This window comes from Lissotriton vulgaris, chromosome 6, assembly GCF_964263255.1.
Source record: "Lissotriton vulgaris chromosome 6, aLisVul1.2, whole genome shotgun sequence".
Lineage (NCBI taxonomy): Eukaryota > Metazoa > Chordata > Amphibia > Caudata > Salamandridae > Lissotriton > Lissotriton vulgaris.
Genome location: NC_141694.1, coordinates 749,760,938 through 749,833,026, shown reverse-complemented (window position 1 = coordinate 749,833,026; position 72,089 = coordinate 749,760,938).

Below are 72,089 nucleotides of genomic sequence, written 5' to 3'. Positions count from 1 at the left end.
CCCTCCTTTTAAGCTACACTAAACTGGTTTGAAATGAGTTCACCTCCTACTTGTCTAGTACCCAACTGGCTACAGAGGACCTAAAGAACAAAGACTTTTCTATCTCAGGTCTTCCCTTACACTTAACTGTGGATGGTTAGGTCCCACCCTGTCCTTTTCAAGTGAATGAAGGTCTTGGAACCTCCCTGGAGGCCCTTCCAGAACTGACAGGTGTCACATGCTTCACACACAGCCCATCCTTTGATAAGGCCTACGCCAATATCCATGGTTTTGAGCAGTTTCACACCTCATTCAGATCAAGCACTGCTAGGGCATCTTCTGGCAGGCTAATGTAAATAAGCCTCAATGAGCTATAGACAGGGAAAGATAATTTGCTTAAAGTTATTTTTTCAAAATATTTAATAAATATCTAACTTCACAATTCATTTGGATTTTTCATACATCTTAAGAATGCCAGCTGAACCATTTCTCTAGTGTGCCCCAAATCCTGGATTGCAAAACGAATACATTAAACTGCACTCTAGTTTTCCTCACAGGACAGACAGGGCCATCCCCAGTGAAAAGTTAACTTTCTATATATCCCACTTTTAAATACCATTCACTCCACTGTGTGGACTAAAAGAAAACGTTTGTTACTTGTGCAGCCTAGGAGCGATTGGTCTGGATACAAAAGTTAGCATTTAATAAGACTGGTGCAAGTCTGAGGAAAACACGTCATTCTTTTTCCCAAGATTGGAAGTGCAGACGGATGTCTGTCAGAGAGAGATTACTCATTGACTTTAGGGTTTGATTATGTCAGTTAGATGCACTGTGGCATGAGGGAGACATCCAGATCCTGGTCAAAATGCATTTTTAACATTTTCAACAATTCCTACCTCACCCTAGTTGAAGTTGGTTACAGCAGGAAAGATCAGTGATAACATTCTTCTTCATCCTTATTGGCTCTGTGTACTGAAGACAAATTAAACTTTTCTCTTTCAGAACCCCATCTGTTCCTTCCATCCTGCCACCACTATCTCAAAATAAGTAAATTACATTATTACAGATTTGGCTGGGAGAATCGCTATAGGTTAATTCGACTTTTTGAATGAGCTGGAATCTCTAAAGCAGTGCTACTGCTGTTTCTGTTTTTAGCCTGCCATAAGTGAAACACAAAGACCCTAGGCCATGTTTATGACCTGGTTTGCGTCGCTCTTGCATCACGCAACATGGTGCAAGAGTGACGCTAACCTTAAGCCATATTTTTGAAGCCGCGCAAGCCACTCTGCGTGGTTTTGAGTGGCTCCAAAAATGTGGCGTAGCAATAATGCAAATCGTTGTGTTGCATTTATCTGCCCTGAGCAGGAATTCCATGGGCATTGTGTGGGTGTTCCCACACAACTCCTTTGGTTTTTGACGCATTCCGAGATTTGCAAGACCTTGTAAACTTGTGAATGTGCTACAAAGATATGCCTCCCAGGAGAGACATAAAAAGAGGATAAATACCTTTCAGGATTGTTTTCTGTGCCCGAAGGTGTCGCTTCCTGCATGAAAACAATCCTGCCTGAAACATAGGGATCCTTGCACAATGGTGCAAGGGTGCCGGTGCTGGCAGAAAGCTGTCAAAACAGAGCCAGAACAAGGGTAAAGAACAGGAATGTGCCATATTGGATAAATATGATGCATTCCTGCCATTTCCCTGTGACGCAGGGCAGCACACCAAGGTGACTCACTGTGCTGCTCTGCATCACAGAACTCATAAATATGCCCCGTGTGTATTGAACATCACAGTTGTAGCTGGTATAATTATTTTCAAGTGAGTTAGCCACCATGGACTGGAAAAAAACCATAGTGAATGGAATGCCTGAATACGTGTCAACCATATATATAAGCTATCCATAGCATTCCAGTCCATCATTTTCTTTCTCATTGTCAAGTACAGTCTTTGTTGAACAATATGCACATACTGGTTGCTCTGCTCAGAATCCAGGCAAAATGTCATGGAAAGGTCCTGTACTAGTGTATAGAGTACTGTTAATGACAGCAGAGGAAATCCCTCTAATTCTAATACTCTTTTCACATCACCTTTGTTAGCTGCTGTGAATAGTATGCTATGGTCAACTCTATGTCTTCAGCTCTTTGCTCCACATCTAAAATGGTCTGGTCATAAAAATGTACATTTTGAATCAAATGCATAAACATATGTGCTGGTAGAATTGGAACTGTGGTTCCACCAGGCCTCATCAGTACTAAAAAGAAGAGACAGGATAGTTCAAGATATTTTGCACAAGTTGAAGTGTGAAGACAAGGGATTAATCAGCAAAGAACAGAGACCAATACAATTCCCTAGGTATTAGTGAGCATGATGATTTTAGAAACTGAAGAAAACTGTGATCACATATGTCAAGCGAGTTCTCTTTGCCTTGGCAACTCCGGGGTAGATAGGCAAATCTTTGCCACTATCCTGTGGAATGCAGAAACTAAATACTGCTGCAAGCTCTTAAAGATGCTTAGGGGTTCCTTTTTAGGATTTAACTTTTAGGGGATGGTGGGATTGAACAGCCAAGGATTTCCTTTGGAGAATTGTCTTAGGGTAAAACATTTAAATTAGGGTGCAATGCATCACTCACTATAAATTGATTGACCATTTAAATCTTTTACCTGCTGTGGAGAGGGGGTTTCAAGGGTGCAAGTCTTTACCTACCTGGGTGTGATCTTTGAGGAGAAGGGCTCGTGGAAACCACAGGTGTCGGCAAAGTCACTAGCTGTAACAAGATCAACCTCAGCCTTGTTGAGTTTCGCTAAGCGACTTGGCTCACGCCCAATGGAGGCATTACTGAAAATCTATAAAACTAAATGCCTATCCATAGCCACTTACGGTGCACCGCTGTGGGGCTACTCCTCAACTGGTGATTTGCAGACCGTGGAAAACCAGTTTCTCAGATCTTTATTAAGTGTTCCACAATCCACACCGGTTTTCTCATTACACTCTGAGCGAGGTTTAGGTTACATTACTGACCTGCTTCTTCTGGCACCACTGGTATGTTGGGCCAAAACCTGGCTGAACAATGACATTACACTTAATCACACTATCCTTAGGGACTGCATGGCTCTGGATAACGCTTCAAAGATCCCATGGCTGGCTTACGTAAAAGGCGCATTGGGAAGCCTTGGTAGGCCCAACCTCTTTAGCCACCCAAACACAATTTGTAGGGGGGACGTGAAATGGATTAAGGATAACTTCTTGAGGAGGGCATCTCAAACGCGGGAGAGTGAGGAACTGACTAAACCGAGAGCGAGAGCAAACTTCCTCCTCCTGACTACGCCCTCAATTGAACCGTATCTAAAATTTGTAAGCCGCCCATACCATCGACACTTGCTTATTAGATTTAGGTTCAACATTATACAATACTCCTTAGGCGACTTCCCCGTATGGGGGGTTCCAGACGAGTCAATCCCATGCAGCTGTGACAACTTTTCAGAGCAGTCCCTTATGCATTTTGTAATGTTTTGTGATCACTATAAGAAGAGCAGAAAGCAGTTCTTGGTCCCTATTTTAAGGGAAGCAGGTTTTGTACAAGTACGCCCGCACTATTTTACTTACAGCTTCTAGGTAGCTCTAGGATAGCCTTCGGGGTTGCTAGCTTTCTGGTCGCAGCCATGCGTACGAAGTCCAGGAAGCTATCCCCGAGGTTCCAGGAGGGGTGACCTCTCTATATTGCTGCTTTTATTAATATTTTTAAGTTAATTATTCTCTTTTTTATTACATTGTGAGTGTAACTGTTTTCGTATCAATTTTTAACTATTTGAATGCACTAGACATTATTACCGGGTTCGACTCATTAATGATTTTAACCACATGAATTAGATGATCTGCCATATTTTTAACATGTATTTTTATTTTACATTTGTATTGTCTTGTTGCTTTTATGATTTTAAGTAATCGAATAAAGCTTGCTTTTGACTTTGACTGATTGACCAAGCTGTGCTATTCTTTTAGTAAGATACATAGGGGCATATTCACAAACTGCATTTTGTGGTACATTTAGTAGAACTACATTAGTATGAATAAAGTACTACACAATGCTATTCAGAAACATGCAAGTATTAATCTCTGCCTCCACCTTTCCTATGTTCTCTATGGAGAGATTCTTCTCCATGTAAGTTTACTACATAGTAATAAATGCATCAGGGATTAGAAGGAGTAGCTGGAAAATGGGCACATTTGCTACTAAATGGGAGGGTTTTAGGGAGAAGTAAGGAGGGTTTGGAGAGGTTAAGGAAAGGGTTATGGGAGGGACATTCACCCATCCACAACAAGAGTAAGCCTATTGGTATTCACAAAATGCACTTCTAAAGTTACTACAGTCAATAAGGAACCCAAAACAATAGTAAATTACTCCATCTCAGAGCTAGAGTAAGTCTACCACTACACATGGCCAACCACTGATAATACAACACCCTCCAATAAACATTTTGGCGGTAGGGACCTAAAATAAGTAGGGAAGTAATGTTCAATATAATGATTGTCACTATTTCCTTCCTCACTCACGTACCCACCACCAAGAGGTCTACCTGTGGGACTCTCCAGTGTTTTAATAAGCTTCTGGCCCCACCACTGTATATGCATACTGATTTCTAGGCTTGTGGACAATATATGGAAATTCCCATTCAATTTTGATCCATGACGGGTTTTGTGGAAACGTGTCTGCTCATGCTAAAAGCTCCATTAACTTGAGTTCACGGCTCACTGATTTGTCTCCACCCCTGCAGGCTAAGGATGGGTCGAAGAATTCAGCACATCTGTGGCTGGCAGGTGCTATCCTGCTCTTACCTGAGGAATGTGATTACAGTGAGCGCTTTTAAACCCTAGTTCCCACCAAGTCCAGCATTGGTCATTGTAGCAGTGTTCCGGTTGGACTAACCTTCTTTTTTCCTGAGCATTTTCTCGTCTTTTTTTGCTGTCTTTGTTCCTCTACACCTGATTCCTGAGCTTTTGCTTTCCTTGTTTCCAGAGTGCCTGAGCTATACTTAATTCTTGACTCCTTGTTTGTGAGCTGTAGCTAATCCTTGTTCCTGAACTAACACTGCCTGCAATGCTCTGTTCAATTCTGAGCCACCACTATTTTAGAGCATCCTTGAACTCTCTCTCCTTCTGTATTTACATTTTCCCTGTGTCTGCTTTATTTCTCTTTCTCTTTGTTCCAGTTTCTAGTTTGCTACCCTCCTATTCCTGCTGACCTAACTTCTAGTTTCAATGTTTGTTTGTTATTGCTTTCTGCCAAATGTGCCCTTTGTTTTCCCTTCTTTCCTGGTAAGTACTCCTCCTTGCTAGCTCTTTGTCTATCATTATGATGTATTTAGTTCTACATCCTTGCTGTTCTGCCTTTTCTGTTCCTTTTCGATCACCAAGATCCGTGGGCAACTGCTAACACCCTAGGTGGTGTTCCTTGTCCTCTGTCAATATTGTATTTGAGTTACTTTTATAACATCACCATAGGTATCAGCTCAACAGACCTTGCCTTTGCATGTATATCTCATATGGAGGTATTTGCAGTCAGTATCTGTAAAAGTAAACAGTATTGTGGGTGAGAAGCTTACTTAGCTTCAGTCTTTGCTTGTAGAGCTCCTGAGTGTTTAACCCCACATTCTCTTTATCATTAATAGTTCCATATATATGTGGATTGCACCTCCATCCTGGGTGTTAGTTAATCTGAATACCAAATAGCCTCTTCAAGGAGTGTCCTTTTTGAGCTGTGACCCTCTTATTCCCTTGTGTAGAACTTCCCCTTTGGATACATTTTTTCCTCTGACTGTGTGATCGTGGGCAGCTCTGCACCCAATAGTCTATTGCCTTGTTTACCCTATCACCAATGTTTGGCAGAGTTCCTGTCAATTACATTTTTAAAAATAGTTACACATATGAACATAGATTATTTCATGTTAAAAAAGTCTAAAAACAAAACATATTTATTATTTAGTTATAAAATATTGTGTAAAATATTAACTTTTTCATGGTATCGTTAGGAGTAAGTCTCCATTCTTTTTTATGGAGGTTGTTGCAGTATCAATGATTTGTCTTATGTGGAGCTGGACTTTCTACTGTTTCCTTTTAGCAGTAGTAACTTACACTCATAAGTTTGGCCTAACACCCTTTTTCAGGGGGTGGCAACGTGTAAGTCTACACTTGCGAGTAATTTATACTCAGATTTGTGAATAGTCAAACGTGGTAAAATTAATGAAGACGGTAAGAGTAAATTACATGTGTAAACTACTCACAAGTGTAAATTACCTTTGTGAATAGCTCCAATAATGTTTATTGTTGTTAATGATAGGTGCCTAATAATTTCAAAAAAGTCTATATAACATTAACAACAGTATCTGACTTATATTTTAAGTTACTCTGTAAATAAATTGTGTTCTTGACTTGCAGAAGTTGCAGGTTTTACACACCTTGGCATGTTCCACAATGGATAGCCAGGGTCAGTTCAGGATTGCAAGTGTTACAGTTTATCGCAGCTCATAATTAAATGTAAATTATTTAATTTTATTTGTTGTGCTTAAGCGAGTTCTGTTGCTAAAACCATAAAATATGTATTTGTATTCAATGTTAATTTACTAGTTATTTTTTCTAAACCTTATATTAACCGTGCCCCAAATATATTTTAAGATTTTTTTAAATTGTAATTAAATGTATATTCTTTATGTATCTAGTTGTCCTATTTCCTTCTTTGGGTATATGCTTTTATTTAGTAGTTTATAGACATACATTGATAAATGATATAAGTTTATGTAATACATATTATGTAATAATAATAATTATTTAATATGGATACAATAGTCAATATTGCTAATAACTAATAAAATAAATCATATATTTCATAGGTAACGCCTTCTCTAAAGCCACTTTTTTATTTATAGATATATATTTAAAATAAAGGAGACACAATGAATACTCATTTTCATTAGAGCAGGACCAAGACTGATTTGGATATGACTGGGTCTAATCTGAGGTGGTATGGTGGGCAAAAGAACAATGGCTTCAAATGCTACCCCAAGCTTTTTGAAGTGGTTAGCCGTGTTGTAACCATCCTGCCATCACCTTTTGGGTGCTTGTTCCCTCCTTATAGCAACCTGGCTGTTAGAGTATACAGGTAAGCAAAGAAGGTTTCAATTAAGTGTATGGGAATATTAACAAATAAATGGAGGAATTTGTGAAGTATGTACATTTAAATGTGGGGAATTCTGCCTCCCATTGAGAGTGGTAGTTGTATCCACCCCTCAACAAGCTGCTTTAGCATGTCACAAGTCTAAATTTGTCGCTAAGGGCCAGCTCCTTTTCTCAGTTTACACAATTCCCTCAATATTTGAGACTTTTCACTAGCACAGCTGGTGCTCAAGCACAGGGCTGGTAGTATTTTCTAAAAGTGGAAGTATCTCCAAATTACCCCAATTCATTCTGATACCATAGAATCTGCTGAACCATATTGTGTCTCTAACAATATATCTGAGATTGAGCTCCTGGTTTTTAACCAATAGCATAATATCAGCCATGCACATTAATGCAAAAACAAACATTATTAGCAGCAGTTCCATAGTTGGAAAGATAATACAATTTTCCATCTGAACCTCTCTAAGCTAGCAGGCTAGTGGTTCTATACCCAATATTAACAGTTATGGTGATTGCAAGCATCCTTGTCTGGTGCCCCTGCTTATGGAGAATGCATTTGACGTATATCCATTAATTTGTAATCTAGTTCTAAGATTTGAATATAGTAATTTAATCAAGTGTAATCATGCTTGTAATATGGTGACCCATGCTCATCCTTTGTATCACTGACTTTAGGGATGGCCCTTCTAGAAAATCAAAGGCATTCTCAGCATCTAAAAATGCCAATACAGCCTGAATCATGGGTCATATTCGATGTATAAATTCAAATATAGTCCAGAGATTATTTGTAGAGTCTCTGCCCAGTATAAAGGTTGACTGGTCTGAGGTGATTTGTTTCTTCATCAGTAGGTTTAGTCTATTGGCAACGATACATGTCACAATTTTGTTGTCTGTATTTAGTAAAAGACAATGGCTGATACCATCTTTCCCCTTATGGAGTGTGGAAGTGTGTCAATTTTCAACGATTCTTAGTATAGTTATAGCATTCATGGTGTCAGCAGATCCTTGAAATATTTATAATATTCTGATGTCATTCCATATGAGCCTGGGGCTTTGCAGGCATAAAACCCATCTATAGCATTCTTAATTTAAATTTAAGTTATTAGTTTTATTAAATAGTCTCCCGCCACTCAAGCTAGAGTCACCTCCTCTAGGTAGCGCTCCATTTTTAACTTATCCATGTCTATTTTGGAGGTGAATAAGTCTATGTAATATTTAACAAATTCATGCAAGATTGCCCCATTACCACCAATGATCTCTCTTGTTTTAATAAGCATTGTGGAAATACTGTAGTATGTTGAAGTGCTTTCTTTGGCATCCATGAGAGTATCCTGCTGGTCCACATACCTTCTCTGTATCTAAGGGATTATGCATTCTTACCCAGCTATCTAATCCCACAATCAGCTGCCTTCATAATGAGTAGACTGTCTCATTAATGTCTTTAAGTACTTTAGGAGTGTGCTTGGCTTTATCCTAGTGATTTCTCCAATCTTCCACATTGTGTTTGGTTAGCTTGGAGAATGCCAGGTTGTTTAGAAAAGGAGATTCTACCTACATAAACGTTAACGTTTTCCCACACCATAGAGAAGTTCACGACTGAACCAGTCAAAATCGGGGTCGCTCTTAGCCCCCGAAGAGTAGTAACATGCACAATGATATGTCGTTAATTCAGAAACTTTGACTTGAGGAGTCACTGGTGAGTGATCGGATAATGTGAAGTGAAAATATTCAATGTCAGTCACTCAAGCCATGACTTCACTCAAAGTCAGTCATAGAACTAGGTGAGAGTGCGTATAATGGATCATGGAAAGGTGGTTATATGCACTCTCAATGCCCTGTCAATCTCTCCATGAATCAGCCAACCCGGTCATGTCAAACACTTGTTGAATTTATGGTGGGTTGTGTTGCCTAGTGGAGGGCATATTGTTGGATTAAAATCTCCACCTCATATGATATTGCTGACGTTTTGCAATGTATATATAGTTACAATATTTTCAAAGAATTATGGGAAAGAAATGTATGATGGAGGCACATGCATTGGTCAATGAAATTGGTATATCCTGTAGTACCAGTTATGAATGCCAACTTCCCCTTCTAGTCAGCGTTTATGCAGTTCGGCTTGGAATGGACAGCTTTTCATTTCAATATTGTAACTAATCTTTCAACGGAGCTGTGTTAATAAAATTATATCTCACCCTCACTTATCTGTAAAATTGTGTACCTTAGTAGGCCTAAGTGTGGCTCAAGTCAATGTGTGTATTTCAAGGTAGTCCATAACCTCCTGTTTCATTAAACTCTTGTTTCATTTCTAGGCTTATTTTGAGCCGCCAAATTTTTAATGTCATAAACTTGATTGTTTAAATTGTAAGCTTACCCGGATATTACATTGTAAAAATGTGTGGTGCTGTATTGCAATCCTAACAAGCTTGCTTCTTAATCGGCTGTTATCTTTTAATTCAGTTAATTCAGTGTTATATTTGTTTGTCTGATATATAAAACACCTGATACTTCCCACCTCTTACCTCTACCCAGACTGACTTCCCCAACTTTCAGTGTTTCACACTCATTCAGTCCTCAAGAAATAACTAATATGACTCATGTGACACCCACAGGAGGGCTAGTTCTAGCCACAATTCCCACCTTGCAGTTTGCATATTGTTTGTTTTGTGTTGTAAGTGTACTCTAATCATGCAGGCTGTCGCGGTATTTATTTGGCTGGTATATGTCAAATCTAACTACAAATTCTGTGATTAGTATTTTTGCTAATAGAGGACAACATAATTTTAGTGCTATCAAGAGTTTATCACAGATGTTACTTGCATCATGCACATCATATCTAGAGTGCAGACTCTTGATCCTGCAGCATTTATTGCAATTCCACACAACTTATATAACCCTGGGTTTCTGTTTCAGATTCTGCTTTTTTTGCATTGAAATGCTTCTTAATCTTGGTCTAGACATAGTTCATACCTTCTTTAAGATACGTGTAGCAATGAGTATTTCCTTCATGTTGTAGTGGCAAATTTGCAGAGTACAGTGTGGCATATTACATTTTTAGGGAATCTAAGTTGCTTTTTCACTTCAGTACATGGATATCTAGCCTTCTGCACTGGGACTGTATAATCCTTTAAAAAGTGACAGTGATGATCCCTGATATTCCAGTTGTTCCTTTTTCCTGGCCATGCCCAGGACTGTGATTTGGTCTCTACAGTGCAACAGGAGAATACTTATTGGGTTAGGGATTGCTCTCAGTGGTGCTTTTGCGCCAAGGTCACTGTGCGCTTGCTCAGCATTGAAAATTTGCAACAAGATGAACCTGCCCAGCAGGTTAATGAGGTTTTCACAAAATATTTGGGCTTCTGAGACCTGTAGATTATGATAGGCCATTTATTTGAATGTTATTGCATTGAGAGCATGCCTCCAGGTCATTCTTTTCATGTACATAGAAGCATACTCTTTTACATGAGAAGCATAATGCTCCTTGTCTCACCGGCTCTGTCTTCAAGGTCAGAGACTCTTTTCTACTGTTCATCTCTATGGTGCTTATTTTGTTTGTCCAGTCTCTTCTTCTTTTAATCCATTTAAAGAGTGAAGAAGGCCATTTTACCCTCAATGGCACAATGCATTGACCACATTTTGAGCAGTTTTCTCAAGACATATGAATCCATATTAATTTCAGTTGCTGATATGTTCGGGCAGTGAGGATGGTTTCCCCAGATTTATAGTGCCTCTCTTTTGTTCAAAGATAATTTGCCCTGTTCAGAGTCTGCTTTCTGCATTATGATATGAGGCTCTTCTAAATTATGTTTGAATTCATGACAACTGGGATGTTTTGTGCTGATAGGTTTATTCACTGCCACTGTGGTGGGAGTGACTTATCAACTTCCACTCTTCACTCCAGCATCACTGTCTTGTTGTTGCAGTGATCTTTTTCCTTGCACATCATATCTTTTAATTCAAAGTCTCTATTTGCATTTCATGAGGATGTAAGTGGGTATCCAAATATTGTTCTCAATACCCAGTTTATTAGTTAAATCATTATAGATAGGTATCTTCCCCAATTTGAATTTAGCACTTTCCTACTTGTGTTTAGAAATGTGTTTAGAAATGGGTGCTTTAAAAGTATTGCTGCGTGTCGATGAGATCTCTAAACCGAATTACTCATGGCTAATGCTCACACTTAATTACATCAAGGAGGCCAGCAGTACTGTGATCTACTTCTTCCAGCCTGATTTCATGTCCTCGCTCAGCTGCAATATGCCTAGCTTAAGAAGGCAAACCAAGCTCTTGCCCTAAAGCCTCAGCTGGTGCTCAACATCATCTCTCCACTCGCCTTCATTTAGATGGCAGAGACAAGCAGGCCTTCACACTTACCCATTCGTGCAGCAAATATGGGCAGAAGCGCCAGACTCCAGGAGTGTGCTGACTCCAAACAGCCAGAAGAACTCATCTCTTCTAGTGCATGGCAACAAAAAAAATCTGCAGCAATCTATTGAATAGATAGGTATATTCGTCAGTCCTCCAGTAAATAATGTGAAATAGGCACTAAATGGTTGGATGATTTTGGATTTTAGGCAAAGGGGATTACATATGCACTCTTGGGTGGCCATTTAAGATGATGGTTAGCATTTTGTCCCTTGATGAATACTTACATAAATGCTTTCTCTGCTGCACTCACTGTGTGGATGCAGGCATGCACAGTAGCTGCTCCTGACCACAATTAAATGCCACAATTATAATCTCTCTTTTTAGCCAAACAGTAGCTTCTATGTGGCTGAGCAACTCCTAGAAATAAGAATATACTTTTTTGAATTGGGTGGGTTCTGACCCAACAATATGGTCTGCAATTACATCCGTCCTGCTTACAGATGATTGAGCAGGATGTGGATGACAATTTACATCTAAAACCAATGAGTAAAGCAGAAAAGTGATGTGAAGATGACTATCTCAGTTTTCTAATTTGTGTCATGCCTGTGCATAATTTACCGCTCCATATTCTGGTGCATTGATGGCAATGTCTTCAATATGGTTACCAGAGAACATCATAGTAAAAACAGTTTGAATTTTTACCTCTCCTGAGGAAAAACGGGTACCATTCCTTGCATTCTTTTTGGTAATTCTTTCTAAGAGTAGGGATAGTAAAGATAAGCATACTATGTACCTTACTCTACAGTTGTTTAGGAATGTCATATGATTTATCAAATTTTTACAACATTTTGAGGAACCTAGAAGTGTGAAATAAAAAAGTATAATTACATAACATAACAGCATAACATAACATAACATAACATTGCTTTGGGTATCTTGGAATAATCTCTAGTACAACATCATCCCTTACACAGTATAGGCATAGGCTACATGTACTTCATTATGCCTTGCCTTTTTTTATGTGAGACCACCAACGTTGATTATCTACATGGCTTCTGGTCGTTATGTAGCAAATTCTGAGACTGGGGGACTCACTACACCACTTGTCAGTAAAGGTATTTCCCTGATCTAGAGGATTAGAAGAGAATAAAGTGTTAGTCCAGAGACCCAGTAAAGAGTTGTGATGTGAGTATAAATGCATAAGCATGAAGCTTTTGCACTTCAAGCAATAAGAAATTATTAAAGGCCTGGTGACGATATTGGTGGTCTTGGAACTGCCGGTGGTTTTTCTTTTGATTGACTGCTGTGTAGTTGGTGGTCGGACTGCTGAATTACAATGTTGGCGGGCTGTTGAACGAAAGACCATTGGAGAACTGCAAACACCATCAGCCATTTGCGGATGGCCGTGGCGAGGGTAGAGCAAAAGCAGCAGCCATAGGCTGGTACTGACAGGTTACCCGCCATCAGAATTACGAATTTGCGTACTGACAAGCTGAGCATGGCGGAAATTGGGGTACATACTAACCCATTTCTTTTTCTTCCCTTCAATCTCCCAAGTGGATGCCTTCATCCAGGGTCCCCCTTCACAGCAGCATCTTGTCCCCGAAGAAAACGACCCTGTTGACTCCAAAATCCAGGCAAGTCTGTTTCTCTCTATTTGCACATTGACTGGACTGGGCACATATGGCCTGGACTCCAGCAATAGGAAAGTGCTCATAGTAGGTATTTTTCCACATGTGTCATGCAGCTCAGGAAATTGAGAAAATCACAGTGAGGGCACACTACACAGTAATATCAACTGTGACTATTCAGCCTTATCTGATGGTAGTGAACAGGCCATATCATCGGTGGCTATTGACGAAATTCCGTTTTAACCAGATGCATCTTCTATTGGGTGAATATCTGAAATGGAACACGCCTAGGGACAATGTTCCTTGTAAATGTGACGCCTTCACTGATCAAGACCTGATACACTTTGTATTTTTTTGCCCCTTTTTTGTTGAGGGAAGGAAAAAATATATTATACCTCTTCTGAGGGACAAGGGATTTAAGCAAGTGAAACCCGCATTGTTGTTTCTACAACTCATGGAGACCCCTGTCGTGATGTTCGGGGTTGCCAACTTTTTGGTAGCAGCGATGCGTGCTAAACGGCATAGATTGCTGAATACTCCAATGATGGAATGTATTATGGAATAGCCAAGGTTTAGATTTATTTCTCTATCATGTGTTGTTCATCTATTTGCTCCCTGTTGTGATCAGGCTTTCAGGAAGAAATCTAATATGAAGGTTTTTAGGGTATATGAATTATTTCCAATGTATTAATTGTTTCTGACTTTTCCCTACACAATTGTTCTTAATTGTTTTTAATTGTTTTTAACAATTGCTTGTAAATGAATTGCATTATTGATTTGTGTATAAATGTGAGTGTAGTATACTTTTATGATTTTAAAATAATCGAATAAAGTATTTTTGACTCTTACTCTGAAATTGTGCAGTCAAAATATACACGCCTGCATAGACACTAATGAAAAAATATTCATCGCCATCAGAAACACACCCGCTGGTCCATCTGTTACATCATAATACAGCAGGCAGGAGTCCGCCGTCGCCGCGGTACGGAGGTCCGACCTACAAACTTGTAATTAGGTTATTAAGCTTAAAGGAGAATCCCTCATGTTGAGGGAGGTAGTCTCAAGAAACCCCAGAAAGGATATCCATATAAAGGGACAACCTGCCCTAGACACATACTAATATAAATTTACAAAAACACACATTAAAACATGTTACATCACTGTTCTCGACATCCAGTAGGATATTAGAAAATCCTGGGGCAGATAAACTCCCTTGTTTCTCACATTTGCGCAATAGACCACAGATTCAAGTCCTTTAAAAGGTACTTTGTCCACATTTTGCAGTTCAGACAGTTTTTCCCATGAAACATTCTTCCTGTTGTCTCCTCTCCTCTCGGTAAGAACCCCCTTATCAGTTGTGTAATACATAACAAACGCCTATTCACCAACTAACAGAAGGCTTCTGGAAAGTTACATGTGCAGTGTAAAGAAAACACATCTTGCAAAAAACAACAATTCAATGTGAAAAATAAGTATTTCAATGCTAGCATATATATCTCTGCTTATATGGCATCGACAGTTAGGCTAACTTAAATCAGTACATTATGTAATTTTACTCATATGTTTATAAAACATAAATATGTACTAAAATTGCATTCAGAATACGTGGTATTTACCATAGACTTTTGCACTTTTTTTAATGGGCTTTTGTTCAGAATATGAAGACATTTGCATCATTATGAGCATGCACTATAGCTTAAATTATACGAGAACAAACAGAGACATGGTCTTGATTCTGCTCACTGTCCACATTTCGAGGAATAGTACAAACAAGCATTTGCAATGCAATAGGTCTCGCATTAGGAACATTTGAGCTATTGGTCTTGTAAATGACAATTTTTTTATTTATGTGTTGGTTTTGAAAATAGCTAAATTAATAGCTTTGTCATTTACAATGCCAATAGTTATAACTTTCGCAAATGTGACACCTATAGCATTTGTAATGCAGCATGTTTTGTATTTACGTGACTTGAATGTAGTGATATTACAAATTACAATGGCTTTTAATTTTTTTAAATAATTAATACTTAAATAAAAGTAATTGTAATTTATAATGGCGATAGCTTAAACTTTTGTAAATAACTTTTGTGAAGACTATGTTCAGTGTATTTTATTGTGACGAAAATCCAAGAACAGAATTGAAATAATAACATCTTTTTGTGACATTTGTAATAAAGCTTGAAACAGTGAGAGAACATATTTGAACCAGTTGTTGTTGAATGGTTGCACAGATTGATGCTGGGGTGGCGCTGAGTGATGCTGTGGTGGTGCTGTGGTGGTGCTGAGTGGTGCTAAGTGGTGCTGTGGTGGTGCTGAGTGGTGCTGTGGTGGTGCTGAGTGATGCTAGGGTGGTGCTGAGTGGTGCTGTGGTGGTGCTGAGTGATGCCGTGGTGGTGCTAAGTGGTGCTGTGGTGGCACTGTGGTGTTGCTGAGTGATGCTGTGGAGGTGCTGAGTGATGCTGTGGTGGTGCTGAGTGATGCTGTGGTGGTGCTGAGTGATGCTGTTGTGGTGCTGAGTGATAATGTGGTGGCGTTAGTGATAATGTGGTGGTGCTGAGTGATGCTGGGGTAGCGCTGAATGATGATGTGGTGATGCAGAGGGCATAAAGGCACAAAAAGAAGTCTAACAGAGGGCAGAAGGGCAGAAAAACAAGGGAAAACGAGTCTAACAGAGGGCAGAAGGGCAGAAAAACAAGGGAACAAGAAACAGGGGCGGACAGAGTTCACACTTAACTCCACATTGTTAACCCACTGAGCTGTCTTGTATGCGCTGAAGCCTATGATGTTCGGTTTACGCGTAGAATTCTGCAATGGCTTTATTACTTCCATGTGGTATTTCATTGGCATGTTAACCGGTTATTAATTTTAATCCATTTCAGCTAGAAAAAAAACCTTTGTTACATTTTGCAAATTACTCAACAGATGACGGATTATGTAGCAATTGCGCAAAATTCATGAATATGCAGAAAATATTGCCACCACAGAATCATATAATTCCAGTGAACCTGCATATAGTACTTTGCTCTGGTGAAATATATCTATATCTGTCTGCAGGTCTCAGTTACCATAATCAACCACAAACTTTGGTTCCAACAGGTGCCTTTGGCCTTCCTAGACCCCGTACAACTTTGGTTTATGTTCACCATTATACCACCCCTGCGCGCAGCAGAGGCAAGCAAGTATTCCTGACTCACACTACATGATCCAGGATGTAGTAATTGTGCAGCTACTCCATGCCTTGTGGCACGTGACCCATGATAATATGCTGCATAGCTAAACACGTATATGGACCCAAACGGGAGATCGATTGTACTTCAAATGTTTGTTTTACATGTTGCACAGGAGTTGATCTGCTGTGCAACATTGCTTAAAGAAATATTAGAAAAACCACGTGCTACGACGCGTTCAATGCTGGCTGAGCAATAGTTTTTTTTAACTGCGTCATAGCGTGTTTTTTTAATTTTTTTTACTTTAAGCCATGTTGCTCATTAGTTCAAATGCTGTGCAATATGTAAAAAAAATACTGACAAAGTCAATACATTTCGCATAGGTGAAACCTTTGTCTACAACACATTGACAAACAAATAGATTTAGCAGAGGTGAAACCTATTGACTTTGCCAATGCTGTTTTCTTTAAGCAGGCTGTAGTGCCACGAGCCACTCGCTGCACAGGCCAGCACAGTAGAAGCAGTCAAGGAAGTCATATGTCTTTGCCTGTCCACAAGTTACTGTTCTCCCATAAGAACCGACTGGCTTTAAACAACCCTGTGTGTGTAGTCAGCATCAATCACTTGCGTGTTTAGTAGGCAGGGTGCGGGCTGGAGGTGTGGGGCTGCCTGCTTGTTGATGGCAGTAATGGAAGCTGTACCGTGTCAAATTATGAAAATGGCTCAGTGTGTTGGGAATAACTAAGTTTCTAAGGCTGTCCGGTTTGTTATTAAGTGTTAATCTAAAAGACGACTATGTATGAACGTTTAAACAGCCATTGCGAAAAAATTCCAAAAGTAAATATCGCCCCTTTGATGGAACCAAAGTCATATTACCAACCCTTGGTGTCAGTGCACAACACAGCACAAAGGTAACGAGTATGTTAAAGCAAACACGCCGTCCATAGTGCATAGTGTGAACAGATTCACTTCTCAGCAAGCTGCAGAAACGCTTATTATAAACGCCTGTTTCTGTGTAGAATGCTAGACCCGTCACTGTGGTATTCAAGCTCTGTACTAATTACACGATAATGGTTCTCAATTAAATCACATCAAAATGACAGACTGAAAGAACCCGATGAGACTCCAATAGTTCACTCTCAAAGCAAGCATGCCAAACTGTGAAACGGGACCCCACCGACTGAGCTATCTCGTCGGCGCAGCGTCCATGCCATCATGCATGGGGTGCGAAGTGTCACGGTAAGCACTCCGGGACATTGACTGAGATAAATGCGTGCCTACTTATATCACTGACCTTTCAATCACCCCTTCAACACCTCCCTTCTTTGTTAACCATACGTTTTGGCTGCTGCCCCTTGTTTTGTCCGTGGTTAGAGATTCAAGAATCCTACATCCTTCTATTGTACCCTCCACCGATAAAGAAATGCGGCTCAGGAGCAAATGGTAACGAGCGCGTGAATGGGAAGAGCGGCCGTGGGAGGTGGGAGGGGAAATCGGAGAGTGCTAAGTGCAGGCGGGGCAGGAAGCGGAGCCTTTGAAGTGTGTGTGGCTTTCATGTGGTGATGTGAAGCAGGCGGATAGAAGCGCGGTCACGAGACCACATGCACTTCTTGAAATCCGCATTTGTTTAGCTCTTAGTTTAGACCCTATAGTCTCGTCCTATTCATTCCTTGCGGAATGGAATAGGACGAGACCTAAAAAGAACATGGCAGCTGGTCAGCTAGAGACTGAAACTAATAATGGAACATTAACATATGCAATTGAGGGTGTACATGACGAAACAGAAGTGGCTTCTGGTGTTATGCAGGAAGATGGTTCTAGTCCAAGATAACTGCTCAATGATAGTGGTTGGAGATTTCAATTTAGTTAGGGATCCACTGACAGATACAACTAATGTTTCTACTGGTCAGAGAATGCATAAATGACAGGATACTCTTCGGGAGATTACAAACCATTCATCTTGTACATGCATGGCACATGCAGAGTTGAGTAGAAGTATGGATAGATTCTGTAGATATCAGTAGTAATCTATAAATCACATTGCTTCAATCCATTAAGAGATTCTGGATTAGAATGCAATCCAAATTAATACCAGAAGCAGATCAATTCTCTTTAGAGTTTTAGTGTTTTCAAGAGGAGTTTCGCTGTTAATGAGTAAGGATGGACTGGACATTTGATCTTGATCAGAATTATGATGGACATGAAAATGGTCTCTAAGGTCGTCAGGTCAGTTAACCCTTTGTAATACATTAAAAGCTTGCTTTTGGGGTTGGGACAGTTCCTATTTCGTTCCTTGGAATAAGGCTGGAGTAGGGCAGAAAATGCCTATACAAATCAATTTGAAATAAATAGAAATATTAAATGGTAATACATTATCCTTATATTGCCAAGGAGATCCTTGTTAAGATTGACAAAGTGTTACCAAAAACAGAGCATCAAATTAATCGCACAGGAGATGAGAAATGTTATAGCTATAAAATAGATATTGCACAGGAACCATCTAACACAATTGGACGTACGGGCCAAATCTATTGCATTTTCTAATGTTGTCCCATCTGTCGCAAGACAACTTGGTAAACAATTTAAGAGATATTGATTACTATGCTGATTTTCGTGCAAAGAGCCTTTTAACTTGACATGCAAATATAACTGCTTGAAGCGGACATTTTGTTTCAAGAAAGTCATTTCCCTGATTTGAATGTGGCAGGAACGGACAAGAAATGTAAAGCCTTTTTGCGTCCATTATTTATGACTCTCTAACCATTATGAAGGATTAGCAAGTTCCAGGCATGTGGCAATATACATTAGCTTTTTTAAGGACAATAAACATTTACAAAGTCATTAAATATTTTCACTGAAAGCTAAGAGCAGCATTTTGCCAAATTCCTGTCTCCTACTTTGTCTGCAGGAATAGATCAGCTTGTTTGAGGACACAAGTTTATCTCACTGAGAGAAACAGCCTGTTAACTTAGCAGAATCACTGTTAGCTATTGTTGGAAAGGAAAACTTAGCTCTTGCTACAATATCTCAACACAAAACGTATTTGATTAGGAGTGTCACATTTATAGTACTTAATGTGCATCGTGGAGGTTGCGTCAAAATGAAATCTAGCCATTCTAACCCTTGTAAGAAAATAAGGCCGCAGTTGTCCCTATTACAGCTACTTCTGTTTTGAGCATTTGTGTATACTGCAATGTTTCAGATTCAAATTGGAGCCCATTATTGTTTAATCTTGAGCCTTTAGCAATGTTCTCAGTTTAAGATATTGTCTCTTGGAATGGTGTTCAATCATAATGTTTAAATCCTTAGTTTGAAGGTAGGATCTTTGTATGATATGAATAGTTAACGAAAACAAATTGAGAATAATAAATGTTATTTCTTCAAATATCTTCAAATACATGAAACGTGTACACCAAAAGAGTTGAGACATAAAGATTGTTTTAATAACATCACTTTATTGGTTTTATTGAAACACAGAGAAACACACACTCTGCCAATCTGCTCAGTGGATCACAAATATAGTCACAATACCCACCCTCAACCTTCTATTCTTCTCCACCCCCATCCGGGAGGCCCATGGACCCCATGTTCAATCTATAGTATGACCACCATTTCCCCATATCTTTGAGTTTTTCTTGGGGCATCCTCAGGCCCGGTATATTAGTTTCTCCAATTTTGCAGAGCAGTCCTTGTCCTCCACACATTCCTTCGGCATTGGGGCTATTAATTGGTGACTTCCAGTATCTGGCCATATCGCGTTTTGCCACAAGTGTACTCTGCCCCACTAACATATGATCTTCTCTAGGGCCCCGTCGTCCTCCACCACACCAGGTCTAGCAAGACGATCTTATGGGATGCCTCAATGGTCTGGCCCAGTACTTCAGATAGAGTTGGGAAAATAAAGGCCTAGAATTTGTGGATAATGTGGAATTCCCAGACCATACAGTATAAATCCCACAAATCTCTCTCACATCATGTGCTGGTGGATTGGGGAAGCCTATGAGCTATCCACAGGCACTTTGGAGTGAAGTAGGCACGATGGAGAGATTTTAACAGGATGAGACGTAACCAGGCAGAGATGGCCAGGGTACAGAGTACCATACATGCCTCGCTCCACTTCCCTGCTTCTAACTGGCCCAGCCAGCCTGTCCAAACACTCTCTCAAGTGTGACATTGTACAGAAGGAATGACTGACCAGGCCCGTATACACCTGCAAAGCACCCCTTTGGCTAGTCTGTACATAGGGGCCATACCTCGATGTAAGTGGGGCCATCGTGCGGATCGATATCTTGAGAGTGCGTGGCAGAGTTAGAATTGTGATTGTAGAGAGAAAATGACATTTGGAGGTCGTGGAAGGTTTTCATGATGTTACACTCCCAAATGTCCCCAAGCCAAGAGACGCCAATAGCATCCCGTCCATTGTCACCTCCAGTCATGCCTGCCTGGTCCAGCCATCTACCAGTCCACTGTGGAGTCTCTGGGCCACCCACCCGTCCATCTTGTCTATCGCAGGGCAGCTCTCAAAGTCATGAAGATCACTTTGATTATTCCTGGGAATGAGCGGGGGATTGGTGTCCCAGAAGCATACCCCTAAAATTGTCAATCATGAAAAACCAAAGAGGTCCCAACATAGCCCCTTCAGTTACTCTCGTGGGTAGAGACAAAGGGGGTCATTAGAATGACGAGCGGATTGCCTCCGCCAGGCTGGCGATAGCCACCGCCGGCCTGGCGGAGGCAATCCGCCCGACATCCACTGCCCAATTCCCCCACGCCATATTAGGATGGCAAGGGGGGACCGCGGCGGTGTAAAACACTGCCCGCCTGTTTTCCGCCCCGGTCGCCTTGCGGAAATTGTTTAATATGGTGGCGGTGTCTGTTAGAGACCGCCAGCCATATCACAATGGGCATATGCCTTTCCGTGGTGGCAATCCCTCTACGGGACCCCCGAACTTATGGCGGGCAGTCCCTTTCTCCGTTAGGGTGGCGGGCGGACAAAGTCCGCCCGCCATCCTAATGAGCCCCAAAATGTGAACCAGTGTACAACGCACACTGGTTCAGTTAGTGTCTAATATATGAAATTATGATACTATTTTTCCGACTTTCTCTCCTTGATTTTTTCTTACTCACTTCACATATGAGCACTTTCTACTTGCACCCTTTTCTAGGGAAAACACATTGTTATAATTGAGAGTAATTGATTCTGTTTTTCTATATAAAGAATATACATAAAATAAAATGAATTTTTCTAGAAAATATAGCTAATTGTGTCTTTTTCCCTGGTGTCGTTTTATGAATGATTTGTTCTCTCCTGTGTGAATAATGATGTGAAGGTTTTTAGGTAGTGACACAGCCAATTAATTTCTAGAGTCAAGTCCCCCATTTTGTCTCGGGGCCTCTTTGTTTTCCATGACAAACTGTACCCATGGTCTTTCGAAGTATATTTGGTTATCCCATTAGTTCATAATGGGCATAAAATTGTCAAAGCTGGTCAGGGAGACCTCTAGTCTAAATGTCGCCCATCCTCTGTTCATCCAGTCTTTCACTACAATGGTATGTGGTTCCCAATAGTAGAGGCGGATGTCGGCCACATTTGTCAAAAGAGAGTCTGGGAGGTTTATTATCCCAGAGGAATTTCCATGATCTGGGGGGTCATGGTACAAACTGCTGGTTGGCTACAGGGATGGGGAAATTCTGGAGAATGTACAGAAGGGGCAGGAGGACCATCATTTTGTACAAAGCCACTCTGCCAAGCGAATTAAGCAGCATCTTGGTACATTGGTCGCAATCAGTTTGGAAGGGGGGCTAAGATTGAGCCGATTATTTCCAAAAGAAGCTAGTGATGAAGAGGACCGTATTTCCATCTCTGGGCCCTCGTTTGACTTTTGCACCGAATCTCTACTCTGTGATTAGTTTGTTGACCTCTTTAGCCTATTAGGAAAAGAACGATTGTAGAAGGCAAGCCCAAAGGATTCTTGTGCTGACGCTTTATTTTCATGCGATCTCAGTGCAGAAGGGAAAGACCTCCTGTCTGCTGCACTTGGAGATCACAGACTAAATAAAACTTGTATGCTAGTGTTCTGGAGGTTATCCACTAGTGGACAGGTGAGCTCAGGAGCCCTCAAACTTTCTTTTTTTGTTATAACATTGGTCAATGAATCTGTGGGGGGATACAGGCCTATTCATGACTGAAGTTTCTTTTCGTTGGGAATTTGTTATGGGTCAGGATTGCGCTATGACATTAATAAGCGCTGTGGCCATACTGATGACATGACATACTTGGATTGTTTCTTTGACATTTAACAGGGGATTCATAAGAGTCAAAAGGACTGGCTCTTCCTCTGTAATGCAAGGCTTCATGATTTCTTTGGTGGGAATTAGCAGCTTCTTAAACATGTCATTTGTTAACAAGTGGGTTACAGTAATGTTCAGCTAGCTCATTAGTCTATGCTTGTGTTCATACAGGAAATTCACCACAGGAGCTTTTATGAGTGCGAGAGGAGTCCCATTTTTTAAAACATGCCCTATAGATTAAATTAACCGGTCTTTTATTTTGCAGGTACTTATTAGCACACTTTTCTTTTAATATTGTGTCAATTAAGGAAAACATTGTGTGATCATTTCACGATGTTGTATTGTTTCTTCTGCAGTCTTCTTTCTCTGCTCTTCCCTTCCTACTTCCTTCCCTTACTTGATCACCCTAATATTCTGCCCTGTAATAGCATTACATAATTGAGGGTATCGAGAGGTGGACTTATTTGAGCATCAAACTGATCCCGAGGAATTATTCGACTGACAGATCTGATACGTCCACAAAGGCTTCCAGGAAAGATAGAAGGGTCCTGTATCTGCCTTATGGGCCTTCAACAGAAGGACAAAATCAGCATAGAGGGCTACTCTTTCTTCCCGTGCCATCCTCAAGTCTAACCCCCAAATGTGGGTGTCACATCGCATCAATGAGGCCAAGGGTTCTATGGCAAGGGCAAAAAGAAGTGGTGATGGGGAAGATTTACATAGGTAAACGGAACACAGACACCCATGATAATGGAGTGTATGAGAGTATACAAGAGACCGTATATAATCAAGGTTAAAAACAACAACTGTAGACAAATTGATAATAGAAACTCTCAAATGAAATGGGCACGGAACATGCTGGCTAGTACATACCATTGACCTAAGCATTCTTCCTCCTCATAACTAAAAGACAGCACCTTCCGCCTGATCCGCATGCCATTTGAAAAAAGATACCAGTGGGTAAGCGCGAAAATGCCAGAATATGTGTGTCACAACTAGGGGACTACCACAGGATGATTGTATAAGGTTAAAAGCACTGCATGTAGAAGTTGCATCCGGACTTCCCATCTAACTCCCAACCTATTGAGACATAGGTTCCTTTTGAATAAAGATCCCAACTGTACATAGTCAAACCACAAACCACAGTAATGTAAATATTCACAGGATCACTGATATGTTTTTAACACAGAGCCCTAAGGAAATCTTCTGCCACAGTGTCATGCACAAAACAGGTATATGCAAAGAACACAGGAGAACATGGTCCAACATATAGGAATGTATGAGACACTAGTAAAAGTCAAGATGTGTAAAATAGTAATATTGATTTCTTCTCCCTTCTCAGATAATCTACTGAGCACAGAAAGAAGACAGGTGACTGCCTTAGGCCTCACATGAGTGCATGGAATGTGTGCACAATATAGAAGCAGGAACAATACAACAGTAAATTAACCCTGACAAAAACCTCAGACACACATGGGCTCCTTGCGAGGGCCGACACATGTTGGCACAGCAAAAGGGGTACAGCTGAACAATTATATTTAGTACAACCCAACAAGTTCACATTTTTCATTCATACCCCAGGTATCCTCTGAATAAAGCATAGTGTTTGGGTATACCTTGAGGTATTTTTAAATATCACTCATCTGGATCCCTGCTTTACCAGTATTGGTTTATCTAAGAACTCCCATTCCATCTGTGGTTGAGTCTGTCCAGACAGCATCATCTTACATGGGTATGGATAGATGCCAATAATGAAGCATGTGATGATAAGTGAGTGAGGTGTCTACTCCAATATCTTTGGCTACTCTGATCTTTTAGGGTAAAGCAGTGGTAGTTCACCGCATCCTGACAGAGTCTAAAAAACTCATAAATCCAGAGGAGAATTCTAAGAGCAGCGGTTGCTTGTATCTGGTAAGATTATAAACTGAAGATTGCAACTGATCTGTATCTCTCTCGCTCTCAATCGTGTGAATTGGGCAACCCTGTCTGGTGTTATGGTAGGCAGGAAATCTTGGGGAAGAGTATGCCATTCACCTGTGTCTACGGCCCATCATAAAGGGCACAGACGCAGGCTCGAAACGTAGGTCTGAACCCCATTTTATTTGAGTACTTCCTGAGAAACGTTCACTCCAGGCAATTGAACACTTTTTTGAAGTCCTGGAGCATCAGTGGCGTAGCACACTTTAGTTCCCGATCTGGCCAGGGGAGGATGGAGCCTACAGATACAATGTCTAGTGCTCAGGCAAGGGATGAAACTGGGAGGACTAGTATGATACCAAGGTTTTCTGGCATGTCCTGTGAGTGTGAGTGAGGGTCCCAGTTCTGCAGGTCACTATGAGTTGTTCCACAGGGATGTGTTGCTCTCGAAGATGAGACCTCCGTTTTGTCGGTGTCGAGTTTGAGGTAGTTTTGATAGCATCCATTGGGCAAATCTGGTCATACATTGGTGGAAGTTGGCTTTAGTGCAGGAGGTCTGTGGATAGAGAGAGGATGAGTTGGGTGTCGTCTGCATATGATGCTCAGTCCATGGATCTTGAAAATGTTGACTAGCAGGGTCATGTAGGTGTTGAACAAGTAGGGCTGGGAGGCAACCCTTGGAGGATGTTGCAGATGATGTTCTCGGGGTCTGAGGCTTAGGGTGGGTGGTGGATGCTCTGGGTTCTTCCGGGGAGGAAGGATGTGATCCGCTTGAGGGCATCCCCTTGGATCCTTATCTTATGGAGTCTTTTTAGGAGTGTCCAATGGGACACAGTGTCAAAGGCTGCTGGGAGGTCGAGGGGGATCAGGGCAGCCATTTCTCCCCAGTCTAGGACAGGTCTGATGTCATCTGTGGTTGCGATTAGGGCGTTTTCTGTGCTGTGGTTCAAGAAGCACCCAGATTGTGATAGGCCGAGGAGGACGCCGTTCTCTAGGTAGTTTATGAGTTGTCCATTGCTGGATTTTTCCAGGACTTTAACCGGGAAGGGGAGCAGAGAGAATAGGCAGTAGTTCTTGAGGTCCTCGGAGTCTGCGGATGTTTTTTTGAGAAGTGGTTTGAGCAATGAGGAAAAGAACACCAACAATTTGCCACCCTCACCTTGATTCAGCATGAAGCTCCGGCAGCCACCTCTTTGGGGACTGCCAATGCAAAGCGACAGCGATGCCCGTCTGCAGTGACTTCAGGATACTTGTGCTATGCTAGCAGCCACCCGTGAGTCTCTCCCTGCTCCTCACAACCCTCTCCACCGAAAACAGGACTCTTGACATGAATTTGAGAAAGAAAACTTCAGCGGGCCCAACCTGGTGACTGTATTCGACCTGGTCTCCATGGTCGGCTTGGAAGTGGGACTTTGATCCAGTCCAGCGCAACCAAATATCCTGAGTTGGTGCTTTATGCTTTGTGGCACTATTTCACTAAAATCTTTACAAAATCATAACTCTAGTTCAACTGGTTGGATATTTTGTCAATTTGGTCTTTGTTTATTATTCTTAAGGAAAGGTTTCTAACATGGTTTGGGATCCTTTTTCATGGTGTTTTCACTCTATGACTATTTGAAGTGTTGCACAATTTCTTCACGCATTGCCTCTGAATTAAGCCTTACTGCTCTCTGCCAAGCTACCAGAGCATTGAGAACAGTTTAATTTAGGGATGGCTTGGGCCTCACCCTGACAGGGATTGTAGTTGCTGCTTGACCAAGACTCACACCCTAGTCAAACGACAACCAAATGTCTCACATTGAGCTACTCTTTAATAAGCGAACAGATACACACGTGCTTCAATGGCCTCATCAACAATTGTATGTAGAGTACAAAAACTGAATGTGAGCACAGTTATTTTAATATCAAGGCTAAAGTAGATGGTGCATTTTTCCGCTGATATAGGTCTACCATAGGCAGTTCAGAATACCACAGTAAGAGAAGCTAACATCTCAATCAGACTTACTGAGTGGTTGAAGGTAGACTCTTTTTTCGTTCAAGTATCGTCCTTGCAGGGAGCTACCTGGATCATTCCACTTAGATGTCAGTGCAAATGAGGAGAACAAAAGCAGACAGCTTCTTATCACTTCACAAGGACCTAAGAGAAACTAAGATTTGGAGTCAGGATCCTGACATTTCACAAACTCTGTATATAAGGGATGTGCATGCACTGTAAGAATGTCAGGTGTATCTGTCAGTAAGAGTTAATACACAAATAACTATTTAAAGAACACTTACTAATTTATTTTTTATTTAATTCCTTTATTGCACTACTCAACCCAGTGGCGGTTCGCACAGGTAATGCTGTGGAGCAAAGGGGACGGGCTGGGTGGGGGTAGTGGGGTGTGACATACGATGGGAAAGTCGAGAGTAAGGAAATTTAAAAAAAGCACTTACTTTGCACTCACAGCATCGCCGACTCGGTGATGCTACGAGCAAACTGTAAGTGCTTTTATTTATTTATTTCCTTACACTCAACTTTCCCGTCGTATGTAACACTCAACTACCCCCCCCCCAGCCCCGCCCCCGCCCACCGCCCCACATCGTTACCTGTGCGAGCCGCCACTGGTGTCACAGCGCCACTCAAAGACAATAAATCATACAAGTGTGTGAATAAATTTACAGAGAATGTCACATAAGACAATGAGTATTACAAAGTGTTGGAGTCACATATTGCCCATGCTAGCATGCATTTTTTCTGAGTTAGAGGTTGGGAGAAACACTAAGTCATGATTTAAAACATTTCACGGTGAATGGGCTGCCTGTACTACTAACACTTCATTATGATCCAAAGGAACCAGTTTGAGTAACCATAGAAAAATGACAGATTATGAAAAAAGCAAGAGGGATCTAAATCCATGCCTTGCTGTTTGCATACAGCTCCTTGATGGTGGTTCATAGCTCAATATGCTATATTAGAAGGACTGAAATGTATGAACTCTACCTAACAGAAAGATTCCTGTGTTGAACGCAGTAGCTCACTTCTCTATCTACATTAAATATAAATCTGTGATCTGAATGTTACATGGTGTGCTTTGCAGCAGGTTCGTTAACCCTCTACACTATATGAGTCAAATCTGTGACTGGACAAAACACAGATTTCTACTGAATGTGCATTGACCGCCAAAGTTATCTTACCATAATTATCCCCTGGGCACACAAACTTCTCTGCAGCACCTGCTAAAAACCGTATAATATATTTTAAAATGCAGCCGCTTTGTGACCAATTAAGTCAGGACAAATTTGCAGAAACATTTGTCCTTGGTACCAATTTCTTTGCAGCACAGCTTAAAAAAATAAGTGTATAAGAGTCTGCTTTTCATGATTCCGCCCCTTGTGACTCTGATGCTCCAACCTTGACCCCAATGTATGGGTGCCCCGCAGTACATTTTTTCCTTTTCCACCACTGCCCACATACTCAACTCGTCAAACACTTGAATAGTGAATGTTTGGACTTCCTTTGCTCTCGGCGTCGCCCGAAGTAGTTTGTGTGTAATGCAAATCTGCAAAGGGTATTCATGAATTCACATTTACCTCACTGCTGAAAACTGGTGCTCCATCCTCCGGCTATTTGGCATTCAGCAAGAAAACTCACAATTTGTTGAAAGTCTCTGTAAACTTTTCCAGCTCTGCAGACTGTAAAGTACCTACCATAAAAATGCCATCCTAGTAACTAGAACTAGAAGCAGATAAAATATTTAGCACAGATTAGGTAGCCCATAATGGGCTATTTTGGCTAGTGAATATTGACAAGATAATTGGACTTGGCTGGCTCGCGGTGCCCTGCTGAGTCACCTAATTCAATTTCGCCCCTTCACTAGAGAGCATTCTTCCCCATCAGGTGATATCCGGCTCTGTGGCGCCGGATGCGTCTTGCTTTGAAGAGACCCTTGCCTGGAATTATTTAAATTTTTTATAAAGAAAAACTAATTGGTTCCAGAGGGGTTATCCTTATTCGCGGCTGTGTTGAAAAAGATAACAAGCAGACTCGCGGTACCATGTCTACTGTGGTTCTCCCTTTCATGAAATCTTAAGAAGTGAATTTCAAGTGAAGGGCGGAATCTGCAAGCAGAGAATATTATCAGGCCTTGCCATCGGTGTTACCGTATTATGTGGATGAAACCTAATTTAACAGTGAGAGCATGAGCATTATTATTTTCTTGGAACTGCTCTCTTGCTTTACAGGGAAAGACAAATAGTTTATTTTCCTTTCATAGGTTTACAAGAGTTCCTTTTTTTAAAGCAATGGCAAGGGATGATTTAGTGGCTTAGCTAGACCTTTGCCGCCCGTCGCGGTCGGGCTGTTTGCTGCCCCGCGACGGCTGCAGGTGAGACCAGGTGAGGGGAGACAGGTGGCGACCATCCCTGTGTTTACCGCCCCACGACGGCTGCAGGTAAGAGTGAGGGGTTTTTGACCGCTGCCCCCAAATGCGTACCACCGCTCTCCCCCTTGGATGATTGCATCAGTTGTACTTCCTCAGGCTCAAACCACTACACTACAGTCTGTGACACAGCTAGAAGGGGTGCATTCAGGCTGGGTTGACTCTTCAAGAGCTAGGGGCTAGGGCCGTTCTGCTCACGTTGTGCTAGAATTGGGGATTCTGGTTGGCAAGGGTATGCACCTAAGCCTACAGAACCGACCACTCTAGTCAGGGCAAGTAAGTTACACACCAAAGATAACCTGTGTTCACCCTCTGGTAGCTGGGCACAGAGCAGGCAGGCTTATCATCAGAGGCGATGTGTGAAGCATTTGTGCAACACACTCACAAAGAAGCACAATGAATACTCCACAAAAGAGACTCCACGCAGAGCTAGATAAAAACATACATGGTTTATTATACATAACACAAGACCAAAATAACATACATTTATATGTTTTAACATTTACTGTATCTTTATTGGTGGTGATGAATTGTACTTTTATGGATATTCTTATACGAATAAAGATTATCTGATTGATTTGATTGATAAATCATAAATACTGTGCATGCTATGCAAATCCTGAGATAGTACTTGTTATCCTGACAATGCAAGAATTAAAACAACATGCATTATGACGTCAATGCATGAAATGCAACAGTTAGGTTAGAGGAAACACCTAGATCACCAAACATCACCAGTAGTACACAAGTCACAGAATAAAACCAGAAACATATAGGATGCAGCGCACCTGCACTTTCTATTAAGCTTGATATGGTTATCTAGTATGCCCACACTGGGCAACGAAGCACCTGCACACCTAGTACTGGTAATATGGTACTTTCAGGCAGTTCTCCAAAATACAACGGCCTTTGTTGAGGATCTACTGTGTGAGGCTAAAGCACCTAACAAGTGCCCTTAGGGTAGGTTCGGTCAAGGAAGTGGGGGGAAGTCACTAACTACAGGGATCAGCGGAGCAATCTTGCTGGATCACACGTGTGCGGAGAAGGAAAATAAGATGGCCACCAATATGCGGTGCAGCTGCCCGAAACCACAGTGCGGCCTACTCTGGGAATACAGAGCCGCCCGTGAAAGAGCGCGGGCTGGCAGTACCTTACAGCCAGAGTAGCGCGCTGCCAGTGTTGGCCTTCTTTAGGCTGTTGTCCTCCTTGTTAAATACAGCACCATCCGCATAGGAGAGCGGGACAGCCTCGCCCCTCTCCAGGGATGCGGCTCCAATTCAGGGCTGGGGGCTACTCTTCTCTTGATCCCCCTATGGAAGCAATGCCTGTGTGTCTTCCTCGAGCTGCCAGGCCACGCCCACCACACAAAGTAGGTGAAGTTCCTGTGCTCTGCTCCTGTCCCTTCCTGGGAGTTCCCTCATGTCGGGAGCAACTCTCTCTTCCGTTAGAGATGGCAGCCCAGGGAAAAACAGGGTGAATGAGAGATCCTTGCTCAAATAAGAAAGCACTCAACACTCGATTGGCAAATACTCCTTGCTTTTGAAGATGGAAGGGCCCCGTCCAGCTATCTGGGGTAGAGCTCACCACAAGCTGTCCCTTTTGGGAAGTGAAAATGGCTGGACTCAGAGTCCCACAGTCAGTTCTAGGCTGGGTCCAGGAATCTCTGCCATCCCACAAGGGCAGGTGGAGAGGAGGGTCATCCCACAAATCCTTGGAGAGCACTGGGGCACAAAACAACGTAGGCAGGCAGGCCAGCACAATCAGGCCAGATGCACAATAGCAGTCCCTTCTGCAGTGCAGCAATTCAGCAGGCAGCAGGCCAATACAGCAAAGCAAGAAGTCCCAATAGCAGTTTATCCTGATAGCACAGTAGCTCTCTGAAAACCAGCCGGCAGCATCTAGTTACAAGTCCACTCAGTGTCTCAAAACATGGGGTCAGAGCCCCTGTACTCAAAATTGTCTTTGATCAAGGGGTGAAATCAAAGTAACCCTTAGAAGTGTGAAACAATCCCTTTCAACCCAGACCAGGCTTCAGATGTCAGTAGCAGGTAAATCAGCCCTTTGTGTGGCGACAGGACAAAATCTATATAAATGTAAAGTGAGAACACCTCTCCTTCTCCCAGGACAGGAACACCATCAGTATGCAGAAGAATGCAGATGTAATCCCTGTCATACACTGCCCTTCATGTGTTGTGACTGTCTGGAATGCATGCACAAAGTGTAGCTTTCATCCTAGCTCAAACGTGTATTAGAGTCAGGTTGCAAAGAGTAAAGGAACCATGAGCACAGAGAAATGGCCACTTTCTAAAAGTGGCATTTCTAAAATATTAATGTAAAATCTACCTACACCTGTATGTAGGATTTATCACTATCATTCAACACATACCACTCATGGCAATGCAGTGACGTTCAAATCAGGCAAGGAGTGCCTTTCAGATCAGGAATTACCACTTAAGTATATGTAAGGAAATTTCCAAAGCTAACCTATAGGAGGGGTAGGACTCACAGCAGTGAGAAACAAAATAGGTTGTTTGTCACTATAAGGACATGCCACACATAAAGGCACATGCCCTACCTTCTACTTACACACCACCCTACCCATAGGGCTATCTAGGGCCTACTTTAGGGGTGACCTATGTGTAATAAAAGTGGAGTGTAAGGCTTGGCAAGTCATTTTAAAGGCCAAGTCAAAGTGGCAGTAAACTGTGCACACAGGGCTTGCAGTGCCAGTCCTGAAACAGGTTTGAAAAACTACGTCTGTGGGTGGACCAAGCAGTGCTGCAGGCCCACGAGTCGCATTTAATTTACAGGCCCAATGTGTTTGGGATGCCACTTTACAATGGACTTATAAGTAAATCAAATATGCCAAACAGGTGTAAACCAATCATACCATATTTAGATGAGAGAGTGCTCACACCTTAGCACAGATTTACAGTGGTAAAGTGTCTTAAAGCCAAAAAAACGGGGTCAGAAAAATAGGCGGAGGAAGTCAAAAAGTTTGGGGCTAACCCTGCAGAAAGGGCCAGGTCCACCAAGGTGTAATATGCCTATTGTCTCAAATGAAGTAAATTAAAAATACAAGTCCCACAATGCACTAAACAGATAAGCAAAAGGCAAACACACAGAGCCAACACACATAAAACTACCCACATGTACAACCACCCCATACACGAACATATACACACAACTCCCTCTTTTCCCCATCTCGTCACCCAAAGAAATGCACTGTCTGCTGGCAACGTTTTAATTTTTGCCACCAGTCTAAAGTAGTCTTTAAATACTGCTAGGTTTTGGCCATTGGCACTTACAGGTGCACAATTTTCTCTGAACTTTCCAAGGAAATTTTTGCCAGCGATTTGCCCTTTGAGGATAAGGTCATCAGATATTACAGACTCAGGAGAAACTCCATAACACAACTGCTGAACAAGATAGCGCCAAGGCTCCGGCAAAACAACTGCCTGGCATCTGGTTCATTCCAGATCACAACAGCCAGAGTGGCAGGCATATTGCAGCCATCTTTTTTTGCCTTCTTACTCTCTGTTCTGGATGCCATTGTCTGCCCACACCCCAGTACCTCCTCTTCCCCAAGACACAACAACAGCAGCTGGAGACAAAACAAGGTCTTTATGCCATTGTGGCATTTCCCAATGTGCTAGGTGACATGGCTTGAAAGCTAGTGCAACTTGTTCTCCATACAGAAACATCACACCTGCACAGGAACCTGAAGCACACCTACTTTATCAATGTCCCGGTCATCGTTGAGCATCTGGAGATGTTCTCTTCACCAAAGTGCTAACAAAATACCCGGGGAGCGTGCATGATGCCTACATCTTCAGGCACAGTGTTAGAAATGGGGGTCTCTAGTTGGCAGTGGCTTGCAGCTTGTCCATGTAAGGACCCTTATTCTAGACAGGGTAGGGGGATTACACAGCTAAGATAACCTCTGCTCACCCCCTTGTTAGCTTGGCATGAGCAGTCAGGCTTATCTCAAATACAATGTGTAAAGCATTTGTACATACAAACACAGTAACACTGTGGAAACACTACAGAAGACCACCACACCAGTTTAGAAAAATAACCAATATTATTCTGAATAAAACAAGACCAAACAACAAAAATCCAACATACACAAGCAAAGATATCACTTTTAAAAAGTTCAAAATAGTTCAGTCCATAGGAAACTATGAATGCGTCACTTTGATCACAAAGTACCTGGAATGAGTCAAACCTGGGATGCGTCAAAATCAAAGAAGGGAATATGTGCAGGAGAGATGAGGCACATGAAAAGCCAAGTGATGCATCAATTACTTACTCCTGAGGGTGGTGATACGTCAATTACTTTCTGCAAGGGGAGGTGATGCGTAGATTCCTTACTGCAGGGTAGAGGAGGCAATGCGTCAAATCCTTACTGTCAGAGAAGGTGATGTGTTGATTCCTTACTGGGAGGGGAGGTGATGCGTCAATTTCTCACTGGGAGAGGAGGTGATGCCTCGAGCTCTGGATACAGCGCCTCAACTCCGGATGTATGACGTTACTCCGCATACTTTTACTCCGCATACCGTTACAACGCGACTTTTACAACGCATACCGTTACAACGCATAGCGCTTTGAGGTGCTGGATAGTGGTAAGTATAATTTACTATTCTAACTCCAGTCCCCGTGGACCCTAGGGAAGGTGTTGGATAGCAAATTATACTTATTCCCTATCCTAGAGCGCCCCCCAGCGCAATGCGTTGTAATGGTATGCGGAGTAAAAGTCGCGTTGTAATGGTAGTGCGGAGTAAAAGATGCGTTGTAACGGGTGTATACCCTCAACTCCTTATTGCTGGGTCACATTGATTAAGAACTTGGTGTACAGGTGCAATACCTCGAAAATCCGGATGCGGTGGGTTGATGTGTCAGAACAGGCACTGCGTTGATTTCCCAGCGGCGAAGCAGGTGATGCGTGTATTTCTTCAGCCGCACAGCAGGGCTTGCGTTGGAGTCAGAGCGGGTGACACGGACGTCGGTGACACTGTGCTCAGCACTCGGCTGTGGTGATATTTCAGCCACATGGCAGGCATTGTGTTGATTCTACAGCCACACCGTGGTGATGCATTGGTCTTTCAACTGTACAGTGGTGCTGTATCAGGAAAAACAGGCGATGAAGTTCCATGCATGAATTTTCTTAGTCCTTTGCAGCAAAACCACCTCCAAGGGCCCATAACTGGAGTTGGCAGGTCAGAACATCCAGCAGAGGGGTTCAGGGGCTGAAGATGAAGTCTTTGATGGCCCTTAGATTGCTTAACAGGACTCAAGCACACACATGCATTTAGAGAACCTTGGCAAGCAGGATGAAGAAACTCCAGGCAGAAGCAGCAGGCCAACCCAGCAAAGCACACAACAAAGTGTTAGTTCCTCCTGTCAGCTTCTCAAGCTTCCATTCTTGGCAGAATGTCCTTCTAGGAAAGAAATGTGTTCTGAAGTTATAGTGTCACAACTCCAGTACTTATACCGGTTTCTGTCTTTGACGTAGGCAACCCTCAAAGGAAAGTCTTTGTAGTTCACAAGACCCTGCCTTTCCTTGACTTAGCTACATATACACCACAGGAGGGTGACAACAGGTTTGTGTGAGGACAGGCACAGCCCTCCCTCCACTCTAGCTCTGAAAGACCCATCAGCCTGGTGATGGGCCAACAGGACATGCAGGACACACCTCAGCTACCTTTATGTGTGTGTATACAGTGAATGCACAAACAGCCCAACTGTCATCCAAATCCAGATGTGAATTCCCCAGGCAGGCAGAGGCACTGAATGGTAAAGCAAGAAAATATCTACTTTCTAAAAGTCATCAAATAAATGATAGAATGCACACCAGTTTTCATTTTCTCCAAATTGTAAGATGCTCAAGGCAGTAGATTTTGCATGCAAGCTTGATCAGCGGTCTGTCCCAAAAGCACAAGTGAATTGTAAAAATGAATTGGTGCATCGTCATGCCCCATTCAAGCTGCACTGCAAGACGTGCAAATCAGCAAATAATTATATGTTTGAAACCAGGTAAACCAAGTTTATTCCAATTTTATTTCATTATGTATTTTTAAATTTTGAGTTCAAAGACTCCAAATCTCTATCTCTTCTCAATTGGAAGTTACAATTGTAAGAGTTTACAAGGCAGCTCCATTGATAACCTATGGGAGAGATAGTCCTTGCAATCGTGAAAAACTAAATTTGCAGTATTTCTCTACAAGTACATGTAAAACACACCAGTACATCCTCTACTTTCTAAATACACTGCACCCTGCCCATTGGGCTACCTTGGGCCTGCCTTAGGGGTGTCTTACATGTAGCAAAAACAAAGGTTTGGCCCTGGCTAGTGGGTGACTTTTCCAGGTCGACATTGCTCTTAAATATCTGCCCATTGAAGGCTCTGTAGTGGCAGGCCTGAGACATGTTTTCAGTCCTACTCAGGTGGGTGGCACAATCAGTGCTGCAGGCCTACTAGTAGCATTTCCTTTACAAGCCCTGGGCAAATACAGTGTACTTTACTAGGGCCTTACCAGTAAATTAAATATGTCAATAATGGATAACCAATCCTAATCACAATTTGCACAGGGTTTACTGGCACTTCAGCACTGCACAGAAGTGGTAAAGTGCCCAGAGTTCAAAAACTAGCAAAAACTAAATACAAGACATAGTCAAAAACAGAAAGTCAGAAGAAAAAAACACCGGGGAAAAACACATCACTCCATGTTCTGCTCAAAACGCGGAATTCAGCAAAAACTCTGCCAACCCACCGGTGGAGCAGAGTTTACTGGTGCGCTCACCGATAACCTCTATGGGGAACTTACTTGTGGTACCAATAGGGGTTCTTGGCCCTCAACAACCCTCCGCAGCCAATGGGACTTCATCCCTCAACCTGTAGTGCACCAGGAGGCCCCTTTGCAGAGTGGTTGAGAAAGGGGGCAAGGCCTCCAATGATATCTCAGCAATCCTGCTTTGGGGGATTTACTTTTGGCAACCATAGAGGTTGTTGGCCCCGACCCTCAGCAGTCATGGGGACTTTATCCTCCAACCAGTAGTGTGTCAAAAGGCCCCTTTGCAGAGTGGTTGAGAAAGGTGGCAGAGTCTCTGGCTATGTCTTAGCAATCCCGCTGTGGGAAACTTGTGGCAGCAATAGGGTGTCATGAATCGCTCACTGTATTTTCATGTCCACCACCAGGGGGCTGAATTGTGGGGCTCTCCAGTGCTCTAATAATCTTCCAGACCCTCCCCTTCATGAATGTACTCACTTCCAGTCATTTGGATGCTACTTACAAATTGCTATCCTTTACCAATTCATGCTGGGTTTTGTAGACGACAGCCTACTCATGCTTGAAGTCAGCCTGCTCATGTTTGACACTCCGTGACCCAGAATTCCCTACACACTGCTTTGTCTCCACCCCTGCAGTCCAAGAATAGGTGGTGGGATTCAGCTCACCTGCGGTTGGCTGCTGCTAGCCAGCTCACACCTGATGCATGTGATTACAGTGAGCTCTTTTAAGCCCCAGCTCCTTTCAGTCCAGGGTTGGTCATTGTAGCTGTTACATGTGAGACGGGCCCTTGTTTCCTGAGCTTCTGATAGCCTTGTTTGCAGTGTTTCCTGAGCTTTAGTGATTCCTTGTTCCTGAGCTTTAGTAATTCCCAGTTCCTGAACTAGCACTGCCTGCAGTGCTACCTTGGCTCTTGAGCTTTTGCTCAATTTTTGTTCCTGCTTCAGCACAGCCTTCAGTGCTACTTTCTTTTCTTGACTCCTCAACCAGCACTATTCTAGTATACCCTTGTTGCCTCCCCTTCTGTATATCCCTTTCAGTCCCTGCCTTTCTTCCCATTTCCTTGGTTCCAGTTCGTAGTTTGTTGTCTTTCTATTCCTGCTGTCTTGCTTCTGTCAACTTGTATGTTTGTTACTGGCTTTCTGTGAAGTGTGCCCTGTGATTTTTCTTCCTCTCTTGTTAAGCACTCCTGCTTGCTAACACCTTGTCTATTGTGCTTGTGTTTAGTTCTACACCCTTGCTGTTTCTGCCTTGCATGTTCCTGGTTTGATCGCCAGGATCCGTTGGCACCGCTGCCAACCTAGGTGGTTTTTCTTGTTCACCGTGAATATTGTCTTTGAGTTACATTTATAAAATCACCATAGGTATCAGCTACACAGACCCTGCCTTTGCATGCATATTCTATATGTGGGTATTTGCAATCAATTTCTGTAACAGCAATTGTGGTGAGGAACTTACTGAGCTTCAGTCTTACCGTGTGGAGTTCCCGAGTGCTTTACCACACATTCCCTTTCTTGTTAATGTTGTTATGTGTGTATATATATATATATATATTGCTCCAAGTCTCCTCCCCCAGCCGGGAAAGAAGAAACAGCACTCGCGGGGTGTTTATTCAGATATTTCCTTTATTCGTGCGCTCCTCAGAGACGCGTTTTGGGTCAAGCCCTTTATCAATGTGTCAACACGAATGTTGCACAAGAGCCATTTTTAAAGTGCAAAGCGCGATCTCATGAGGAAAGTGAGGTAGGTCTGCTCGTCCTCATTACAAGAGCGCCATATTGGAATGTGCAAAATAAGCAAGAATTCATACTTAATCAGCAATCAAAGTTACTTACAAGCCATGATTATAAACTCATTGCGAATTATACATAATGCCGTGAATCGGCTAGCACAATACATACAGTCATGATGCCACATCCTTAGTCAAACCTTCGGCGAGCAGTTACATGTGTTAGATGAATGACATTCATATTTTGACAATTCAATCTCAAAACCTTCGGCAGTGCCGTCTATCACGTTAAAAACAAATGTAATTTACTTGGTATGTTGGCATTAAAAAGTAATATCCAATCGCCTAGTGTACAGCACATTCTCTCTTCTCTCTCTCTCGCTATGGCGGCTCCTATCACTAGAAACCGCCGACTTACCCCTCAAGCATACCTAAGGCAGTGCAATTTCCTCATGATGTGTTTTGGGTGGCCCTGGTGTTATTTCTATAAATTTCGTAGGCTGGTGGGAGGAGTTTGCAACTGCTGGTGAAATTTGCCTGGAGTGACCGGGCAAAGGCTCTGGATGAGATAAAAACACTGGAGGCGGAACTGGAAAATCTCCCTGATAACAATCAACATCAGGAGTTGATGGCGGAAATGAAAAAGAGACTGGCCAGATACGAAACCAAGATCAGACTTAGAAAAGAAGAGAAATTCAATAGAGATGAGAGGGATTATTCAATGGGCAGAGTTCTGACCTTCGCAAAAAAATGTAATGGCCCAAGAAAGGATTTAATCCGGAGGAAACAAAATCCAGGCCAACCTATTGAAACAATTGAAACCTCAGAATCGGAAATCACAGGATCTGAGGAAGAAGAATTAGCAGGTCCCTCAAAGCCAACTAGGAAAACTCCTTTTCACGAGGAATTCGATGTAATTCGACATGCGTGGCTGAGGGGGGGAAAAGTCAAGCCCCCGGAACAGGACACAGGAAAACAAGGAGGGGGGGCCGGAAGAGGACAAGGAAGAGGCAGAGGCAACAACCAAACGAGAACCGTGAAAGCCAAGAAGGGGGGCCACACAGTAAACGTAGTGGATACCCTAACTATTGTAAATCTGAGCTCCAAACAACTGACTAAGGATGAGGAATCCGTATTAAAACTAGAGCTCTCCTTTTGTCCACAAAATAATCTCGAATATACACAAACAAGAATCGACCTTTTCAAGTTCACGAGGAAAGTAAAATTGCATAAGTACTTTAAAACAAAACCTACGGCACATGAGACCAGGTGCCTGCAGAACAAAATCAAAGAAACTGACATCATCCAACTAGGCGATTTGGAAACCCTTGAAATTCTGGAAGAAATGAGTTTAGAGATTCCAGAAACGGATCTTGACACATACAGTCTCACACAGAGAAGCAGACAGGTGGGCATAGACCAAGAGGCCCCTTGCAGTCCTTTTAAACCAACTTCACATTTCCTCCCTCAAATGGCACAAGATGCTATCAACACCTTTTCCGAGATGTGTTGAAGGATTTGGTAAAATTCCGAACATCGAAGAAAAACAACAGGAGAACAGTAACCAATCCATTAACACCTGGACAAAGAGAAGCGCTGAGAAATCTTCAATCTGACTCTTCAGTATTCTACAAACCACCTGACAAAGGTGGAAATGTGGTTATAATGGCAAAGGATCTTTATGTTGGGGAAGCAAAACGGCAGCTGCTGAATCGACAACACTATGACCCAACCACCATGAAGAAATATCAAGATAGTGTACTTGAATATGATAAACTGATTCAGAAATGGCATAATAAAGATATGCTCAACACCGAGGAGTATTTGTTTTTGCGGTCAAATCATCCAGTTATCCCCACCTTCTACCATTTACCTAAGATCCACAAAGATCTCAGGGCACCACCAGGCCGCCCCATAGAATCTTCAATGGGCAGCTTAACTGAGAATCTGTCGGTCTTTATTGACCATTTTTTATTCCAATCAGTTTTGAACTTGTCCTCGTACATTAAGGACACAAAGGACTTTATTGTACAATTACAGGACCTGGTGTGGGATTCCACCTATGTGTTGATTGTGATGGACATCACCAGCTTGTATACGTGCATTGAGCACTCTCAGGGCCTTAAAGCAGTTGAATGTTTCATGTCAAAAAGACCTTTGAAATTTGCAGGACATAGTACCATGCTCATGGAATTGACTGAATTCTGTCTACTGAATAACTTTTTTCTTTCTCAGGGAGACCTATTTAGGCAGATCTCTGGGACCGCGATGGGCACCTGCTTCGCTCCCAGCTATGCAAATTTATTCGTAGGCTGGTGGGAGGAACAGGTGGCCTGGTCCAAGGGCAATCGGATATGGACTGAGAATTTGGTCAAAGCATCACAAGGTTTAAAGAAAGAGGCTATAGTCCAGCCCTCCTGACTCAGACACTAAACAGAGTTACTGGGATTCCAAGAACTGAGTTGTTAAAACAAAACAGAAAAAAAAGAACAAAGATGGTAAATTCCGTCTTATAACAACTTATTCAAATGATGCCAATTTCCTGAAAGGAACACTACGCAGAAACTGGCACATCTTGAAAACCGACCCGATTATTGCGATGGATATCCCAAGAAATCCCCTGGTGACTTTTAAGAGAACAAAATCTCTCAAGGATCTCTTAGTACACAGTCATTTAGACGCCCCTAGATCGAGAACAAACACTATGGCAGACATGAAAGGCTTCTTTCCTTGCGGCAAGTGCAAGGCCTGTGCACATAGCAAAAGGGTTTTAGGCTATGAAATACCAGGCCTTAAAAATCGAAAATCCATTAGCTCATTCATTACCTGCCAAACATCATATGTAGTGTATTGTCTGATGTGCCCCTGTAGGCTAAGATACATAGGGAGCACCATTAAAAGCGTGAAACTGAGAATCCTTGAGCACATGCGTGCTATAGCAAACAAGGACATGACATCTCCAGTAGCTAAGCATTTTGCGATCAAACATCGTAGCAACAGAGATCTTTTACAATACTTCGGGGTTGATCAGGTACCGGAGCATGAAAGGGGCGGTAATACACTACTCAAACTGAGACGCTTGGAACCCCGTTACATACTTGACCTGCAAACCAAAATTCCAACAGGCTTAAATAGTGGGGAAGAACTGGCCATCCACCTAGGAAAGTAAATTTATAGAAATAACACCAGGGCCACCCAAAACACATCATGAGGAAATTGCCGTGCCTTAGGTATGCTTGAGGGGTAAGTCGGCGGTTTCTAGTGATAGGAGCCGCCCTAGCCGATCCACGGCAAGATTTTAAGAGAATGTGCTGTACACTAGGCGATTGGATATTACTTTTTAATGCCAACATACTGAGTAAATTACATGTGTTTTTAACGTGATAGACGGCACTGCCGAAGGTTTTGAGACTGAATTGTCAAAATATGAATGTCATTCATCTAACACGGGTAACTGCTCGCCGAAGGTTTGACTAAGAATGTGGCATCATGACATTGTATGTATTGTGCTAGCCGATTGACGGCATTATGTATAATTCGCAATGAGTTTATAATCATGGCTTGTAAGTAACTTTGATTGCTGATTAAGTATGAGTTCTTGCTTATTTTGCACATTCCAATATGGCGCTCATGTAATGAGGACGAGCAGTCCTACCTCACTTTCCTCATGAGATCGCGCTTTGCACTTTAAAAATGGCTCCTGTACAACATTCGTGTTGACACATTGATAAAGGGCTTAACCCGAAACGCGTCTGTGAGGAGCGCACGAATAAAGGAAATATCTGAATAAACACCCTGCGAGTGCTGTTTCTTCTTTCCCGGCTGGGGGAGGAGACTTGGAGCAGTATTGTTACACGGCGTACCAACCGTGTTTGCGGCACCCACCGCCAGTGCCCCGTCATTTTGGTGTTTAAATAGTGCACTCAAACAACGCAATTAAGATTGAGAAAGGCAACATTACTACAGAAACGCGTCTCTCTTGTTTTTAAGTGACTATAATGACCTGACCAATTAAACAGGTTTAATTTCTCATACCTATATAGATATATATGTCTTGCACGTCCGTCCTGGGTGTAGTTATTCTGAATCCTAAATTGCCTCTTAAATGCCCTCCCATTCGGAGTCTTAGCCATCTTGTTCACTTGGGTAGGCCTCCCCTGTGGATCCCTTTTCTCCTCTGACTTCCTGTGTGATCTTGGGCAGTGCTGTACTCCTCTTTCCAATTGCCAGTCCTTGCTCAAGTCCCTGACTGTGTTCCAGACATAGTCACTGACAGTCCCTGACATAGGGGTTCTTGACCCCCAACGACCCTTAGCTGCTAAGGGGACTTCCTCCCTCAACCAATAGTGTACCAGAAGTGCCCTTTGTAAAGTGGTTGAGAAAGGGGGTGAGGCCTCTGTTCATGTCTCAGCAATCCCACTGTGGGGGACTTACTTGTGACAACTATAGGGGTTCTAGGCACCCAATTACTCTCAGCATTCAAGGGGCCTTCATTAGGGTTGGCCGAGCAATACTGTGCCCTCTCCGGAAACTCCTTGGAATTTGGAGTTTTTCTGCAACTCTGTGGAATCCCCGAGTGAAATTCCATGAGCTCTGCCCAGGCTTAGTCAATCAATCTTGTAAAGCATGACTAATCGCCGTGAGGGTCTCTCAAGGCGCTGGGTGGGGAGGGCTTGGGCTGTGGATTAGTCAAAGAGCCAGGTCTGAGGTCCTTCCTGAATTGAGGCAGCGATGGTGATTGCCTGAGGTGCAGAGGCAGGGAGTTCCAGGTCTTTGCAGCGATGTAGAAGACCATCTTTATGTCTGTCGAAGGAGATAGGGCCATATGTATGAGGCATACTTGTGCCATACATTGTGGTACATGGGAAATGCAAACCCCCAAGTCACAGATGTTAAGACACACAAAGCCACTTTGCGTACCTTTGAATAGCATTAAGGTCCAGAGCAATCTAACCGTGCCCAAAATGTAGTGTATCATCACTGTGTTCAAGGCAAGGGGTTCCATGGGAGTTGTGTTGGTGTCTCCATTCAACTCCCGTGGTTAATCATTTATGTCATGTATCCCACACTAGATAAACTTGGAAATGTGTCAAATCAATTGGTCTCCCTAGATGATGTATCCCAAGGAAAAATACCAAGTCATCCAAGTCACTCCCACTTCAAGTGTGTGCTGCATGCTGTAGCACACATATATAGATGATCAGGACTCTAAGGGTTCAATATGTGCAGGACGGTGACCCCTCCTGCACAAAGACAATCCCACGTGGAATGCAGGCACTCTAGCACCATGGTGCAAGTGTGTCTGTGTTTGTGCTAGGCAGCCCATTGTGGGCCAGTGCAGGGCGAATGGACAGGAATGTGCTGTGCGGCCTAAATACTGTGCACTACTGCCCTTTATCAGTGACACAGTGCAGCACAGATAGGGGACTTTGGGCCAGCTGTACGGCCCTTTTTGCGGTGGCAAACTGGAGATACTGCTGTTTCCGACCGTAAAAAAGGGTAATGGCATGTACAGATGCTATTTTGCAAGGCACTGACTTGCAAAGTAGCATTTGTGACTCCGACTATTAGGAAGGGGCGTCCCTTCCTAGTAGCAAGACACCATGCCATGTAAAATTGTTATGCGACCGCATTTTTGCAGCCGCAAAACACTCGCAGTTTACCACCTTCTTCAAGTAGGTGGTAAACCACTTGCAAACAGGAAGAGGTCCCCAGGGGACCATTCTCCTTTGTGAGTATGTGAGAACATATTTTTAAGAGCAGGCAGTGGTCCCAGGGACCACTGCCTGCCCTTAAAAAGGTGAAACGGAAAAGTTTCATTTTTGTTTTGCATTTCATTTTCCTTTAAGGAAAACGAGCTGCATTAAAAAAAATATAGACTTGCTTTATTTAAAAGCAGTCCCAGATATGGTGGGCTGCTGTCCCCAGGAGGCCACTATCCCTGGGAGTGCTAGCCAAGTTGCAACCGCCTCATTATTATTCATGAATCATGCAATTTGCGACCCCATTAGGAATTGCTAACAGTGTCTGAAACACTGTTATACATCCCAATTAGTAAGTCGCAAATTGCGAGTCACAAATTGCAAGTCGCAAAGGCGACACAATTTGCGAGTCGCAAATTGGTGGGCTGTACATCTGGTCGTTTATGCACTGCACAGTGCCACTTCCCAAATATCTGGGCCCTTGTGTCATGTGCACATATTGTGCCCAATGCACTGTAAAGTGTGGACAATGATGTCCCACATTGATATGCACTCACTAATCTGTCAATGGCAGTAGCGACAGACCGCAAGTGTGTAGTAAGGTGTCATTGCACTCTGTGTGGATGGATGGAGCCACATCAACTGCACTGGGTATCGAATCAAGAATGAAATCATGTGGCGTGCCAGACAAGGCAATATGAGTAGAAAGGCAATGCAAGAGATAAGTGTAAGATGAGTGTCACCTCAATGGCATACCTACTCTTGATATCAGTCAAAGGTCTCCGATTTTAGTGATGTGAGAACAAGTAAATGAGTAAGTGTGTCACACACGGCAGCCTACTTGTATGCTGACCAAAGTTTTAGGAGGAATACAGGATTAAATATGTGGCAAGGCCATTTGTGGCATGCCCTATCAGTGCAGGCCCCAGACATGTGTAAATGTCAATACTGGATAATACTGTTACAAAAACAGTACAAAACACACATATGTCTCAGCCATACTGCTTGTCTAGGTACATACATGCACATAGGTTTACAGCTACATTGACTGATCTAACCAAAATGATGGCTCACCTGTTCTATGGAGTAAGTAGCCCAAATTAAAAACATATAAATCGTGCAATGTGGAACTCATAAGATCTCACACAATGATGGCAAGCATGTCATACACCAGTCATCACATAGAATAAAATGCAACCTGGAAAGGCACCACAGTGTATTCAGGATACCAATCTCAACATTCCTTTGCCACAGCAATGAGGAAAGAATCAAATCTTAGAAGTGCACAATCCCCTTCAGGTTACAGTCATACACATACATGTGAAGACCAAAGTATTGTGTCCAGGTCTGTGGCAGACAGATACTTGTAACAACATCAGTGTTTCCAACATAGAGTTGACGCACATTACAATACCTATATGTCAATCCAAGTGCACCATGACAAATTGTCAAAAGAAAAGCAACAGCTAAAGGCTGAATATAATAAATCCATGTAACATGTTGGAAACGCACCGCAAGTATGCACCAAATTATAATGCTAAAGTAAGTGAACAATTTAAAGGCTATGTCATGTCGGGCAACAACAACATCAGTGGTTTCACAGGAACCTTTATATGAGTGAATGACAAACTTGTTGGTGCTGTCACAGCCTACCTAGGATGTCAAAATAGCCAAAAAGCAAACCAATATTCTGTCACTTTGCACATGCAGTGAATGCACATAGCGTGAGTGGTAATGAACCTCCCAAAAGAACTATCACAGTAAGCTACTGACCAAAATATGAAATCAGAATGTAGAAGTGTCCAATGTATTAGGGCATGCACATCCATTGCTACGACACAGAGACATTGAAGAGACCTGTGTAATACAATGGGTAAATATATACGTTACCTATATTGTCAAATACTAATACAAATACTAATAAATGCTTGTGAGTCATTCAGCACACATAACAGACATGTACAGGAATGTGGCTGTAACAATCAGCATAGCAGCTGAATGTATTATTATTTTCTTATTTTAGCTGACCAAGGATATGGTCTGCAACCATTGGTTATGACCTCAATTGCACATCCCCAGACTGAGCCAGAATGGCAATACAACCAGGCACTGGCCAAGACCAGGAACACTGTGGAACATATGTTTGGTATGCTGATACCTGAGCATGCCAGGGGGAAAATTGCTATTCTCACCTTCTATGGTGTGCAAGATCATCCTTGTATGCACCATCCTACACAACTTATGTGTACAGACAAATGTCCCATGGGACATGTACCACGATGAGCAGGAACCAATGGAGGAGGAGGAGAATGAGGATGAGGATTAAGGGGAGATCCAATGCAAAATGGCTGGTAGTAGGAAAACAAACACATTGTGCAGAATTTCTTTTTATAAGTATTCGTTTACTCTATGGACAATATTTCAGATATGACCTGAATTGTGCAAAATGTAAAGCATGTTTGTACTTTTCCTATGTGTTTGGAAATTAATGTCACAGTCACTGTAAACATCAACTCACTCAAATCTCCTCAACTTGAATTAGGCCTCAACATGTTGTCAGACCCGTTGAGCTACATGGGGCCATGGCTCCCATTGTTCAAACCACCTACACAGAAAAGCAATGTGATGCAGTGTCCTGCATTAAAGGGACAGGCTAGGCATGCCACATATCCACATCCCATATGATCATTCCTTTTCGGACCACTTGAGCAGTGCAATACTGCACAGCTAGCAGTCTTGCTGTATTCTGCTGCAGCAAAGTGTGTTTCAGATGGCACTCAGTGAGTGTTGGAACACAAACCACCAAATATGTCCATATCTGAGACAATCAACTCAGTGTAGCGTGTCTCACCAATGTGGTACCTTGCACAATGGCAGCACGTTGCAGGAGTAAAAATGCAGTAGCACATACCTTCACAGATCATGACTGACAGTTGTCATGGCAAAAGGCCAAGTATGAAATGTACAAGATGATATTTCCATATTACAGAAAGCACACTTGCATGTCTGGGGAACATCAAAACACTATAGCTCTGACTCAATACCTGGCCTCAGTTTCATACATACCACTTCATACCACAGTTGTCAGTATACATAACTCACAGGCTTTATACAGTTGTGATGAGAGTCAAAGTCATGTAACACAGCAATATGAGCAGATGACTTTGCATTGTGAGTAATTACCCAGAAAAGTATTACAATAGATATGTGTTTCGCAAACAACACAACACCTGAAGAATACAGAGATATAAAGAGTGTGGTATATCCATGTGAAAATTCTGGCAAAAACGTATGGTTATACACACACAAATTCATTGAACATGGTGTGATGGAGGAATGCAGATAAACACCTCTGCATGGCTAGACTAGTTTACACATGCCCTGAATGTACAAGTGCATAGTTGAGGGGTTTGCTCATCTTTTTTCATCCCAATGGGGAAGTAGCATTTGAGTTTGTGCCATTACAAAATACCTGCATCAGGGTATGCTGTCTATTTGGACCGGAAGCCCCACATGAAGACCGACCCTCAGAGTAGATGTGCTGCAACTGCCTATGACAGGAGTGAGACAGAGATCATGTGTGATTGGCAGAATGATGTATATTAAACAACAGTAGTGTACCTGATCATGTGTCCCTGGTTCACTGCAATGAGGTCTAATGGGTCACTCACCTATTGAAACGGTTTGTTGCTGCTTGTCGCACTCACCCCTGCCCACCATCATATCTATTGAAACATGTGTGCATGTTAACACCATATGCAGAACATATGTGCCTGAGCAAGATATACACATTAGAAATCTTGCAATGTGGAATAGTGTGTACATGCTGAGAGTGTGTGTGCTGCTACACTTCACCTTCAGAACCTCTAGCACAGTCCAAAGGGAGTGTAGTTCTAAACAGAGTGCCATGACTGTGTGTTCTGCACGTCATGATTTTTGTTTCGGTCTTACATATGTGGATCACAGTTTAGTATTCATAATGTCTTGTGACTGTAAACAGAGGGGAATATAATGGGCATGCCCACACAGTGCAGCACAGATAGCATCCCTAGGATACAGCTATATTTGAAAGAAAATTGCAAGAAATGTACTGTATCTAACAAAACACTGTAAAATGTTGCCTTTTCCAATGTGCAGGTGGTGTATTGACTGCCTAGGCCCAACGCAGGCACACTTGCACCTTGGGGAAAGTATGCAAGTATTACATGCAGGAATGTATGTTAGCATGAAGTAGTGCCTTACTGCTAAACTATATATGCTATGAGCCATAGTGCTCCCTCTATGTGGGCTGCTTAACACAGGACACAAGGAAAAATGAAGTAACAAGGAGATGCAAAGGTCTAACTCTATGTTATATCACTCCTGGGAAGGTGCTACTTATGGTTGCATTTGCAGGTCTGCCTGCTGTTGACTGTAAATGCATGTACTGCCATCTGATGTGAAGGCTACCCACATGCAAAGGTAAAGGATCCTCTCTCTGGTGCAGTGTAAGGCAATGCAGTGAATTGCAATTTATCGTGGCTCTTGTGATTAATTACACTTGCCTTAGCTACTCAGGTTGGCCTTGTTATGCTCAAACAATAGTCAAACAGATTTGCAAAACACATTTACTATGGTGCATTGTGCATGCGCCACACATATTGTTTCAGACATATAGCCCTGACTGCAGATGTGTCTGTCCCACCATATTACATGGTAGAGGTTGCATAGTTTGCCGGACAATCATAGGTGCCAAATTGGCCTTACATCATATCTATCATATTCATCCAGTAAATCTGTAAGCTGGCTGCCACATGCACTGCAGACTGGCTGTACCAGCCTGTCTCTGTGCTTCCCTGAGTGTGTGTTGCATTCGTAACATATCTTATGCAGGAATCCTGACAGATGGTCTGAATGTAGATATCGTGCATAATAGGGAATACAATAACGTTACACAGAGGCATAACAATGCTATATATTTAATATAAATCTGCCTACACCACAGCTACCTAAATTCACCCAAGCATCCAGCACATGGAAGAAAAACTTGTAAATGCCTCTATACATTACAATAACTACTTGTTTTACATAAAAATATTTTGTCAATATATCACCACTAAGAAGGTAAAATCTGACACATAGGTACACTATGACTAATGAAAAATCACACATCAGAAAATATTAAATGTGTGTGGTAAGAAAAGAGGAGCAAGGAAAGTGAGTCCAAGGTGTGTTTTCCTGCACTGCAGAATTCCCTGGAGTATCCTAGACAATAGGCCAGTTGCGTGGGTCAGAACTCATGCATTTTTTGATTTCAAAGTATTTTATTTATAAAGAAGTGACAAAGAATAGAAGGTACATAATATAATAAAAGTGACACAATTGAGTCAAGATAAACACACAATCAGGGGCTAAAATTGAGGTGTAAGCAAAGTAAATGCATTCAAAAGTAGAAATAGCCTCTATAAATAAAGGAACTAATTAGGTAAAGGCTACTATCAAAGCAATAAACAAAAGTATCACTATCAAATTTTATAATCGGGGACAGGGGAGGAAATAGAATAAGAGAAAGAAGAAAGAAAGAGAGAACGATAGAAAAGATTGAAAGGGATAGAGGACAGGAAAGAGAAGTAAGAAGAAGAAAAGAGAAGAAGGATTCCCACCGGACTAACCCAACACGTAAAAACACAAGACACCAATTAGACAGACAAATTAAAAGGAAACTGAGCAACCAACCCTTTTGACGACAAATCCATATAATCATCCAAAGCTTTCCAAACCCCACTAGAAATAGATGGAGAGAGATGAGCTTGATCAACCGAAGTGTGAGTGCTGCGTAAAAAGGAGACCCAAGCCCACCATGTATGATAAGAAACCGAGGAAAAGGATTTCCACTCCATAAGTATGACTTTCACCGCAACAGTCAGAAGGAGATCCATCAACTGTAATTCCATTGGATCTAAGGGGAGAGGAGTAGGGGCAGCCAATGGACCCAATAAAATTAAAGGAAAAGAGAGTTGGAACTCAATACCAAAGATAAGAGAGAGATGTTTATGGATGAATTTCCAAAAAGGCTGAAGCAGGGAACATTCAAAAAACATATGCTGAAAATCGCCCGCCATCAGTCCACAACTCCAACATAAATTGTCATCCTTAAGATTGAGCGATTGGAGACGAACAGGCGTCCAATGAAGGAGATTGACAGAGAAAAATTTAGACTGCATTAAAGATGGGGCGATTTTATTGCGAAGAGAGAGTTTACCAGTTAATTACCAAGTATCTGAGGAAATATGATCCGTAACTTCATGATCAAAATGGTGTAACCACTTTTGTTGAGCAGTCGTATGTGCGGGTAATGAGGCAGATGATAAAAACTTATAAATCTTGGAGACTACGTGACCAGATTTAGTCCAAATATGAAAAAGAGAAATGGTATGGTAGAAGAGGTAGGATGAAGACGCACCTTAGCAAGGGCCACTTTAATTTTAAGAAAAGTATAAAAATCAAGGTTTGTTAAAGAATGCTTTTGAGCCAAGGTGGAAAAGGGTAATGGCTCATCAGAAGCACCATACAGATGTTTAACAAGAGAAATCCCTTTAGCCGCCCAATAAGACATGAGGGTGGGAGTAATGTTAAGTTTAATTTTAGAATTCCGCCAAATAGACGACCACCTAGTTTTATGTAATGGGATTGCCACTTTCTTATCTATTTTCCTGACCGCAGCAATTGTATCAAGAATTATAGAACGAGAAAACAGGATATGCAAAGTAGATGCGGTGCAAAAAGAGGCAGTAGGCAAAGGAGATGCTAAGTCCTGTTCTATTAGTAGCCAAGAAGGAACATGAAGAGGTGGAGGAGAGAACCATAAAGCTCCTTGAGAGGCCAAAAAGGCAGTTTGGTACTTTTCCCAATCAGGAAAATTGCATCCTCCCATATCACATGGTCGTCGCAAGAATTTATATGCAAGTCTAGCACGTTTGTCATTCCATAAAAATTTGGATGTCAGAACATCAATTTCATGAAAAAAGGAATCTGATAACTTAAAAGGAAGCATGGATGAAACGAAATTAATAATGGGTGTGATCATCATTTTTTAGGGCCCGATTCACAGAACTAACTTAAGACAAACTCCTAAATTTACTACTTTTGGTATTCACAGAAGTTAGGATTTTGTCTTAAGTTTGTCTTAAGACAGACTTAAGACAAAATCCTAACTTAAGTCTGTCTTAAGTCTGTCTTAAGTTTGTCTTAAGACAAACTTAAGACAAAATCCTAACTTCTGTGAATACCAAAAGTAGTAAGTTTAGGATTTTGTCTTAAGTTAGTTCTGTGAATCGGGCCCAGTGAGTCTGGAGGCGGCCCCACCAGGAAATATGTTTCGGGGACCAGGTATCCAAAAGACGACGCACTTTAAGAAGAGTCTGGGATTCGTTATAGGCAGTAGTGGCATAAAGGGTAGAACAGAAATAAATACCTAAGTATTTCAGATGTGTAGATTGCCATTTAAAGCCCGCAGAACCCATATGAGAAGGGAAACAGTAGGCATTCAAAGGGAACATTTCCGTCTTATCTTTATTTAAGGTATACCCTGAAACCGTTGAGAAGAGGGAGATGGTATTTAAAATAGCAAGTATTGCCAAGGTGATATCGTCTGAAAAAATAAGAACATCATCTGCGTAGGCAGCAGTTTTAATACAGTGAGGCCCAAAAGAAAAACCTTTAATGTCTGGGTGTAACTCAATTAGTCGAAGAAGAGGGTCAATAGATAATAAAAATAAAAGCGGAGATAAAGGACACCCTTGTCTAGTGCCCTGACGAAGATTAAAAAATGACGACGTAGCACCATTAACTCTAATGTTAGCTCTAGGTTGAGAATATAAGGACATTATCATATTAATGAAGGAGTCGCCAAGGTTGTGTGCACATAACACAGCACGGAGAAACGGCCAAGAGACCTTGTCGAAGGCTTTTTCAGCGTCAAGGGCCAAGGCCGCGGCAGGAAGTTGAGACCGTTTAGCTGCACCAAGAATATGACAAAAAGTGCGTATATTGTCTCGCGCAAGACGTTCTATCACAAAACCGGTTTGAGAGGGATGAACAAGATGAGGGATAAAGGATTCCAATCTTTTGGCCAGGATTTTGGCAAAAATCTTAGCTTCCATGTTGAGAAGAGAATTAGGACGGAAGTTTTTGGGATCCGAATGGTCTTTCCCTTCTTTTGGGATCACTACTATAGTAGCTTCAGCCGCAGTACCAGAAACAGACCCATCCTTAACAAAAGAATCAAAGACAGATTGCAATTTGGGAACAAGCGCAAGGAGAAAAGTTTTATAAAATAAAATAGGGTAACCATCAGGACCCGGGGCCTTGCCAGAACGAGTGGCTTTAATTGCGGTAACAATTTCCTCAGGGAAAATCGGCCTATTTAAAAAAATACGATCATCCTCAGAGACCGATTGAACCGGAATCGATTTTAAAAAATCCTGACACTGGTCAAAAGAGGATTGATTAGAAGGAGTATATAATTTATTGTAAAAATCACGAAAAACGTCAAGAATTTCCCCAGTTTGGAATTTTTTAGATCCCGAGTGGTCAGTAATAGAAGAAATTTGCGAGGACTTAAAGGAGAAATCCTGAAATTTTAAAGTAGCTGCAAGAATCTTCCCAGCTCGATTTTTTAACAGTAATTTCTTGGATTTCTGCGCTTGTACTCCAATATGGGCTCTTTTTAGTAACAATAGTATTATATTTGTATTTTAGTTGTTTTATTACCTGTAAACAGGAAGCATCCTTAGATAGCCTAAAAGTGGCTTCCAGAGTTTTAATTTCAGTTGATAAATCTGTAAGTTCTTTTTTAATATCAGAATTCTGTTTGGACATACATTTAATAACCTGACCACGGAAAGTGCATTTAAACGAATCCCAGAGGACGATTGGGGAAGAGACAGAACCTTCATTCTCATGGAAAAAAGTTTCTGTAGCCTTAGAGAATTCAGTAACCTGAGTAGCATCATGTAAAACTTCTGTATTCAATCTCCAGGAACGAGCATGTGATTTAGGTGCAAAGGATGATATCGTAAAAGTAACCGCAGCGTGATCAGAAATCCAAATAGGATGTATAAGCGGAGAAGAGGAGGACGAAACCAGAGAAGAATGAACAAGGAGATAGTCAATACGAGAAAAGGAAGAATGAGGTGAAGAAAAGAAAGAAAAGTCACTACCAGTGGGATTGTGAAGACGCCATATATCTTGAAGCTGAGTGAAGGAACACATGTTAAGCATTTATTTGTGAGATTTTGGAGGGCGAAACTGAAACGCTGAATTCCTATCCAACATAGGGTCCATAGGTAAATTAAAATCACCGCCAACAATAAGATTTCCAGAGTGCGGGGTATCATTTAATTTTTTGGTAACCGATTTCCAAAAGGTCGGATCATCAATGTTAGGAGCATAGATATTCATCACATAAAGATTATTATGTCCATTCAACAATTTAGTTAACAACCAACGACCCTCAGAATCATGATCAGAAGAAATGATAGATAAACCTGAATTCTTCGAAATTAATGTAACCACCCCATTTCGTTTGCCAGAGGCATCAGAGCAGCAAACATCCGAAACTCATTCCTTCTTCAAAAACAACGCCTCTCTGGTAGAGACCTTGGTCTCTTGAAAAAGGACCAGGTCCGAAGAAAGAGATTTACATTAGTCTAAGATTTTTGACCTCTTCACTGGATGATTTAAACCCTTAACATTAAGGGATAATACATTCAAACCTGACATGGAAGTACATAAAAAAAGCAAAAAGACGCCATGGATGACAGCGAAACAACCAACCTCACAGAGACAAGGAACCAACCCGCAAACATAAGGAACGAAAAGGGAGTATCCATGTGGGGAATCCGAAATAGAAAAAAAGACAGAAAAGAAAAGAGAAAAGAGAGAAGAGAGAGAAGAACCATTAGGGGAGGCCTAAAAAAGACCAAATTCATACTAGGGAGAACGTGGAAAGGCGAGCAAGGGACCCGTACAAGGAGGAATATTAATTGATATCAATAGCCCCAAGAATATATCTAGCTGACGGCATTGAAATGGGAACAATCAAACTAGCAACGAATATCAGCCTAATATTATAAATAAGCACAATGTAACCAGTAAATCTGTACAATCACACTAAATTAATAATCCAATATCAAGAGTCATACCTATACTATGTATTAATATCAGACAATCTGATAATGAAGCAAAACAATTTGGTAGAGCATGAAAAATAGATAAATACATGAAGATAGTTATGTATATCCTAAAAAGAAATATTCAATTAATGAACAATCCTTAACTGCATAAAGTTAACTATATGTAACTGAAATTGAAAATGCAGGAACATATAAACATATAAGAAAAGAAAGGAAGAGAATAGGAGAATAAAAGCGAAGAAGAAAGAAAAGAAATGACACATATCGGAAAAAGAAAGGTAACTATTAGTAGTAGACAAGAATCAAGGAAGGAAAAAAGGACTGACCTGAAATGAATATTGACAAGGAATATAGACAACTAGGGCTGAAGACAAGATAATGAAACTGAGAGAATGACTGACTAAAAAAAACCAGCAAAAGAAATAGGTGAGAAAGAGTACAAAGAGGAGAAAATGAAATAGATAGGTAAAGTAAACAACATGACTCTGAAAGAAAAAGAGAATATAGAAAGGAGATATGTTAGGGAGAGGAGTGAAATGAGAGACCGAGAAACCTATAGAAAAATAAATAGCAACAAGAGTGGAAAGAGAAACAGATAAGAAACTAAAAAGGAGAAATCCAAGGAAAAGGGATACAAAGAGAAGACAGTGCGGACATCAGGAGAACGGAAAAACTCCAGTAATGGAGTTAAAGATTAATAACGAAATATAGGATCAACAGGAGAGAGATGAGAAAACATAGGCATACAGAAAACCGCCATCAAGGAGATACAAGGAGACAGTTCAAGTGCCCGAGGCACCAGGAGCCTGCGATGTCGCTCTCTGAATCTCTATCTCTATCTCCAACTGGTTGTCCAGGAATGTAGTTAAGTCAGCCGGCTCATCGAAAATTCTGGAACGTCCTTTGTAAGTAATGCGGAACTTCGACGGACCAGAAAACGAAAAGGGAATGTTCATCTCAGAAAGACGTTTCCGAAGATTAAGGAAGCCTTTTCTTCTTATGACCGTATCTCTGGCAAAGTCCTGAGAGATAGAGATTCGATGACCTTCCCATACAACATGTTTAGCCCTCCGCATATGAGAAAGAATTTGTTCTGTATGTTGATGTCGCAGTGGCTTAAAAATTATTGCTCTTGGCTGGGTTGCCGATTTAGAACGAAACGTTGGAACACGGTGTGCTCTTTCTATCTCAAATTCTCTCTGGAATGAGATATGTAAGGTGTCAGGAATCCAGTGATATAAGAACTCAATCATAGACGAGGATGATTTCTCTGTATCCTCCGGCAGACCAAAAATGCGTAGGTTAGATCTACGATTACGGTCCTCCTGCTCAGTGAGATCTCTACGCAATGCCGCCATTGAGCGCTCCAAGTGGCTGAGGGACCTGGATTGTTATTGCATACCATGCTCTGCACAACTGATACGTGACTCTGTGGCCGATACACGAAGAGAGAGGGCTTTGAAGTCATTTCTAATAGCAGACACCTCCACTTGCAGTAGAACTGCATTAGTTTTTGTTGACTGCGCAATATCATGTACTTCATTATGGCGCGTTAATATTGTGTCCAGAGTGGAGTTAGTGTCTGACTGAGCGGACTCAGGCGTAGGGGACAATGACTTAAGTCTCTTAAGCGAAGTGTCAACATCTTTTGAGTCTTTGTTATTCGAAGAACGGCCCATATGTGCAGCCATGAAGGAACAGTCTTCAAGAAAAAATACACAGCCACTTGAGAGAAAGAGGAGAGCAAAAACTGCGTAGTCTGCACCCAAAAAGTGAAATACAGCACACTGAGCGTAATGGGCGCCAATTAAATAATAGCAGCGGACTTTTATGCAGACCAGGCACCAAATTGAATGATAGAATCTCATATAAAGCAGGAGGTCACAGCAAAGACATCGTAAGAAAAAGAATAACACCAGCAATAGACATCTTCACTGAGAAAATCAGAGCGTGGGCAACATAATATCCAGCCAAGCAGCAAAAATAGCAGAAAAAAGAAAGAAATGTTACCAACTTCAGGCACCGTAGAAAAAAAGACCTGGACAGCCACCACAACCAGCAATATTGTATCCAAGGCGGCACTTCTGAAGAGAAATGCCAGCTCCGTCAGAAGCGGGAAAATGGCGGCCGCCCGTGAGGGAATCGAGCGTCACAGGAGCCTGACAGAGAAGACATTCAGCTGGTGGCAGAATACGCCGAAAATGCCTTCAATCAACTCCCTGCATGTTCCGCCACTGAAGAATGCCGTTTCGTCGTGAAGGGGCAGTCAGGAAGCGGAGGAAATAAGCCGACGGGACACTCTCGCCTCGGAGCTCAAGCGCGACACGCCATGCTGCAGCGGCGCGCAAGCCACGACCCAGTTCGTCAGAACTCATGCATTGAACTATTTGCACAGCGCATTGCACCTTTTGCACAGGTCGTAAGTGGGGCATTGATGCCAATGCTTTGAAAACAATGCATTGGTACTAATGCGCTGTGCGTTATTCAATCAATGACAATTTCTGTACTGATGCGTCATAAAAAACGACACATTTGTTGACAACGGGCAGGATACATTGAGAAAGTGATGCAATCAGTGTGGCAGGCTGCAAAATAGGAAGTGTGAAGTTACTTTCACTTTGTTTTACTCTTTATTAGTCTGTGCTTGGTGTTGAAGGTGTTTGGAGAATGTCTTTGCAAATTGCTTTTGTTTTGAACTTGTCAGTGTGTGCTTTGTTCCTATTGTGGCTCTCTGTCATAACTTTTGTCCTGTTACATTTTTTGTATACATATTTGTCATTGTATTGTGTTGGGAGTTAGTATTTTTGTGTTTTATAATGGTTTGTAGGGGGTTTGCTATTGGGTTAAGTGTGTTTGGGCGGGATAGGGAAATGTCTGAGAGGGGTAACAATTTTTCTGAGCGATAGTTAGGAGGACTTATATGGCTCATAGTGCATTATCTGTCAAGGATGCTGGTGGCTGGGGGTAGAGTGAGCCAGGCATACACTGCAAAAGAGAAAAAGGATCGCTGGGAGCTTATGTGCTGGTACCATCAGTAGACTTTCAAGGTATCATAAACTACCATATTGATGTAACAAAATGGGCTGATGTCATTGCATGGGAAGCCTATTTCATTGACCTCCTTGGACTAGAGATTGGTGGACTTTTAGGTATGTTTGTATGTATGTATGTTCCTTCTGCATTTTGTGATATACATTTATCAGTAATACTAAACATAAACATGAACTGTGTGAGAAAGTACCCTCTTTCTGCATGGTTGCTCCTCTTTTTGCTGAAATGCAGATATACTTTGACTGAGTTTGCTCTGGGCTCCTGCTAATCAGGTATACAGGGCCTATGTTCTTTCCCTAGAAGTGCATTGAAGCCTAAACCCAATTGGCATCTCTGGCCACAGGTCAACCCCTGGTAAATGGTACCACAGGTACCCAGATCACTGTGACCAGAGAAGGCCTCTAAGGGTTGCAGCACTTATTGTGCCACCCTTAGAGGTTCTGTACCCTGACACTCAAACACTGACTTGGCAGGCTGCATGTCTTGGTGCAGAACAAAGTGAAGAGTCGAATTGGCACATATCCCTGTGTGCCATGCCTACAACCCACTGTCCTGGCATAGATCAATCACCCCTCTCTCTCTAGCTGGGTGCACAATACCTGTGATGAGGGTACAGGTGCATGAGCCCTGTACCCCTACAGTGTCTAAGTCCATTCTTAGACATTGTAGGTGCAGTACTGCCATTAAGAGTATATGGCGCTGGGAGTCTGTCAGTACGAACTCCACAGCACCATAAAGGCTACACTGAAAACTGGGAAGTTTGGTAACTATCAAACTTCTCAGCACATTAAACCCACACTGATGCCAGTGTGGGATTTAATGAACAATGCACACAGAGGGCATCTTAGAGATGCCCCCTGAAAACTAACCTACCACCAGTGTCCAGGCTGAGTGGCTGCTTTCAGCTGCCACCACCAGATATGTTTCTGGACCCCTGGGCAAGAGGCTGCTGCTCTCAGGGGCATGAAACAATGCACATCCTGGGACGAGGTGCCAAGCCTCCTCCCCCAGGATGGGCAGGGTTCACGAAGGGGAAGCTTCAAAGGCTTGCCACCTTTATGAGCTTCCCCAGGTCAACTGGCCCCCCTGGTTCTGACCCCCACTTTGTGTGGGAGAACCGGTGGGAAAAACAAGTGAGGGACAGAGGTGTACCCACCTCTGCCTCCCTCAGGTGGGGGAGGTGAGGTGAAGCACAACACTCAGCCCACTCCATCTTGAAGATGGGGGGACTCAGTCAAACAGGGACAAACTCATGCCCCCCTCCCACTGGAGGGTGGCATAATAGGGTGTGTACCCACCCCAGGGAAGGGACCAATTGGTCCCTGCCCTTTACCTACCTGTAACACCCCTACATCTAGTATTTAGGGGCACCGGAATATCTCCTTACCCGTCTCCAATCTGTTCAGTATTCGGCGGCAAGGGCCATTTTCGGCCTCAGTCGAAGGTCTCACACCTCTACTCTTCTAAATTTGCTCCACTGGCTGCCGGTGCACAAACGCATTTATTTTAAGACTCTCATCACTGCGTTTAAATCTCTCCGTGGCACCGGTACTTTCTTCTAAGGAGAAGAGTGTGGTTCTATTTCCCTTCTAGATCTTTACGATCCACCTCTCAAGCGCTGGCTATTGTACCTGCAACCAAACGAGCGCGCATTGGAGGACGCTCATACAGACTGCTGGCACCTCAACTATGGAACAAACTACCACTTTCCCTCAGGAAACTAGACAACCTGCTCTCCTATAGGAAGGGGCTTAAGACCTGGTTGTTTGGACAGTAGTCTGCCCGAGTAGTCGAGCGCTTTATAAGACCACCTTTAACATACCTGAACTTTGCTTCCCCAGACAAGAACCTGCAATAAGAAGGCCGAACAGCCGTGCAGCAGCTAACAAGAGGAAAACTCCCACTGACTTAGCCCCAAGCCTACCGGCCTGTCTCGACCTTGAACCTGCTCGTGTGAAATACCGGTGTGTCCTGCAGCTAGCAACCTCAAAAACCCCGGAGGACCTGCCGGCCTTCAACTCCAAAGACTTGTGAACACCGGATTTGTTCAGTTGCAACCTCTGGCCTTGGCCAAAAAATGCAAATCCGCACCACTCTGCCTCCACCGTCCACAGCCCGAGCGGGCAAACAGCCAACAACCAGAGGCCCCCTATCCCCGATTGGATAATATTGGGCCTCAGCACTCTGCACCCCACCGCCCTAGTGCCTCTGAGGGTGTAACAAGAGTGCATCCTCGACCCTGGGGGACCGCTGAGTCTACCCCCAGAACCTCAACTCCCACTACCAAATACCTCAAAACCGATAGCACTATTTTCCTCCATAGGATAACATTGACTGTTTTTCTGTGAAAACTTTCTAAGTGTGGAGTTTGAGAAACTAAAGAAAATCTTTAAAATTGCAGAATCTAACAAAAACGATTTTACTTACCTGTTTTCATGATATGTCCCAGAGTAGTATCTAGGTATACTACTCTGTGTAAGCCTTGTAATCTCAAAAGTTACTTACCTGCTATTTTACGGAAAAGTCTATTCAAGTCTATGTACTGCATTTACTAAGTGTTGCATTTCCCTGCATCCAAACTGTAAATCAAATCAAAGTGCATATACAGTTATCATAAAAACTGTATTTTAATTGCATTACTACTGTAAAGTACTTATTGCTTACCTGTGCCAGGCTGGCTTGGTTCTAGAAGATAAAATAACTTCAGATGCTCCGTCCATTACCACCTCCTTCTGTACTGCTTTTGGCCGCCATAAGTGTGGCAGGGTATGCTCAGACGTGAGCCCCTTGCTCACTTTGCCACTGGATTCAAGCAAGCCGCGCTGAAAACGGCGGGAATGCCAGAAACCGGTCCTCGGAAGCTTGTTTCCGGTCCAGGGAAGGCATGGCTTGGCAGTTCGGGCTGGACTGTTCCCATGAGGCACAGGGTCAGACTGATTTGCATATAGCCATGTCTGAACTGGGGTGGCAGAGCTGGCTAAAGAACAGTGATGGATTAAACCCACATTTTTTGACTGGGTGTGAGTGTTTGATTGGTTCAGATGCTCCGTCCATTACCACCCCCTTTTGTACCGTTTTTGGCTGCCATAAGTGTGGCAGGGTATGTTCAGACGTGAGTCCTTTGCTCACTTTGCCACTAGATTCAAGCAAGCCGGGCTGAAGATTGCTGGAATGCCAGAAACCGTTCCTCTGAAACTTGTTTCCGGTCCAGGGAAGGCATGGCTTGGCAGTTCGGGCTGGACTGTTCCCATGAGGCACAGGGTCAGATGATTTGCATATAGCCATGTCTGAACTGGGGTGGCAGAGTGGGCTAAAGAACGGTGAAGGATTAAACCCAGATCTTTTGACTGGGTGTGAGTGTTTGATTGGTTCAGATGCTCCGTCCATTACCAACCCCTTTTGTACCGCTTTTGGTGCTCAGACGTGAGTCCTTTGCTCACTTTGCCACTGGATTCAAGCAAGCCGGGCTGAAGACGGCTGGAATGCCAGAAACCGGTCCGCGGAAGCTTGTTTCCGGTCCAGGGAAGGCATGGCTTGGCAGTTCGGGCTGGACTGTTCCCATGAGGCACAGGGTCAGACTGATTTGCATATACCCATGACTGATCTAGGGTGGCAGAGTGGGCTAAAGAACAGTGGTGGATTAAACCCAGATCTTTTGACTGGGTGTGAGTGTTTGATTGGTTCAGATGCTCAGTCCATTACCACCCCCTTTTGTACCGCTTTTGGCCGCCATAAGTGTGGCAGGGTATGCTCAGACGTGAGTCCCTTGCTCACAATGGGCCCGATTCACAGAATGAACTTAAGACTAAATCCTAAACTTACTACTATTTGGTATTCACAGAATGCACTTACTACTTTTGGGATTCACAAAGTGAACCTACTACCTTCGGTATTCACAGAATAGATTTAAGACTTCTAACTTTGTGAATACCCAAAGTAGTAAGTTCATTCTGTGAATCCCGAAAGTAGTAAGTTCACCCTGTGAATCCCGAAAGTAGTAAGTGCATTTTGTGAATACCAAATAGTAGTAAGTTTAAGATTTAGTCTTAAGATCATTCTGTGAATCGGGCCCAATGTCACTGTGGAAGGCCTCCTTCATAAATTGAAGGATCGTGCAGATGGCCCCCCGGCTGGGTAGCAACTTCAAGTGTGCCATATTGGCAGGGTTGTTGTTCTTGCCTCTACCTCACCTCACCGCTCACACCTCACCTACCAGCTGCTGCTGAACTCCTAGCGCTTGCCGTTGGAAGGCAACTTAGGGTCCTTGAAGTTCAGAGCTGGACTTGGGATGGCAGATGGGGCATGTCCTGTGGAAGGCAGTTTCTCTGCAGAGCCAGCAACAGTATTATCCATTGTCGTGACTAGAAAGAGTGTTCCAATGGAGTTCAGGAATAAGGGTGAGCGCAAAATCCGTTCCGCTCGTGGATTTCGCGGATTTTTGGTAAATCCACAATCCGCGAACTGCTGGGAATTTACCAAAAATCCGCGAAATCCGCGAGCGGCGGATTTGTGGGGCGAAAGTTCAAGCCTGTTGAACTTGTAACTAGTTTAGGATGGCGCCTGCAAGCTGCCAGCGCCATCCTAAAATAGGTACTAAGTTAGCTTCAACAGGGAGCACTAATAGATAAAATGAAGCAGGTGCTCGAGCTTAACTGAATTTGAGCTTCAACTCGAGCACCTGCTTTATTTTATCTATTAGTGCTTCCTGATGAAGCTAATTTAGAAACTATTTTAGGATGACGCTGGCAGCTTACCGGCGCCATCCTAAAATAGTTACAGGAAGATGGGCACTGGCAGGCAGCTCACTCAAGGGACCCCTGCGCTCTTTGGTGTGATGGCAAAGTTAATCAGCCCCCCCAAAAATGTGAGTTTTGTCGAGGCTGGACAGGTGTGCGTTCTCCCCATATCTATCGTCGAAAATTAGCTTTGATGCTTGATGGAGGCCTTTGCTTTATTGACTTTCACGAGCTCAATCCCTGTGCAATTCCTGTGATAACGAGCTTCTCTGATCCGTGCCTGTCCTTTTATGCACACAAGAGGCATGTGAACTCGCATATAAACCCCGTCCGTTTGGCCCCTCCCCACACACTAGTGGTGTGCACCGTCTTCGCGCCCTTTACCCACTTGATGGACAGCTCACTCGAGGGACCCCGTCGCTCTTTGGTGTCATGCCAAAGTTAATCAGCCCCCCCCAAAAATGTGTGTTTTGTCGAGGCTGGGTAGGTGTGCGTTCTCCCCATATCTATCGTCGAAAATTAGCTTTGATGCTTGATGGAGGTCTTTGCATTATTGACTTTCATGCCCTTTACCCACTTGATGGACAGCTCACTCGAGGGACCCCGGCACTATTTGGTGTGATGCCAAAGTTAATCAGCCTCCCCCAAAAATGTGTGTTTTGTCGAGGCTGGGTAGGTGTGCGTTCTCCCCATATCTATCGTCGAAAATTAGCTTTGATGCTTGATGGAGGCCTCTGCATTATTGACTTTCACAAGCTCAGTCCCTGTGCAGTTCCTGTGACCACGAGCTTCTCTGATTCGTGCCTGTCCTTTTATGCACACAAGAGGCATGTGAACTCGCATATAAGCCCCGTACGTTTGGCCCCTCCCCACACACTAGTGGTGTGCACCGTCTTCGCGCCCTTTACCCACTTGATGGACAGCTCACTCGAGGGACCCCGGCGCTCTTTGGTGTGATGCCAAAGTTAATCAGCCCCCCCAAAAATGTGTGTTTTGTCGAGGCTGGGCAGGTGTGCGTTCTCCCCATATCTATCGTTGAAAATTAGCTTTGATGCTTGATGGAGGGCTTTGCATTATTGACTTTCACGAGCTCAATCCCTGTGCAGTTCCTGTGACCACGAGCTTCTCTGATCCGTGCCTGTCCTTTTATGCACACAAGAGGCATGTGAACTCGCATATAAACGCCGTCCGTTTGGCCCCTTCCCACACACTAGTAGTGTGCACTGTCTTAGCGCCCTTTACCCACTTGATGGACAGCTCACTCGAGGGACCCCGGGGCTCTTTGGTGTGATGCCAAAGTTAATCAGCCCCCCCAAAAAATGTGTGTTTTGTCGAGGCTGGGTAGGTGTGCGTTCTCCCCATATCTATCGTCGAAAATTAGCTTTGATGCTTGATGGAGGTCTTTGCATTATTGACTTTCACGCCCTTTACCCACTTGATGGACAGCTCACTCGAGGGACCCCGGCGCTCTTTGGTGTGATGCCAAAGTTAATAAGCCTCCCCCAAAAATTTGTGTTTTGTCGAGGCTGGTTAGGTGTGCGTTCCGCCCATATCTATCGTCGAAAATTAGCTTTGATGCTTGATGGAGGCCTTTGCATTATTGACTTTCACAAGCTCAATCCCTGTGCAGTTGCTGTGATCACGAGCTTCTCTGATCCGTGCCTGTCCTTTTATGCACACAAGAGGCATATAAGCCTCGCCCGTTTGGCCCTGCCCCTCACACCAGTGATGTGCACCGTTTTCCCACCCGGCCTTTACCCACACAATCCGCAAAATCCACGAATCCGCAAATTTGCAGATTTTGCGAATCGCGAATTCGCAAATTCGCGAATTGCGAATTTGCACAATTCGCCCATGCTTAGTCAGGAGTTGCTGGAAGGTGTCGTCATCCATGGGGGGCAGGAAGTCATCATCAACAGGTTGGTCATCCAGGACAGGCTGCTGGTCAGGTGTTGTTTCTCCCTCTGCAATGAAATTGAAATATGTTAATGGTGATCTATGCTAGATGTTGAAATGAGTAATTTGGCTTACATACAGGCTTTATTATATTTCCCTTTCAATTAAACATTGATGTTTAGGACATACGTTACTCATAGGAAGTGAGGCCAAGTGGCACTGTAGTTGCTATTCAGATGGTAATGTCTTTACATAGTTCACATGACCACTGTATGACAAGGGAGCCTTTTCATGTCATACCACATGTTGCAACACAGCAACACAGCTTGCTGGCCTGCCCTCCCTGTGAGGGTAAGTTGAAGTAAGGGCCACGTCTGCTTTGGTGATTAGCTTTCCTTTTCATGATGGCTATACTGATTCAAGTTTCACCAGGGTGCCTACAATTCCTCTAGCCACTACTCAGTCCACAGCTCTTGGGAAAAGTGATATATTTCATTTGATCGTGCAGTCTACCCTTCAACAGTACACCACGCCAGTCTGCCTTATTGTACTGTCTTACATGCGCATTGTGCATTCATGTGGCCGATGGCTCATATTTAAAATGCATCCACACAACTCTATACAGCTCTCAACCTTGATACACTGCAGGCATTTGTAAGTGTATGTACTTTCCATGGTTTACGTATTTGTGTGTACTCATTTAATTTCATTACACACACAGTTATCTCCATAGTTCAGAACAGTAGGCACTGTGTACCAAGCCTGGAACATTGCTACCACTGACACTCACTCCATTTTGTCATTACCAGTGTTGGTTATCTGCAGTGTAGCACTTAACATTGCTTAAGTCAACCCTGCTCACTTGCACCTGTACATGACTCCTCTGGCAATCCTCATTTAAACCCAGGCACTCAACTTACTGTCACACACTGTTGGCACCCAGATAAAACATTGACTCTCCTGTGACACCAACACTACCAATATAAGTTACTGTACACAATTGACTGACATGGCTGCCTGTATTTGAGAGCTATAGCTGAATCTGTAGCCCACAATCTAGTAGTAATGATATTCTGTGACATGTACCTACCTTGGTTGGCCACACAACTAGGCCCATACACTTCAACCTCCAACCATCAATAAAACCTGCCCATCATTGTGGAAACCTATCTCATCCTGTCTTTTCACATCCCCCTGCTTTTACATATGTGTGTTATTCAGACATTTGGTTTTACAGCTCCTTCCTGACACCTGCTATACCATCACCCTGGACCAGATTACTTGTAGGATGTAGTACACTAATGCCTTCTTTTACATCATCCCGTCACAGCTGCGACACAAGTATGACAGTATCAGACACAGCAGTGCATGACTATCACTCAGGCTACCTTGTAGTACTCACATCACAACTCACCTCCTTTCTATTCAATGGCTCCCCATTCAGACATAGCACCAGTTCAATGTACACAGCCACACCTACATTACACTACACTACCAGGGTCGCACCAGGCTCACACACAATCTATTCTGCCAACAAACACTCATGGTACTCTGGTGTGTATAACATGCATTCACCCCTACCCCCAGTATATATTTGTAATTGACAGGAGGTAGGGTGGTCTCTGACATTGCCAGCACCACCTGTGTGCTCTCAACCCACATATCTGGACTGTTGTGTGCACAGTAGTTTTATACTAGTGACAATACACATGGCTCTTTGCATGATCCTGCTTGGTGATACTTCACATGCTCCAAACATGAACCTCTTTCAAATGAAGATTGAATCCTTCAGAAACCCTATTGCATTCCATTGCTTTTCTGTCCAGATTTGGATGCATGGGCCCACGTTGAACGCACTCGCTTCATGGTGCAAGCAGGCCTGCATTGCCACAGTCAGGTTGGGCAGGGTTCAAGTGTCCAGGCATGATGTGCTGTTCCAGTTCAGATTTTTTGTTTTGTATTGTGGAGCTCGTAGTCCTTGTCACTCATGTTCTACATTCCACTACATATCTCAGTATACAAAAGTGAACCTGGACTGGTGCTGCACATCACACATGGAGAAGACATACCTGACGGAGCTGGATTGGACTCTACAACATGTAACTGGGCAGTATTACTTACAATTATGTGATGTATGAAATAACAAGTGAGAGAATCCTGCCAGTTCCCCTGCACACAGCACAGTGCAGCACAGGAACATAGGTTGATGAGCTGCACATCATGACATTTTAACCATATTGCCCCTTGTTGCCACTTGCCCCACTTACCTGTAGTTCTTCCTGGTCCTCTAACCCAGCATTGTCGTGTCCAGGAACTCCAACCACCAACTCTGTTGGTATGACTTATTCCACCATCTCCTCAAAAGGTTCCAGCACCTCCTCCTATGGTCTGCATGGCTGCCCTCAGGTTGTCAGCCAGTTTCTCCTTGGTTCTGCGCTTATAGTCATGTCAGCGCTTCTTGCACTTTGGCAATAACATTTTAGTTTGCCCTACACTATTTGCTTCTCCGCTATGGACTGCCAAATGGCTTTATTTTCCTAATGCCATCTTTGAGGTGACAAAAGAGTTGATGTTCCTGCATCGTCACCTCTGTTATTAAAATGTGGTTCTCCTCCTCACTAAAATTACTCTTCCTTTTCCTCTCCTCCTGGGGTCTGTCTGAACATTCTGGCTGGTGTTGGGGTTGTTTCCCTGACTGCTGCTGCCTGCTCCATGTCTCCCTTTTGATGTATTGTAATCCTATATGTAACTTTTTAAGGTATGTTTGACGCATGACACACTGGAATGTGACGCAAAGCTGTTCTGCAGCATGTAAGTGTTGATTTACAACTCACAAAGCAGCTTAGCATCACTTTGGCTGCAAATGTGTAACATTTCTTTGCGGCATCTGGACTACGGATGCACCAATATTTTTGACGCACCTTGCAACATGGTGCGCTTTACAGTAAACACGGCGCATCCATGTTGTTAGGAACTGGGGTAATGCAGCACAACTTTTTCTGATAGAGCGCTGTCTTACCTCAGCGATGTGTCAGTTCTCATAAATGACCCAAAGTGCCCGGCTCAACGCCACCATTAATGGGCCTCAGAACCTTCTCCATAGTTTACACAACTATTCCCGCTATATATAATTAAGTCTTTCTAGAATCTCTATATTATTGGTTACGTGTCTCCGCAATATCTTCCCAGAAGGTGCCATTTTAGCATGTTTTCAGGAAAATCATTTTTGAAGGAATTTGAGTTTTTGTAATAGTATAAAACAGATAGCAGGTTGTTGACTTGTAGATTATTGATCATGTTACACGAACCCAATAGTTAAAAATAAATGTAAACTTCTTCCTGCAATGTGCAGTGAAAGTCTATGGCCAAGTTGGAATCAAAACCATTTTGTGACAAATGGTGTGGGAGGAAGCGTTTTGTGAAGAGATATGTTTTACTTTTAAGGTTTCAAAGAATCTGTGATCCGTTCCCAGAATTTCTGGCAAACCTCAATTGACCACTAAGGCAGATGTTAACATTGACTATTTGTTGCTGCCTCGCAAAGAAACCATAAAATATAAACAGAGTAAGTCAGTAACTATACTTAGGTCTTGTTGGCTGGTATTAGAGATGGCATTGGTGGTGTTTGTGAAAGGTTAGCAAGACTAAGCAACACGTTCTGTAGTCTATAGGCAGGATTAAATTGACTGCGCCATTGCAGGTGTAATCTTCGTAATCTACCACTTTAAGGTGTATGTTGGAGGACCACTAACATATCTTTAATGTACAGCAGAGACAGATCAGAACTCACAAAACAAGGTCCTTGGCTTCCTTAAATGCTAATATAAATCCCTCCTTGTCAAAATGCAATATCATTTTCTAAATCCCTCTCCCAAACAAATAAAGTTACCACACTGCTAATGTATGCTCCTTCTGGATGTCCTGGTCCCAGTTTTGGCTTACCACTCCTCTGTCAGGCTTCAAAGCCACTTCAATATCTATCTGACATATCAGCATTCTTTTATCTACATCTCCCTCTTTAAACCTTTACAAAACTTTAAATTACTTCAACCCATCTTTTATTCCCCTGGTAGTTCAGTGTCTGCCTCAAACAGAGATTACAGTGGCTCAAGAAGCCCAACCTTTTTTTAATTTTTACCTGACCTATCGTTCTTCTGTCACCTGTACCTCGGGTTCGACTGCCCACTGAATGAACCCGGACTGCTGTACATCCTTATTCCATCTTAGCTCCCAAACCCCGAATAAATGTTACCATATTTTAAAATAACTGTATCCCTTTTTTGTACCAGCGATAATTTAGTTCAAGCAAAAAGCCTCCCCATCAGATTTGTTTCATTCCCTGCTGTACACTGATGATAGATTAAAGAAATCCTCCCTAAAGAGATGAAGGCATCTCAACATAATAACCTCACTATCTCAGGCTTAAATGCCCCCGACAATTCCCTAGTTTCATCTCTGCATGTCACGCTATTGGCTAGAAGAGTGTGGGCTCCCACTCAATACATCCTGTGACAAAAATTGTTTTCAGACTGATGGAGCAAGGTCTCGGAGAAAAGAGATTTGCTCGGAAGCAATCCTCTCGATTAACTCACTAACAAGTTATCAATAAAGTTTTGTGGAAACTAATACGCAATCGCATAAACATTTTTGGGTTAGTGAAGCTCGGTATGGCTGTACTAACGCAGATAACATTGAAGAAGGGTTAATACCGCTTTAAACGGGAAATCTGCTTTGCGCATGGGTCAACTACATCTATGTAGAATGACGAATTAATGCTTGGAGTGAAATTCTGGCCCATGAGCAGAAGCTAATAATAAGGCGTCTTGAAGACTCGCATGCATGGCATCTGCTTATCTGAAATTTAAGCCAGCTATTTTACTAATGCTAATGCGGGGATAAGTTTAATAAATTAAATGGGATAGAGTAGAGGTGGGATGTATACAGTGCAAACACTTTATCTGAGAAATTAACACCTGTCTTTTGACTTTCATCACTAGTGCGTATTTGGGCCTTTCTTGCATAACTGAATGAGCTGAGTGACACGAAGTCTGCGCCTGCCCACTGAAGGAAGCCATGAAGGTCGTGACAAAGCAGTTGAAAGACAGCCAAGATCGAGTGCTACACCATGGGAACAGGGTGGTGCAGAGTTCAACTGTGAAGAGTTCTATTCATCATAATGTTGAAATGTTTCAATATTGATACAAGTAGTATATGGGAATATAATTTATGAATAAAAAGTAAGAGGTTGGGTTTACGGACAATGGTTTAACTGAATTTTGGGACATGTAAGCATGGTGTGATGAAGACCCCCCTTTGCCTGACCAATCAACTTTTTTATTTTCCCGATATTGAAACATTAATGGGTGAAACATGCAGAACGAAAGGTATAATTAAGATAGTTTCAGTTTAATTAGTCAGAACTGAAAGCGGAGATCTGAGAATGCTAGGGAGGGAAGCTGATGCTGTGAGATGCTGGAGTTTCTGATGAAGAGCTGATTGCAGGACCTGAAGCAGAAATTTCTATCCTAATTTAATTGAGTTAGATTTGAAGATTACGGAAGAATCTCAAGGAGGAAGAGTGTCAGAGAGGGGTTCGGCGCAACCGTCGGTATCCTAGTGAGGGTAACTATCCTGTCCTAATTCTTGTCCTGAGGTCTTTGTCTCCTAAATCTATCTCAGGGGACCCCCACCAGCCCTTTGGCCAGGGGGTTAGACTTCCACACCATCCTTGGTAATTATAAATTTCTATTATTTGTTAATGTTCTTGATCTTTTCTCTCTGTCCTCTCTCTCTCTCTCTTCGAAATCAATTATTGCGTGAGTCAGAGATAAATGCATTGTGTTTATTGATTGAATGTTTCACTCCTATGAATGATGGTGACTGCACTGTATTGAGATTGTTCACATGCATCTAAAATTTAGATAAAGATTTAAAAGCTTCTTGAGTCTGTGGTGATTCACTTAAACTATAGAAAAGTTAGTTTATGTTAACCCCTTCCATGCTCATGACGAGCTCAGCTCGTCATGAGGCACAGTTGAGCTGTGCTGATGACGAGCTGAGCTCGTCATGAATATAGCCTAAGTACAATTTCCAGCACAGGGGAAAAATAACCACAGCAGCGATGTGGTTAATTATCGCCATCAACTAGATTCAACTAATGGTCCATCGACCAGAGGAAAGAACTTGTTGATCTGTGAAGGGTTAGTTGAAAATTTTACAGAGGTATTGAATAAACTAATCCTAAGCAGTTTGTGAAACTTCATAAAACCTGCCCCCCCCCACCCACCAGCGGTTTAACCAATGTGAGTTTATGGGCCCAGGTGAGTATATGGCATTGGAGTATCTGTTGTTGGTGAGTCGCTGAATCAAGATTACATCTAGTCCTGGTCAACCACTGTGTACTTTACCATGTATGGACCCCCCCCCCCACGATTAGGGCCCTTCCTACATGATTTTTTTTTTAGAAGGGCAGTAATATCTTGGCTTTTCAGAAATTAAGGGAAGTGTATTTCATGCTCTAGTGCAGTCAGCGCCAAAACACCTCTGGGTATTCATGCGCATTATGAATTTTATTAAAAGAACATGTCCCACTATTTATATTTACTTCATCACCAGATTGTTTTAATCATTTTAACCCAGTTGAAAATGTATTGTGCCAGAGTATTCATAGGTATGAGTTAGATTTACTTCTCACCCTCACTTCCATACCAATAAACTTCCATATTTTTCCCTTAAGCTACCGGCGATATTACAACAGAATGTTCTCAGATTCAAACTTTCAGCTGCTCTTGACCACCATGACGTGTCAATGTGTCATGCACTCTCGGTTTATGAACTATATTGGTATTAAATGGGAAGCACGATTATTTTATATTAACCACTAGCAGCCCGTACCGACGTTGTCCGGGTATGAATTGCTGCCGGCCAGTAGTATATTGTTTTGTAGGATTTCGTTTTGATAGCATTTCTAATCTGTGACAGGCCTGTGAAACGCTCCGATTCACAGTGCACTCCTGATGCACTTAAGAGTGCGCGTTCAGTAGTGTGTGAACTCGAGTTTCCCTACTTTATTTTTCCTTGCAATATTATATAGCGCAAACTCGACAACATGGCATGAGCACAATTTACATTACAGAAGAACACATTAATTTGTGGTAGGCACGGGGAGACAAAGCGATTTGCCTGGAATCACAGGATGTTGAGCTGATGCCGAGATTCGAATGTAGCTCCCCAGCTCTAAATTTTGCAATGCTAGAACTTGTGGCGGGAGGTGTGTCTAAAAGTGTATGTCGGTGCTGGCCATCAATGAGAGAGACCTGTGCATTTTTCAAATGGGTGGTGAAAAAATATGAGTATGTTGCTGGAGATGTGGTCCGCCTTGCCACCAATGTACTTACCGGGGGAGGGTAAACACCCATTATTCCGCAACTTTCTTTCCGTATACCGTCACTCCGCATACTTTCATTACGAAAGTACCATGACTCCGCAATGCCATTATAACGCATGGCATTACATTTTATATGCTTTTACCACGCATACATTTACAACGAAATTCGTTGTAAATGCATGAATGGTAAAAGCATGTTTTTTTTAATGTTTGAATAAGGTAAGTATGGGTATAGGGGTATATGTTTTGGGGCACTGAGGTATATGTTTTGGGGTGTTTGGGTATTTTAAGGGTTCAGATATAGTTTTGGGTTATGGGGTACAGGGGTAGTTTTAGGGTTTAGGGATAGGTATGGGTTTTGGGGTATAGGGGTATTTTTAGGGTTCAGGGCAAGGTTTGGGTTTTAGGGTATAGGGGTATTTTTAGGGTTCAGGGGTAGGTTTGGGTTTTGGAATACAGGGGTATTTTAAGGGTTCATGGCTAGGTTTGGGTTTTGGGGTACAGGGGTATTTTTAGGGTTCAGGGCTAGGTTTGGGTTTTGGGGTACAGGGGTATTTTAGGGTTCAGGGGTAGGTTTGGGTTTTGGGGTACAGGGTTATTTTTTAGGTTCAGGGCTAGGTTTGGGTTTTGGGGTACAGGGGTATTTTTAGGGTTCAGGGGTAGTTTTGGGTTTTGGGGTACAGGGGTATTTGAAGGGTTCAGGGCTAGGTTTGGGGTTTGGGGTACAAGGGTATTTTAGGATTCAGGGGTAGGTTTGGGGTATAGTGGTATTTTTAGGGTTCAGGGCTAGGTTTGGGTTTTGGGGTACAGGGGTATTTTTAGGGTTCAGGGGTAGGTTTGGGTGTTGAGGTACAGGGGTATTAAGAGGGTTCAGGGCTAGGTTTGGGTTTTGGGATACAGGGATATTTTTAGGGTTTAAGGATAGGTTTGGGTTTTGGGATACATGGTATATTTATAGGGTTAAGATGAGTTAGTGTTTAAGGTTGTTGGGGTATTTTAAGGAGTAAGGGTGGGTTATGATTATGGGGTGCAGGGGTATTTAAAGGGAGCAGGATGGGATTAGCACACGATATGAGACATGGCATGAAGGGTGGAACGTACCACACGCCCCCAGCGTTTGTCACACCCCCAGCACACACCCACAGCACAATGCAGACACGCCCACAAGGGACTTCTTTGCTGGCACGGTTCTTTTACCTTTTAAATGGATATGGTGGGCGTCTGCATAGCCTATGTCCTTCTGCTGCAACTGCCCTTTCCAACGCTGTATTGGGTGTTGTGATTGGTGCTGTGGTTCCTGAGATTACCCGCCTCAAATGTTTGGGCTCTCTCTTTATTATATTAGTATGGATATGTAAGTGACAATAATGGAATCATTTCAATGTGCTCTCAGATTGGTTAAAAAAAGTATGTGTAGTGAAGTTAAGTGGTTTGCCTCGATTAACACAATTTTGGATATACGAGGAGCTGGGATTTGAGCCCAGGTTTCCTCGTAGCACATTCTGCAAATCAGGCTCTGCAGGGTTACACCCATCTTTTTTCCATTTAACACCAAAGATCAATGCTTTGTGTTCATCAGTTTCTTGACATAGCACTAGTACACAAAGTTCAATTAATACACGTATTACATCTCAAATCAAACTGACACGCTTCTATGTGTATAAATATAACATTTTAAAG